Raw genomic sequence first — 72,089 nt, forward strand, 5'->3', positions numbered from 1 at the left:
GGTAATCTAAGAATTAGGGAACAAACACCCTAATTGACGCGAATCCTAAAGATAGATCTGTTGGGCCTAACAAACTCCATCCAAAGTACCGGATGCTTTAGTACTTCGAAATTTATATCATATCCGAAGGGTGTCCCGGAATGATGGGGATATTCTTATATATGCATCTTGTTAATGTCGGTTACCAGGTGTTCACCATATGAATGATTTTTATCTCTATGTATGGGATGTGTATTGAAATATGAAATCTTGTGGTCTATTGTTACGATTTGATATATATAGGTTAAACCTATAACTCACCAACATTTTTGTTGACGTTTAAAGCATGTTTATTCTCAGGTGAATACTAAGAGCTTCCGCTGTTGCATACTAAAATAAGGACAAGATTTGGAGTCCATGTTTGTATGACATTGTGTAAAAACTGCATTCAAGAAACTGATTTCGATGTAACATATTTGTATTGTAAACCATTATGTAATGGTCGTGTGTAAACAGGATATTTTAGATTATCATTATTTGATAATCTACGTAAAGCTTTTTAAACCTTTATTTATGAAATAAATGTTATGTTTTGTTTTAAAAATGAATGCAGTCTTTGAAAAACGTCTCATATAGAGGTCAAAACCTCGCAACGAAATCAATTAATATGGAACGTTTTTAATCAATAAGAACGGGACATTTCATTCTCGTGGAAGATTGAAAAGAAGGATAACAGAAATGATAATTAGGAAAATATCAAGGATTAGAACTGGATTAAGCATTTTCACAATCTTTGGATGTATGACCTAAGAAGGAAAGTATAGGAATGGTGAGAATAATGGAACGGAAGAAGCTTAATTTATAATGAAATTACTTGATAGAGCCATCGAGGTAGATCATCGCATTTAATTAAAGAGATCCTAGTTTTCTCTTTTACCGAAGAATCATATCTTATTTAGATTTTGAAGATTTTCTTTAAATCCCTTGAATTCCGAAATTCAACCAAGACAATGTCAAAAGCTAAGACGCACCTTATTTCTCTAAATTCAACCTGAATACGTCAAGAGCTAAGACAAATCTTTATTTCTTTATTTCACTCTTTTGTAATAACTTCACTCGTGCTCTTCGAATAATCGAATTGTTTTATCCATATTACTCAATGACGATAAAACTCTATTTATCAACTCAAATTAGTCATGAAAACCTTTTTATTGTTAGCCATGACGACCTCACTCAAATTTCGGGACGAAATTTCTTTAACGGGTAGGTACTGTGATGACCCGGGAATTTCCGACAAAATTTAAACTTGAATCTTATTTGATTTCGATACGATAAGCAAAATCTGTAAAGTTGAGTCACAAAATTTTGAACTGTTTACATAGATTCATTTAAGCCTTTGACTATTTCCGACGATTCACGAACCGATGTATGACTACACACACACACACATATATATATAATATATAAATATTCAAATAAGGTTATTATATAAAATAATTAATACATAATTAATGAAATGTAAGGTTAATATATTAAGCCTTATTACAAGTTAAATTATAATCCTTATATTAATACATAATATGTTATTATGATTCTTTATATATTTAATATATAGATATATATGAAATATGAAAATTGATATAAGTTATTATATTATCAAAATTATTAATATTATTATCAACAATATTATTAAAAGAAGAATTATTATTAGTATTAATAAACATATTATTATTATCATTCTATTATGATTGTTATTAGTAAACTTATTAAAATTATAAATTTTATGATATCATTACTATATATAGATATTATTAATACAATTATTATTATTGATATTATTATTGTTATATTATTACTATTATTATTATTAATATTAACAATATTATTAATATTAATGTATTTATCAATTTTTATTATTAATTATGATATATAAAAACAGATCGACCTGCTGTAACTATCTGCTGTATCATTTTATTTCTTTTCTTTGTTTTTTTTTTCCCTGCTCGTGAGTAGTTGTCGACTACCATCACCACAATAAAACGATTTTTGCTAAATTATTGTTATCACTTCAACTACTCACTTGTATATTATATATCCAACATCTACTAATCGTGATAAGGAAGAGAATCTTACAGAAACAGATTTTTTTTTCCTTCTTTTCGCAACCATATAATCCATAACTCAAATTCTAATCAATCACCAAAATTTATTAATGGAGAGTTATCAGGAATCACCTAGTGAAGCTCTTCGTAAATTTTTAAGCTTTAATTTATCATATTGATTATTAAATTGTCGAGTCAAAGTATTTTTGTAGAAAGTCAAACATCGAGTTCAATCATGAAACTTGGGTTCGTGGTTGTGTTTCCGGTTAAATTGGTGATCGGGAAAGTTTTTTAGAAGTAATTTGAAACACAATTTGTGATATAATCTTTGCCTATTACGTTCTTAAAATTCAAAAGCGAATTAATTTTTTTTAAAGCAGCGACGGCAAGAACAAGCTGTGATATGTTTTTTTTAATTTTTTTTTCTTCTTTTAAAAGTATTCACAATAAGTTAATTATGATTCAAATCCAAGTTTTAAATAAATTTTGTAAATTACGATTATGTTATGAGGGGAATGGTTCAACTGTATATAAGAAGAAGGAAGAAGAAGATACAGAACACATATGGGTTATAAAGTTACCAGATGGGTTATTAAACAGAAAAATAGTTATGGCTCAATGGTCACGAGTGTTGTCGGGTGAGCGAGTGGTCGAGGGTTCGAGTCCCGGCTTGGGCAGTCTACCATTCCTTTTTAAACCTTTAAAGGTAGTTTCATATTATTATTATTATTATTATTATTATTATTATTATTATTATTATTATTATTGTTACTAATGATGTTACTAGTATTATTATTGTTAAATGTATTACTAGTACTATTAGTATTATCATTATAATTATTGGAATTATCATTATAATTAGTATTATAAATATTACTATTATTACTATGATTAAAATTATTGTTATTGTTAATGTATTATAATTATTATTATTATTATTATTATTATTATTATTATTATTATTATTATTATTATTATTATTATTATCCTCATCAATATCATTTAAAAGTAATATGATTAAAATTATAGAATTATCATTGTTATTATTAGAAATTATTATTAGGACTAACATGATAATTATTATTATTATTATTACTAATAAAAGTATTAGTTACCATTTATTATTAGTATTACGATTATAGTCACCAATATGAATAATAATATTATTATTAGGATTACTAATTTATCATTTTTGTAATTGTTAGTATTATTGTTATTATAAACCCAAGTAGCATTTTAAATAATATCATTTCTATTATTAGTATTATCATTATCAATAAAATAATTATTATTATGATGAGTAAATCATTGTTATCAGAACTATCATTTTTTTTGCAAATAAATATTTTGTACATAAAATATACTCTTTACATATACTAAAAGTACATTAATATTTCATATACAATATATCAAACATATTAATAGTATTTATATAAATACTTACATATAACCAACTAATGATTTTAAATATAATACTGATCATATAATATATATAGATATATTGATACAAATAAATATATAAATATTTATCATTTTAAATATATATACAAAATAAATAAATATAACATATAAATTAAATATATCAAATATATCTAAATAACATAATATAACAAGTATATTATTAATAACAAATTATATATATATATATATATATATATATATATATATATATATATATACACAAATGATATAGGTTCGTGAATCCGAGGCCAACCCTGCATTGTTCAGTTGTTAAATATAGTCATATGTATTTTTACTACAAAATACATTAGGTGAGTTTCATTTGCTCCCTTTTTAAATGCTTTTGCAATATATTTTTTTGAGAATGAGAATACATGCGCTGCTTTTATAAATGTTTTATGAAATAGACACAAGTGATCAAAAACTACATTATATGGTTGGATTATTAAACCGAATATCACCCTTCAAGTCTGGTAACCTAAGAATTTAGGAAAATGGCCCCTGATTGACGCAAATCCTAAAGATAGATCTATGGACCTTGACAAGTCCCATTCAGGGTACTAATGCTTTAGTACTTTGAGATTATTATACAGACGAGAGGTTCTGTTTTGGGGATATTCTAAGCATTAAGTTAACGTCGGTTACCAGGTATTCAATCCATATGAATGATTTTTTTATCTCTATGCAGTTTTCGAAATGCCTGATATGAGAATGATGTTTATGAAAATATGAAATCTTGTGGTCTATTATGAGTGCTTATGATAAACTAATGAACTCACCAACCTTTTGGTTGACACTTGAAAGCATGTTTATTCTTAGGTATGAAAGAAATCTTCCGTTGTGCATTTGTTCGTATTAGAGATATTACTTGGAGTCATTCATGACATATTTCAAAAGACGTTGCATTCGAGTCGTCGAGTTCATCAAGATTATTATTAAAGTCAATTATAGTTGGATATATTATGAAATGGTATGCATGCCTATCAACTTTAGATGAAATGAAAGTTTGTCTTTCAAAAACGAATGCAATGTTTGTAAAATGTATCATATAGAGGTCAATACCTCACGATGTAACCAAATGTAATGTATTCGTCCTGATGGATTAGGACGGGTCATGAAAAACAACTGAAGCGGCAATAAAGGATGGCATAAACTTCAGAAAACCGTACTCGGTGAGCACCAATTCGGCTAAATAGTTTGATAAAAGTTCCTGTTTTACAACAGGTTCCTGCATATAAAGTCAGTTATTCCCCACATTAGTTTTGTAATTGCAAATAGTGTATAAGCTTAAGCTTTATATTAATTTACCTTGTAAGAACTTTGTGCTGCTAAAATGTATCTCCTGAAAATAGATTATATATTGTTTGTGTTAGAATTTAAAGTGCTGGATGCATATTAGTTGAGAGTGAAAGTTAAGTTTTACTGAAGGAGAATTTGTGCAGTTAAAACAGAAAGATGAAAGTTTAACGCATCAAGAACTTGACCCTCCATGTCCAGAACCTGATAATATTAGCAAGAAGCAGTTTTGCGTTTATTGTATATAAAATGGAAAAATTTAAACAATGTGCATTACAGAAACATAATTATATAAAAAAATCGGTAATGTATAGTAGTAGCAGTTAAAAGAAAATACCTCTTTCCTAGTATAGGTGTCGTCTGTGATGAAACACAAGTCTTCAACTCTTGGAGCACCAATTTCTTCATACTTCCTTGAAGTCAATAATCACACAAACATACTATTAGATTCTAATACTGATATGATAATAAAAGATAGTCAAATCGAATGTATGATAAAAATGGATGCAAGAGACGGGACAACGTTCATTGTAAAACAGGCAAAACATACTTTTGTATGAGATCACATTTTCACAGTGGTTTAGACCATATGTGAACAATAATAAAACACCAGTATAGACACTTCTTGTAGTGGCTTCATATGTTACACATAAAATAAGTAGATAACATACGGATGCATGCTCAAGATAAATCATTGAAAGTATGCTTTCAACAATTTAAAAAGTATGTCCGTACAAAATATAACATGTAAGTTGAAAGTTGAAACCATTCGATCAGGTTTCTAATATTAAGAACATATGGAAAGAGAAACGAAGAACTTACAAGGCAATGAGCATGCAGGTTATCCCAAGCAATTGAAGTTTTTGATTTTCAGTGTACATTTTTGAGAGATACCGATCGATAAGAGTGACTGTTAGGTAAATTGTTCCTGATTCTAGTTTATATTCTTGAGAAACCTTCAGAAAAGAAAACAATTTCGTAATCAGTAATTCATTGCTAAGCAACAAGAAATTGAAAAGGTTATCCCAAAACATAGAAAATCTAGCATTTGAACTAAATTTGCATGAGATAACAAAGCAATGCAAAAAATTATACAGTAGTAGATATGATACATATGGGCTAAATATTATCAGAAATGAAAAATTCTAAATCCATGTTATGATGCTTAAACGCTAACCTCCACTATCCAGTCGGTAAGAATACCACGTATTTCTTGTGTAATGTCCCACTGCACGGTTTTCATATAATCAACTGTGAAAGAACCCGTTCATATACATTATAAACGATTCACAATAGTTGATTACATTGCGAGGTATTTGACCTATATATGATACATTTTACAAACATTGCATTCGTTTTTAAAAGACAAAATTTCTTTACATTGAAAATTGACAGGCATGCATACCATTTCATAATATCCACTATCCAACTATAAATTGATTTAATAATAATCTTTGATGAACTCAATGACTCGAATGCAACGTTCTTCGAAATATGCTATGAAAGATTCCAAGTAATATCTTTAAAATGAGCAAATGCACAGCGGAAGATTTCTTTAACACCTGAGAATAAACATGCTTTAAAGTGTCAACCAAAAGGTTGGTGAGTTCATTAGTTTATCATAATCATTTATTTCTATCATTTTAATAGACCACAAGAATTTCATTTCCAGTTCTCATAAACATACGTCCCATGCATAGAGACAAAAATAATCATTCATATGGTGAACACCTGGTAACCGACATTAACTAGATACATATAAGAATATCCCCTATCATTCCGGGATCCTCCTTCGGACATGATATAAATTTCGAAGTACTAAAGCATCCGGTACTTTGGATGGGGTTTGTTAGGCCCAATAGATCTATCTTTAGGATTCGCGTCAATTAGGGTGTATGTTCCCTAATTCTTAGATTACCAGACTTTAATAAAAAGGGGCATATTCGATTTCGATAATTTAACCATAGAATGTAGTTTCAATTACTTGTGTCTATTTCGTCAAACATTTATAAAAGCGCATGTATTCTCAGTCCCAAAAATATATAGGGTAAAAAGGCAAATGAAACTCACCATACTGTATTTCGTAGTAAAAATACATATAACGTCATTGAACAAGTGCAAGGTTGGCCTCAGATTCACGAACCTAAATTAATTATATATAATTATGTGTTGGTCAATATTTGTCTAACAAATTAGGTCAAGTCATAGTGTACCACAATCCTAATGCTCGAGACTAATATGCAAAAGTCAACAAAAGTAAATTTGACTCAAAATAATTTTCAAAAATCTATACATGATTAATATATAGTTTAAATATCGTCGTTTTATATTTTTAAATATTTTTAAAAGATTTATTAGAGTAATAATATAATTTATTTATTAATAGATAAAATTTTATATTAAATTTATGTAATAAAATATACTTTTATATATATTAAGTAATAAAATTTATAGGGTTCATTTAATATCATAAAGATAATATGATAGGTATTATTAAAGTAAGTTATTACACGTAGTAAAATATGTTTGTATCACATATTTATTTGATAAAATAATATCTATAATGATAGTAAGTAAAAGTTGTATTATTTTGTAATAATAATTATTATTATAAAAATATCAATATTTATAATTACTAAGATGACATTATGATAAAACGATAATTCTAATTATGATAACTTTAATATTTACGATAATTTTTAATATTATCTTTAAAATAATAATTCTATTTAAAATAATAATAATAATGATATTTTATAGTAACAATGACATTTCTATTAAAATGATAATTTTTATTAAAATGATAGTTTTAATACTAATGATACTTTTAATAATAATAGTAATGATAAAAATAATAAGAACGATAATTTTATCTAAATCAATATCTTATAATATTTTGATTTCATCATGATACTCTTACTCATTATTTCCTAATCGTTTCGTTTAATAGCTTTTAATCGTTTTATATATCGTGTTCATAATAATGATAATAATAGTAATCAAAATAATTAGGTGTTACAAATATTTGTTTTAATTACACTAATATTAATAATGATAGTTACTATAACATTATTAACGATAATACTAATAATTATCTTAATGATAATATAGTAATAATAATAATAACAATAACAATAACCATTTTTAAATAATGATATATATATTAATAATGATAATAATAATAATAATAATACTAATAATAATAATAATAATAATAATAATAATAATAATAATAATAATAATAATAATAATTGGATAATAATAATACTAATTATAACTTTAACGATAATAACGATAGTAATAATAAAAAAAATAACAATTTTAATGATAAATCCCTTTTATTGATAAAGATAATAATAATAATAATAATAATAAGATAAAACTAGAACGACGATAAAAACGACGATAATAATAATCATTTTTAATAAAAATATCGAAAATTCAATTGATTATAACTTCTAATCCGTTCATCGAAACCATTCGATATCTAAAGGAAAAGTTCTTAATTTTTCGCTAGCTTTCCAAGGACATGCATATCTTATACCTTATCTCAACCGCAAGTGTAACTAATTCAATATTCAACCTAACCTGTCTAAGGGCAATATCAAAAGTACAAGCATGCATAATCCTAAATACTCGAGCACTAGTCAGAGATACACTATTAGTATGTAAAAGTTAAATTATGAGTACTCACGTATCAATATTGAGATTCAATATTGCAGGAAAGGTACGTAGACACAACGGAAATGATAAACACTATATTGACCTCACGAGCATACCCATGAACCATACTCAATCACCTCCATAGCTATAACCCATAATTTCCTTAATCCTATCCTACTCGAAAAACAATTTCGAAATCACTCGGACAGCACTCCGTCGTAATATTTTATGTATACTAATAATATCTTGAAATAATACGGAGTAAATATATATATGTAAATCGATTGAGAGAGTTTAGAGAAAAATATTTTCAAGTTTCTATGAAATAATGAAACCTATTGAATTCTATTTATAATAGATTTTTGAATTATTAAAGTGAATTATTAAAGTATGAATTATTAAAGTGAATTATTAAAGTATGAATTATTAAAGTGAATTATTAAAGTAAATTATTAAAGTATGAATTATTAAAGTGAATTATTAAAGTATGAATTATTAAAGTGAATTATTAAAGTTAAAGTAAAGTAAAAATAAAGTAAAGGTAAAGTTTAAGTATAGTAAAAGTATAAAACTATGTACGTATAATACGCGTATAAATATATATAATATTAATTTAAATCGTTATATATATTTAATAAAATAAAATATAAATATCGTTATCTTTATCATACTAGTTAAGTAATGAGTTGTCAAAAGTGGTTCTAGATATTTATAAAAGTTATATACGTTTTAATAACAAAGTTCTTTTTAAACTGAAAACGTTTTTGTACGTTTGAAACTAAATAGATCAATCGAGTCTTTATGAGATTCAATCTTCCACTATCCTTTGTCTAGTTCTGAATGATTGACAATTTGTTCTTATTTATAAATCACTTTACCATTTTCCGAATATTGTTAAAATGGAAAGATTTCTCAAATCAACGTGGGCCTTACAACAGAGACTTGTAATCATAATTCAATATATCTGATAATTCAATCATTTGATCTTATCTTCTAATTCCATTGATAAACATTTTGAAACATATACAATCACATAAAGTATTTAATCTAATATTTTGTTTACGTTTCAAGTTATAATATATATACACATATACATATATAATCATATTCATTTAATGGTTCGTGAATCGTTGGAACTTGGTTGAGGTTGAATGAATGTATGAACATAGTTTAAAATTCTTGCAATTTAACTTAACAAATATTGCTTATCGTGTCGAAAACATATAAAGATTAAAGTTTAAATTTGGTTGGATATTTCCGGGTTGTCACAGTACCTACCCGTTAAAGAAATTTTGTCCCGAAATTTGAGTGGAAAGGTCGTGAATGATAATAAGTATTTTTCATGATGCATACGGGCTGAAAATTAGAGTTTTATCATCAGCGAATAATTTGGATAAACAATCCATTTATATGAAGAGTACGAATGAAGCTAACATAGAAGAGTGAAATGAGTAAGTGTAGATTTATCTTATCATTTGACGTAGATATGATTGATTCCCAGATTTCAAGGGATTTGAAGAAAATCTTCTTAATAAGATTTGACTCTCCGGTAATTGAGGGAATTAGGATCCGCTTTAAATGCGATCATCCATTTTAATTGTTCTGTAGGAGATTTTCTTATAAATTCACCTCCTTCATTTCCTTACAACTCACACCTTCTGTTGATGCATTTTATGCAACTCCCTAGACATCTACCCACGTCCATTGCAGGTACAACAGTTTGCAGGCCACCATGATTGCTCGTTATTATCCTATCCGTGTTTGTATATGGTTACAGTAACTGCAGGAATGAGATTTAGATGTTTGACTATGTTAGACTTAGTCAGACGTACGAGTGAAGCCTTACTAGTGCGGCTGACAGGCTCATATGCACGGTTGATGATGACCTAAGTCACAATTACAAACTAAATGAGAAGACACGAGTGAGTGATCACCCGTACGCCTGATGAAGCCAACTCGTACGTGTGATGAATGAATCGTATGGGTGAGTCAACAGCAGGGGTATATAAAGTCTTATATTCTTCATTTTAGGTTAAGCTTCTCATTTGTTACACACACTCAGATCTAGTGAGCTCCTCCGATTCTATCTCAGTCCAAATCACCCAGGTGGTGAATAATAGCTCTAGGTGTTGATCTAATCACACTTGATTTAGTTGTGGTTTGACTAAATTAATCAAAAAAAAAAACTTAACCTATTCACTAGAGGGTTTGATTCACTTATTCCGCCATTGTGTGAGTTAAATCTGTTGATTTCTATGTTCTTAGTCATGTTTCATCACCTTCTATTCTTTCCCCCTCAACTCATATTTTAAAGTATTCATCAATATGCTCCATCCAGTTCTGATTCTCGATATACTTCTAACTTTCATATCGGTCATTCTTCTTTTTCATCTACCGCCGGAAGAATCTATTTACTTCTACTATACTCTTGGGTTTATAGTGTTTCTAGTTCTCCCGTGTCTTTATATTGCTATATGCATCGATATATATGGTTTATAATTTCTGGTTTGTCGTTGGGATTTATATGTTCCCTTATATTTCAAAGTCTCTGCTTCTGTCTTCTATAATCATTATCATTCACAGTTAATGCTCTCTTTTATTTGCTGCAATTTATACCCCAATTTCTATTTCGGAGTTTTGTCCTTTCGTTTCTTCTTCTTGCGATTAAGCACCGCTTGTAATGGTCCAGAATTCACAGATATGAATTTCGGAATGAACATTGTTAATGTTCTAGGAAGGAAATTGTGATGGCACGATCTTGACTTGTCAAATTACTAGAATACCTTGGAAAAGGCCGAATCATCAAGAAATATTTTCTTGATATTTTAGAGGTTAAATAGAATACAAGAGTCGTATAACATGGCACATTATGATGTTATGATATGTGAATCATCACGTTCTATTTAGAAACTCAGCATGACTTACTGTAATATAATCACATTGATCAAGTGTCATTATATTATACTAATTCATGCTTCAGTTCCCAACATTACTTCAAAATATTCTTATTTTAAACTTGAATGTTTCAGAATTTAGAAACTAAAATAGTTTCTTTTATGATTTAATACAGATAGCGCGAAGAGGTAAATGATTTCAAATAAGAAAAATTAAGAAAATATCTTCAGAAATATGGAGGATATTTATAATGAAAGATATGATGATATTTTAGAATTTCTAATATCAGAGGATGATGAAGAATATTGTCCGCAGCAGTTTAGAGTCAGGAGCAAGGTATTCGTTAATGACTTCAGCAGGTACTGAATCATTTGGATCCTTTGAATTCAGGTTCAGTCTTTGTAATTTGTCCACAGCCTCCATCCTACTTTGCTCAATCCGTTTTCCAGTTCCAAAACTTCTCTTTTTCTGCGCTTTGCCAGCACACTTCATCATTATAATCCAGCTTTTACCGTTTAAAGTAGTTTATAGTTTTTGCTGCTTCATCAGCATTTTTTTTCCATTTTCGAAGAACCAATTCGTAGTTCGGAGTGTTTTTCAGAAACTTCACATTCAAATTAAGTCCAGAAGATAGACGTTATATATACACATATAACTGTTGGCGTAGACATCCTGTGAGATTTCAAAATACTGATTGCTAATTTCCAATGATTCGTATGGCAATTCTCATTACAAGATGCGAATGAGTAAATGATGGGGTTTCAATGAATAATTATAATGACTTTTTGGAGAGGCTAAAGTCAAAGGGTAATGAAGTTGTTGGTACATCTGCTAATAATGTGGTGGAATGTAAAAGGTTCCCTGGTAACGATGGTGTATATCTCAAGGTTATAATAAGGTTACTCTGACTGAAAAGTCGAAGTTGACTTGCTGGAGCTGTGACAAAACTGGCTACTTTGAATAGGAGTCGCAAAGTTATTTTTGCTAATAAATGCCAAAGAATCTGACGCGGATACGTTGTTTAAACTTTTACTTTGGTTTCAAGAGTTTTTTCGGGTACATAACTGTGGGTAACATGTGGTTGGATCATCATCTCGATTGCTCATCATTCGAAGTGTCTTCAGAAATTTTTGAAGGGTTTGAACACAGATTGTAATCGTTAACATACATTTGATGTTCTAACACAGTTTTAAAGTCAAAATATAGCTTGTGAAAGATGTAAGGATCTAAGAGTGATGATTTTGGTCATATCTCAAGTTGAATTTTGAGATTTCAAAATCAGAATATGTAATTAAATTTTGAATGAGTATGGATGTTTTGATTTCTATAAAAGAATATATATTGTTGTGAAAGTAGGGAGTATAATGGATGATTTGCTAAATCAGATTCGAAGAATGTAACATATTAATTGTGAATTTATATATCTCTCGGGTATTACCTACCCGTTAAAAAAAAAATTCACAATTAATATTTTGTACAAAAGAATTTTATTACAGTCTTTATGAAAATATATATATGTATATTTTCTTCAGATGTAACATAGATTTAATGAGTTAATGTTAAATTAAACTCATTTGATTTACGGTTGAAACTAGAATTGAATAATCCATAAAGGCTTTAAAAAGTACATAACTTTTACGCAGTATTTCTTTAATGACATTGAAATTATGAATCAATACTTCGTTATTTGTTGATGTATGATGTTCGGTTCATGGAATTCTTGTGAATTTCGCAAAGTACGAATGATGTTATCTGAAAAGTTTCGGGTACATCGATGATGAAAGTGTAAAATCAAATATATACTTGATTTATTATGAATTGAAATTTGTTGAATTGCGACAGAGATTGTAGTTAACGCTGGTTAAGTTGCTGCCGAAGGACGTACAATATTGCATATTTGTAATATGAATTAACCGAGTAGTTAAGATTCACACACAATAGCTTAGCACAGAAAGATTTATTTCAAAATATATATATATATATATATATAATATACATATAATTTCTTCAGAAGGAATGAGTTAATTCTTCATAACTCGTTGATACAATATACACGTTATTGATTCGTAATGATGTCCACAGTGATTCTTGAACTGACGGAGTTTGTGATGTTATCGGTGTTGTTGATTCGGATGTTGACTGTATTGACGATGCTGGTAACGCTAACGGTACTGTTGATGATGTTGGTAAAGCAAGTTTAGCTTGTTAATCACACACCATTTTTGTCAGGATTTCTACTCTTCCTTCTATCATATTGGTTCGTTTAACTGATTTATGATTAGGGCTAGATTAGATAATCTCTAAGACTTTAGAGATTACATAATCACCGCGGAATGTTTCTCCAATGAAGTTATGAATTAATACTTCGTCAGTTATTGTTGTTGGTACTTCTTGGTATCTATGGTGCGTATGACGTTGATGCTCGTGGGACAGATTATGAAGTTGAGGTTTACGATGCGGTTGTGGTTGGAGGTGGTAATGGTACTGTTGGCGTTGATGATGGTGGTACTGGTTATGCTGCTGGTGCTGCTGCTAGTTTTTGTAATCTTTGCACCATATTCTCCAAAGCCACTACCCGAGCGTGAAGCTCGTTGACTTCTTCTATTATACCGGGGTGATTGTCGGTTCGGACGAGCGGATAAATATAATCTAGAATTTGATGTAGTATATAATCGTGACGAGATACTCTGGAAATGAGAGAGAAAATGGTGTTTCAGATTGGTTCCCCGGTAAGTGCTTCAGGTTCTTCGTTAAGAGGGCAATGGGGTGGATGGAAGAGATCACCTTCTTCTTGTCTCCAATGATTGAGGAGGCTACGAACCCATCCCCAATTCATCCAGAATAGATGATGGCTGATTGGTTGATCCATTCCGGTCACACTGCTTTCAGAGCTGGAGTGGGATTCCATTTCGGAATCCGAGGAACTTGAATTAATGATGAATTCCATTTCGTACGATTGAATAAGGATTTTTCGATATGAAATGATTTTCGGTTATCGGATGGTATTCTAATTACATAGAATATCCATAGACATAGAACAAAAGATTTCGTAGATTACGAAGGAATTTGCGGAATATGTCAGGTAAAGTTTAAAGTAACAGATACGATAAGATATGATTTAGCAGATACGCTAAGATATGAATTTTGTCTATACACTACTCATGCAATTAATGTAGCAAGACGTGTCTAGACTAGTAATGATAAGCAGGTAATTTCCTAAGAATGATAAGCAGATGATTTCCGACTAAAAATGATAAGCAAAACTTTTGACATGCAGACACGGTCGAAGTCCAGACTCACTAATGCATCCTAACGACTTATCAGTTAGACACACTAATGCAGACATGGTTCGCTAAGACCACCGCTCTGATACCAACTGAAAGGACCCGTTCATATACATTATAAATGATTCACAATATTTGATTACATTGCGAGGTATTTGACCTCTATATGATACATTTTACAAACATTGCATTCGTTTTTAAAAGACAAAATTTCTTTACATTGAAAATTGACAGGCATGCATACTATTTCATAATATCCACTATCCAACTATAAATTGATTTAATAATAATCTTTGATGAACTCAATGACTCGAATGCAAAGTTCTTCGAAATATGCTATGAAAGACTCCAAGTAATATCTTTAAAATGAGCAAATGCACAGTGGAAGATTTCTTTAACACCTGAGAATAAACATGCTTTAAAGTGTCAACCAAAAGGTTGGTGAGTTCATTAGTTTATCATAATCATTTATTTCCATCATTTTAATAGACCACAAGAATTTCATTTCCAGTTCTCATAAACATACGTCCCATGCATAGAGACAAAAATAATCATTCATATGGTGAACACCTGGTAACCGACATTAACTAGATACATATAAGAATATCCCCTATCATTCCGGGATCCTCCTTCGGGCATGATATAAATTTCGAAGTACTAAAGCATCCGGTACTTTGAATGGGGTTTGTTAGGCCCAATAGATCTATCTTTAGGATTCGCGTCAATTAGGGTGTCTGTTCCCTAATTCTTAGATTACCAGACTTTAATAAAAAGGGGCATATTCGATTTCGATAATTTAACCATAGAATGTAGTTTCAATTACTTGTGTCTATTTCGTCAAACATTTATAAAAGCGCATGTATTCTCAGTCCCAAAAATATATAGGGTAAAAAGGCAAATGAAACTCACCATACTGTATTTCGTAGTAAAAATACATATAACGTCATTGAACAAGTGCAAGGTTGGCCTCAGATTTACGAACCTAAATTAATTATATATAATTATGTGTTGGTCAATATTTGTCTAACAAATTAGGTCAAGTCATAGTGTACCACAATCCTAATGCTCGAGACTAATATGCAAAAGTCAACAAAAGTAAATTTGACTCAAAATAATTTTCAAAAATCTATACATGATTAATATATAGTTTAAATATCGTCGTTTTATATTTTTAAATATTTTTAAAAGATTTATTAGAGTAATAATATAATTTATTTATTAATAGATAAAATTTTATATTAAATTTATGTAATAAAATATACTTTTATATATATTAAGTAATAAAATTTATAGGGTTCATTTAATATCATAAAGATAATATGATAGGTATTATTAAAGTAAGTTATTACACGTAGTAAAATATGTTTGTATCACATATTTATTTGATAAAATAATATCTATAATGATAGTAAGTAAAAGTTGTATTATTTTGTAATAATAATTATTATTATAAAAATATCAATATTTATAATTACTAAGATGACATTATGATAAAACGATAATTCTAATTATGATAACTTTAATATTTACGATAATTTTTAATATTATCTTTAAAATAATAATTCTATTTAAAATAATAATAATAATGATATTTTATAGTAACAATGACATTTCTATTAAAATGATAATTTTTATTAAAATGATAGTTTTAATACTAATGATACTTTTAATAATAATAGTAATGATAAAAATAATAAGAACGATAATTTTATCTAAATCAATATCTTATAGTATTTTAATTTCATCATGATACTCTTACTCATTATTTCCTAATCGTTTCGTTTAATAGCTTTTAATCGTTTTATATATCGTGTTCATAATAATGATAATAATAGTAATCAAAATAATTAGGTGTTACAAATATTTGTTTTAATTACACTAATATTAATAATGATAGTTACTATAACATTATTAACGATAATACTAATAATTATCTTAATGATAATATAGTAATAATAATAATAATAACAATAACCATTTTTAAATAATGATATATATATTAATAATGATAATAATAATAATAATAATACTAATAATAATAATAATAATAATAATAATAATAATAATAATAATAATAATAATAATAATAATTGGATAATAATAATACTAATTATAACTTCAACGATAATAACGATAGTAATAATAAAAAAATAACAATTTTAATGATAAATCCCTTTTATTGATAAAGATAATAATAATGATAATAATAAGATAAAACTAGAACGACGATAAAAACGACGATAATAATAATCATTTTTAATAAAAATATCGAAAATTCAATTGATTATAACTTCTAATCCGTTCATCGAAACCATTCGATATCTAAAGGAAAAGTTCTTAATTTTTCGCTAGCTTTCCAAGGACATGCATATCTTATACCTTATCTCAACCGCAAGTGTAACTAATTCAATATTCAACCTAACCTGTCTAAGGGCAATATCAAAAGTACAAGCATGCATAATCCTAAATACTCGAGCACTAGTCAGAGATACACTATTAGTATGTAAAAGTTAAATTATGAGTACTCACGTATCAATATTGAGATTCAATATTGCAGGAAAGGTACGTAGACACAACAGAAATGATAAACACTATATTGACCTCACGAGCATACCCATGAACCATACTCAATCACCTCCATAGCTATAACCCATAATTTCCTTAATCCTATCCTACTCGAAAAACAATTTCGAAATCACTCGGACAGCACTCCGTCGTAATATTTTATGTATACTAATAATATCTTGAAATAATACGGAGTAAATATATATATGTAAATCGATTGAGAGAGTTTAGAGAAAAATATTTTCAAGTTTCTATGAAATAATGAAACCTATTGAATTCTATTTATAATAGATTTTTGAATTATTAAAGTGAATTATTAAAGTATGAATTATTAAAGTGAATTATTAAAGTATGAATTATTAAAGTGAATTATTAAAGTGAATTATTAAAGTATGAATTATTAAAGTGAATTATTAAAGTATGAATTATTAAAGTGAATTATTAAAGTTAAAGTAAAGTAAAAATAAAGTAAAGGTAAAGTTTAAGTATAGTAAAAGTATAAAACTATGTACGTATAATACGCGTATAAATATATATAATATTAATTTAAATCGTTATATATATTTAATAAAATAAAATATAAATATCATTATCTTTATCATACTAGTTAAGTAATGAGTTGTCAAAAGTGGTTCTAGATATTTATAAAAGTTATATACGTTTTAATAACAAAGTTCTTTTTAAACTGAAAACGTTTTTGTACGTTTGAAACTAAATAGATCAATCGAGTCTTTATGAGATTCAATCTTCCACTATCCTTTGTCTAGTTCTGAATGATTGACAATTTGTTCTTATTTATAAATCACTTTACCATTTTCCGAATATTGTTAAAATGGAAAGATTTCTCAAATCAACGTGGGCCTTTCAACAGAGACTTGTAATCATAATTCAATATATCTGATAATTCAATCATTTGATCTTATCTTCTAATTCCATTGATAAACATTTTGAAACATATACAATCACATAAAGTATTTAATCTAATATTTTGTTTACGTTTCAAGTTATAATATATATACACATATACATATATAATCATATTCATTTAATGGTTCGTGAATCGTTGGAACTTGGTTGAGGTTGAATGAATGTATGAACATAGTTTAAAATTCTTGCAATTTAACTTAACAAATATTGCTTATCGTGTCGAAAACATATAAAGATTAAAGTTTAAATTTGGTTGGATATTTCCGGGTTGTCACAAACTGAAGGCCTAAACTTTAGCTGAAGAGAAAGAGTAAGATAGAATAAGTGGATGTAATGTGAATAAGATAACATATTGTTTGCCATTACGAAATAAAATCTTCGACATCGTCAAGTTAAAATGTGGATGTTAGTCATCGTCTACTTAAATGATCGGGAGAATACTTATATGGTATTTAGCAGGGGATCAAAAGCTAAACGCACCTCTGACAAGCGTAAATTGTAATATACTTCAGCATCATATATGTGATGATCCGTCCAAATCCCTTTGGACAAATACATCATTCATCGATTTCACAGTGAGGTACTGACCTCTACATGATACGTTTTGTAAACATTGCATTCTTTCGAAAAGGCACACCATAATTAAATATCAAATTCCAAGGTTTTCGACATCTGATGATTTCTACATATAGACAATCACCGTAAATAATAGTTTACCATAATACATCTGTTGTCAATGTAGTTAAAATAAGATACATGGTGATGATTTTGTGAATGCAAAGTTTTCTCGAATAAAGCATGTACGACTCCATGCACATAGCTTGTATAACGTATAAGAAAACAGCGGAAGACTTCTAGGAACCTGAGAATAAACATGCTTAAAAGTGTCAACACAAAGGTTGGTGAGTTCTTAGTTTTAATGTTGCGCATAGTCTGTATATAAAGGTGGATCACAAGATTTCAGTTGTTTCATCCAGATACGTTTATCAAATTATTCTACAAGATTGAGCACCCTGGTAACTAAGCTTTAACGTTATAATAAGTACCCCTGTTTTAACATACATGCAACCAACATGTACAATACACGCAATCCAACGTGTACTAAACTCAAATAGCATACGTCTGTTTTATAGTTCAGGCTAGGGTTTCTATACCTGGAACAGACGGGGATGTCAAGCCCTATGGATCCATATACAACTATTCGCGCCCATCAGTTCTTATAACCGGCAGTTACTAGTTACCAAAACTAAGGGATTTTCGGTTCAAACTCAGTGTAGAATTTAGTATGTACTTGTTGTTTAAAATAAAGTGCATGTATTCTCAGCCCAATGATTTAGTAAACTACGAACCCATCCCTAATTCATCCAGAATAGATGATGGCTAATTGGTTGATCCATTCCGGTCACACTGCTTTCGGAGCTCGAGTGAAACTCCATATCGGAATCCGAGGAACTTGAACTAATTGAGGGGTTCATCTCGTACGATAAGGGAAATGAATTTTTTTTTTGAAATGAATTTGATTATAGGACTTAGTTTGGTATTCTTATTACATATTTTACATATGTATATATAATACCAAGATCCCATAAGTTACGGAGAAATTTTCGAGAGGTATCAGACAGAGTTTAGTGTAATAGATATGTAAAGATATGAATTTGTCTATACACTATCTATGCAATGAATGCAGTAAGACGCGTCTAGATTAAGAATGATAAGCAGGTAATTTTCGACATGACATGATAAGCAAAAATTTTGACATGCACCTAAGGTCGAAGTCCAGACTCACTAATGCATCTTAATAACTATCCGTTAGACACACTAATGCAAGACCTAGTTCGCTAAGACCACCGCTCTGATACCACATGAAGCGACCCGTCCTAATCTATAAGGACGAATACAATAACATATGATTACATTGCGAGGTATTTGACCTCTATATGATACAGTTTACAAACATTGCATTCGTTTTAAAAGACAATCTTTCATTACATCGAAAGTTAACAGACATGCATACCATTTCATAATATCCAAACTATAAATGACTTAATCTGTCATTTACTTAATAATAATCTTTATTGAACTCAACGACTTAAATGCAACGTATTTTGAAATATGTCATGAATGACTCCAAGTAATATCTTTAAAATAAACAAATGCACAGCAGAAGATTTCTTTCAATCCTGAGAATAAACATGCTTAAAAGTGTCAACCAAAAGGTTGGTGAGTTCATTAGTTCATTGTAATCAATTATTTCTATAATTTTAATAGACCACAAGATTCTCATTTTTCATAAATATCATTACACTTGCAAGTGTATAAAATCCATTCGTATAATTAGCACATGGTAACCGACATTAACTTTAATGCATATAGAATATCCCCCGCATACTCGCAAGTATGCCATATACTGGCAATCGCAATCACCATTTAAATCGAAGTACCAAAGCAGTTCAAATTTTCTCACTGAGGCTGGTCAGTGCCCGTAGATCTACCTTTAGGATTCGCGTCAATTAGGGGCCATTTCCCTAATTCTTAGGTTACCAAGTTAAAAAGGGGCGATATTCGGTCTGATAATCCAACCATAGAATGTAGTTTTAAGTACTTGCATCTATTTCGTCAAACATTTATAAAAACAGCGCATGTATTCTTAGTCCCAAAAATATATATTGCAAAAGCATTTAAAAAGGGAGCAAATAAAACTCACAATACTGTATTTCGTAGTAAAAATACATATGACGTCATTGAACAAGTGTAGGGTTGGCCTCAGATTCACGAACCTATATTAAATATAAATATATATATATATATATATATATATATATATATATATATATATATATATATATATATATAATGGTCAATATTTGTCTAACAATTAAGGTCGAGTCATAGTGTACCACAATCCTAATGCTCGAGACCGATATGCAAAAGTTAACAAAAATCAGTTTGACCCAAAATTGTGACAACCCGGAAATTTCTGATCAAATTTAAACTTTAATCTTTATATATTCCCGACATGATAAGCAAAGTTTGTAAGCTGAATCTCAAGAATTTTAAACTGTGTTCATACATTCATTTAACCTTGACTAAATTCCAAAGATTCACGAACCATTATAGGAACGGATATGATTATATATGTATATATGTATATATTATTACTTGAAAATGTTAACAAGTATTAGACGTATAATACTTTACATGAACGTTGTTGTTTTAAAATATATTTAAAATAATTATCGATGGAATTAAAAGATAATATCAAATGATTGAATTATCAGATACATTGAATTATGATTACGAGTCCCTATTAGGAGGTCCACATTGATTTAGAAAACTTTTCTTTTTTAACCATATTCGGAAAATGGTAAAGTGATTTTACAAATAAGAACAAAGTGTCAACTAACGAGAACTAGACAAGATATAGTGAAGATTCCTATTTGATTTTCAATTCATACCTTACAACATTTTCCTCGTGATGTTAATAAGATAACTATTATGACTATCATTTTAAAGTTGGAATGTGGAATGTAAATAACTTAGACATTGGGTATCGACATTTTACATTAAGGTAATTTCGTACGTTTGTCTAACCTTTGGACTTTATATCACGTTGCACCAGCAAACGTTAAAAACTTGAAACCTATGAAAAGTATATTTAATCTTACTTCTCTAAAATGTTTTACGATATAACAACTTCTTCTAATATAATCTTTTTAGTAAAATGATTCTTAAATATACTTAGTTTGGAAAACAAAGTTTTCATATTTATTTAATATTGTTTCAAACGAACAAAAACAATTTTTAAAGAACTTTATTAATGAAACGTTTTATAAGATGAATTGTTCATAAGTTTTAAGAAACTTAATTAAAGCTATGTATCATAAATTATATATATATATATATATATATATATATATATATATATATATATATTGTTTCAAAAACATAAAACGTGATACAATATAATATTTTCTATTACTTAAACGTTTTGAACTTTGAAATATAATTAGATAGATATTTCAATTATATATAAGATATACAAAATTATATTCTTAAGTAAGAAAGTGTCGGCAAGGAATTTGATCGTGCAAGTGAGCTGTCAAGACTCCCCATGCGATCCCTGACTAGTGCTCGAGAATATAGGATTATGCATGCTTGTACTTTTGATATTGCCGTTAGATAGGATATGTTGAATCCTGAATTAATTAAGTATGCGGTTGAGATAAGGTATATGATATGCATGTCGTTGGAAAGCTAGCGAAAATTTAAGAACTTTTCATTTAGAACTCGAATGATTTCGATGAACAGATTAGAAATTATAGTCAACTGAATTTTAGTATTATTGTTAAAATGATTATTATTACTATCGTCGTTATTATTATTATTATGATTATTAATATTATCATTTTTAATATAAGTATAATTATTAAAAGAATTGTTATTGTTATTATTATTATTATTGTTATTATTATTATTATTATTATTATTATTATTATTATTATTATTATTATTATTATTATTATCATTAATATTTTTATTATTATTATCATTAAAATAGTTATTAGTATTATCATTAATGTTATTATAATAATTATTATTATTAGTGTGATTATCATCATCTAACTATTATGACTAATATTATCATCATTATTATGAATGCGATATAAAAGACGACTAAAAGATATTTTACAAATTGATTAGGAAATAATGAGTATGAGTATTATGATGAAATTAAAATATTGTAAGATATTGAATTAGATAAAATTATCATTTTATTATTATTAAAAGTATTATTAATATTAAAACTATCATTTTACAAAAATTATCATTTTTTAATAGAAATATCATTGTTATTATAAAATATCATTATTATTATCAGCTTAGTATTATTATTAATAAAAATTATCATTTTAATATCATTTTTAGTGCCAATGAGGCCTTGCTTCATTGGTATCCATGTTTCATGGATTCGAGAGTGACCCAGGTTCGAGTCTAACAACTAACAACTAACCTTGCCTTTCAAAAAAAAAAAAAAAAAAAAAAAAAAAAAAAAAATATCATTTTTAGTAAATATAAATATAGATATTTTATTAGTAGAACAAGAATAACTATTATTACAAAATAATACAACTTATAATTATTTATCAACATATTAACTCACGTAAAAGTCATCCACAGTATAACAGTAACCAACTACTGTATAAGACTACCGTTTTTTTTTTTTTTTTTTTTTTTCAGAGCCTTCAAAGACTTTGTTCACTAAATTGCCCAAATCAAAAACCTAAAGCACCATCACCATCAAAACCCTGAATCACCATCATGCGATTGTTGATTGATTGATTGATTGTTGATCGAATGATGATGAGAAGAACCCCATCCACTTCCACCATCGTCGCTACTCACCAGCTTCACCACTTCCACCATCGTCGTCGCTCAGCACCGCCACCACCTCTTCCACCATCGTCGCACAAAGCCATACAGATAGGCGATGATATTACTTCAATCTCAGTCAAGATACCTTTTACAGATCTTAACAAACCGCGTTCAAAAGTGAGTACAGATTTATTTATCAATACTGTATCCGCGTTTTTTTTTTTTTTTTTTTAATACGCTTCATCGACGGTCCATGCCAGAATCTTCTGGCGGCTCTTCCATTGCCACCATCTCCCTCACCATCTCCTTAGTGTCCCCCTCGCCATCATCAGCGCCATTATTTGTTTGATGGATTCTGTTGTTTTAAGGTTGAACCAAATTGGATGTGAACCCTAATTTCTGGCTTCAATTGCACCAAATAAAATTAGGGTTTTTAAAAAGAAATTAGGGTTCATTCTTTCATGTCGTTCCTTGGTCGCTACATGTTTTATCTGGTATGTGTAGGTTGATTTCACTATCATTTTTTTCCCCTTTAATATGTGGTTACACAATTTTTTTTTTCCAATTGTATGGGTCTGATGTTGTTAATGACGGTATTAGATGTTCGTCTATCTTGATACCCTGCTCATATATATGTCAAAATCTTAAAGCAAACTAATAATCGTTATCGTTGCTGGATTATAAATTAGCATTATTTGATTTACAACCAATAATTTAAATGGTGACAGTTTGTTATTTAAAATGTAAACTTGCTAATACTTTGACTCTTGGATTGATTCAATTCATGTTTTTTGTATTTTGGTATATGCTTATGATTACGTTTCTTTTTATATTTTTCATAGCTTGAAGGTATTTGATTTAGTTATGTTTAATTTGTAACTTTATATTTTGTTCTTATTGGTATGAAAAATTCAGATGAGTCAATGTTGCTATTTTTATGTTATTTTTTTTTATTGGGTTGTTTCGCTACTTGCTTATTTAGTGGTATATGGTTATATTAATTAATAATTAATGTTGTTTGTATGGTCTTTTTGTTGATATTTGCAGCATTCACTGTTCCATTCGTTGACTACTCACGGGCTGCCTCCTTTATGCCGCCAACGACTGAAGGTATTTCATTTCATATTACGTGCTTTGGTGATTTCTCAGTGAATTGATACATTGTGTTGTTTGTTGTGGATTGTTGTTCTTTGTGATTGTTGCTTTTGGTGCTGGACAATGCTGATATATATGGACAAACTGTTGTTTGTTTGATGAGTTAGTTTGTCGCATATGTATTTGAGTTTATTGATATGTTGTACTGTTGCTATTTAAACTTTTTATGTTGCAGGTTATAATCTTTCCACATTGATGCTTAATTTTTTTCTGTTTCAGGTTTTAATCTTACATGTTGTTGTACAAAATTTCATAAGGATAAAAATTTTTATCTATGAAAACCTAATAATGTTGTGCATCATTATCTATAATGGAATATTGCTGGTGTTGTGCTTACGTTATATTTTATTCTTCTTTTCTTTAAGAGATAATCGGGATATTTATGACGGGGTCGGTTTGTCGCTAAATGGCCTTTATACAACAGATCATCCAACTGCTCTTCATAGGGTTCTTGCTTGAAATTCACTTTAAGGACATGCATTTTTTTCCCTTTATGTTTTCATTAGTTGAGATTCTGCTACTGTCAAGAGGAATGATAATGTTATACTGTTCGATGCTTGACAGGTTCATGATGATACAAGTTTATGGTGGTTCAATCAAATGCTTCTGTTTATCGTGTTTTTAAGTTTGATCTTTCACATTGAAAAAATAGGGTAGTTTCATTTCTCCCCCTTTTTTTGGTTATATTATGGACTGTTTAACTGTTTCCATGGGGTGTGGAATTACTATGACAATGCTTTTACTGAATGTATGTAATCAAGACTCAAGTTAGATAATTAGATTCATTACATTTTCTTTGTTTTAGTTTCTTTCTACTTCTGACAAGGGTTATTAACAATATGCAGTGGCAATGATGAAAAGTGAGATGCTACCTGCGAATAGAATTACGCCAACTACTAAAGCTACAAGAATGGTTCTCCTGCTACTTCAGAATAGGTTTGTATAACGTTTTTAACTTCTCTTCTTCATTTTCATTTATTGAACACTACTATGATTCCCGTTAAATTTGTCAAAATGAAGAAGTTGATATTATCTTAACTGATTATCGTGTTGATTCAAATAATCGTTTTTTACAATGTTTGTCGTTTTCAGTCTTCATGTGGTTAGTGTTAGAAGTATTTAAGTATTTACTATACTTAGTATTACCTAATAATTACCTTGGACACATTTAGAAAACAACCCCTAGGATTTATATGATTTTTAGACAAAATGAAATTAATGACCAATAAATATCTCACTGGTACAACACCTTGATTCTAAAGTGTGTAAAAATGTTAAGAAAGTTGTGGACTTGCAAAGAAATTTGAGGTCTGTCTATTTCGTTTGTAACAAGAAGTTAGTTTTTAGAATATGGTGCAACTATAGATTGAGAGTTATTTGCAAAAACGGAATGTTGCAACAAATTTATGTTGAAGATAATCTCCACACTTTCATTTGTGTTGTAGTAGTTGTTATTAAGAAAGAAGATAAAAAATGATGACGTTGATCATAGTGATAATGATGATGATATTATGATCATAATATATATACATATTCACGCGCAGTCACTTTCAAACCATATATCACAAGCTTCATTGTTGATAATGAATCTTTATTATTATTTAGTTTATTTATATAATTAGATTCATTACATTTTCTTTGTTTTAGTTTCTTTCTACTTCTGACAAGGGTTATTAACAATATGCAGTGGCAATGATGAAAAGTGAGATGCTACCTGCGAATAGAATTACGCCAACTACTAAAGCTACAAGAATGGTTCTCCTGCTACTTCAGAATAGGTTTGTATAACGTTTTTAACTTCTCTTCTTCATTTTCATTTATTGAACACTACTATGATTCCCGTTAAATTTGTCAAAATGAAGAAGTTGATATTATCTTAACTGATTATCGTGTTGATTCAAATAATCGTTTTTTACAATGTTTGTCGTTTTCAGTCTTCATGTGGTTAGTGTTAGAAGTATTTAAGTATTTACTATACTTAGTATTACCTAATAATTACCTTGGACACATTTAGAAAACAACCCCTAGGATTTATATGATTTTTAGACAAAATGAAATTAATGACCAATAAATATCTCACTGGTACAACACCTTGATTCTAAAGTGTGTAAAAATGTTAAGAAAGTTGTGGACTTGCAAAGAAATTTGAGGTCTGTCTATTTCGTTTGTAACAAGAAGTTAGTTTTTAGAATATGGTGCAACTATAGATTGAGAGTTATTTGCAAAAACGGAATGTTGCAACAAATTTATGTTGAAGATAATCTCCACACTTTCATTTGTGTTGTAGTAGTTGTTATTAAGAAAGAAGATAAAAAATGATGACGTTGATCATAGTGATAATGATGATGATATTATGATCATAATATATATACATATTCACGCGCAGTCACTTTCAAACCATATATCACAAGCTTCATTGTTGATAATGAATCTTTATTATTATTTAGTTTATTTATATATCCAAAAAATGGAAGGCTGAGCAGTAACAAAATCTGTGGCAGAAAGTGAAGGGATGGTTCAGACATAATGGAGTTAGTCTATAATGAAATTTTTTTCAACAACTTTATTGATCATAAGTTTCAGGATCTCTACATTGAGTGTGATGGTCATCTTTTGGTGAAAGAGTTACCCCCCCCCCCCCCCCCCCCCCCCCCCCCCCCCCCCCCCCCCCCACCAAAACAAAAAAAAATAGCTCTTAGTTTACCTACTCAAAGAACTTCTACTAATTTTTATCAGATGCTCAGGTTTCTTTCTTTCTTTTTAAATCTTAAGTTAAATTAAATTTACTGATTATTGATATTTTATATATAATTGATCAACAACCTCTATTCCCTGCACCTGTAGTTGCGTTGTATGTTTGTATGCAGCTGACATTATCTCAGTTATAGAATTTGATCATTTCGTGAACCTTCTTGCAACTGGAGATCGTGGGGTCGTGTGGTTTTATATGAAAGGATTCACAGAACATATGTAAGTTTTAATTGAGTTTCCCAAATGATTCAAATCTGGAATCGGGTAATGGTCGGTTGAAGTCTGGGAAGGTAGTAGACGAGACGAATGTTAAGAATGTAGTGACTGCAAATATATCAGGTTATGTTGTTTTGGCTTTGTTTATTTTGATCAAGCAGAGGATATATGGGCAGTTTTATCATTATAATTTAATATTTTGCCGAGAGTCTGTAAAAGAGGTTTTTTGGAAGAGGCGGCAATGAAGCATGCCATCGAACTGACTCAGTTGGGTCCCTCTTCCAGTTGGTTCTGATTCTTTGGAGGTTGGAATATTGCAGGTAAATATATTTGAACTAATATCAAGTATCTGCATATACCTAATATTTTGACGATCAGGGAATACATTAATTTGTGTACAAATTTGGGAAAATTAAGGCCTAACTTAGCTACTGGGAGTTGAATTTATAATAATACATCAATCCTTAAAAAGACAGGGAGGTTGAAAATTAAGGCCTAACTTAGTATCTGTATGTTTATTTGCATGTTATCTGTGCAGTATGTATTAGAAGCTACTGAGAAAATAAAAAAGACAGGGAGGTTGATGTTGAAGTCGACCTTTTTCATGCAAGCTCTGGTGTAAATATTCTGGACAGTATAACCTATAGTAGCCACTTTTTGAATGTAAACTAGTGTTCGAACCCTCGCTTCGCGCCGGGGTTCAGTTTTCAATGTATTATATTGCGTTTAGTTTGTAAAATTATTTTGTGGCTAACGATGATATCGTTGAAGCACAACTCGAGTCGAACTAAAAGGTATAATCCGTGAAAGATTTAAATGTTATTTTAAATTAACAATATATCTACATCTCCGCGTTTCACTATGAAATTGTCGACTTTTAAAAATTTGACGCAAAATCGACGTGTATGAAAAGTACCTCAAATATTTAGCGTTTTTTAAAAAGCGTCCGATTTGCGTATAGTTGGTGACAGTGTGCTCCTAAAATTGTTTCGAGTTTAACGATGGTTTCAGAAAAATTTAACTCGGTGCGAGCGAGAAGATATGACCCGTTGAATATTTAGGTGTAGTTTTTTTTAAATTTTTTTATGAAAATGAGTATTTGACACTTTACCCCCTGCTTGGGGGGTCGATTTTAATATTTGAACAAACTATGGGCTTTTTTAAAAAAAAAAGGTGGAAAAGGGGGGAAAAAGGTGAAAGAACGAAAGCACCCCTGATGACTATTAATCGTTTTTGTCTATTAGGTAGTATATAAAGTATGTAGTCGATTTATAATGAATGAGAAGTTTAATGGTTAAAGTATAAAATGTTAAAAGTTTGTGATAAGTTTGTAAAAATCATAATAAAATGTTAAAAGTTTGTGATAACTTTGTAAAAAACAAAAAGTTAACTATTATATATATATTTTTTGGGGCTAAAATGTAAGTAAGTAAAAGAGTGAGGGTGATTTGTGAAACTTTTGAGGTTACTATTCATTTGAGCTATGCCTTGAGCTTTTTTTTAAAAAAAAAAGGTGGAAAAGGGGGGAAAAAGGTGAAAGAACGAAAGCACCCCTGGTGACTATTAATCGTTTTTGTCTATTAGGTAGTGTATAAAGTATGCAGTCGATTTATAATGAATGAGAAGTTTAATGGTTAAAGTATAAAATGTTAAAAGTTTGTGATAAGTTTGTAAAAATCATAGTAAAATGTAAAAAGTTTGTGATAAGTTTGTAAAAAACAAAAAGTTAACTATTATTTATTTTTTGGGGGCTAAAATGTAAGTAAGTAAAAGAGTGGAGTGTTCTGTGAAACTTTTCAGGTTACTATTCATTTGAGGTATGCCGTTTAGATATAAGGTATAATATGAAATTCTGCATTGGACAGTCGGTCAAAGTAGAATGGATATTATAACTATAATAGATAACAGATACTTTTTGCATGTAAATATGAAATACTGCATTTATAAGACATTAGTACCAAACATGATCAGGTGTTGTAACTTTTGCAAAAGTTAACCGAGCCGCCGCAACGCGCGGTGCACCATTAACTAGTTATTATTATTACTTGTTATTGTTATATTGTTATTATCGATATTATTTTATCAAATAAATATGTAATACAAAGATATTTTATTACACGTAATATAATTACATGAATAATACTGATCATAATATTTTTATGATATTAAATGAACTTTATAAATTTTATTACTTAAGATATATAAAAGTATATTTTTATATAAATTTTTATTTATTAATAAATGAATTATATTATTTACTCTAATAAATCTTTTAAAAATATTTAAAAATATAAAACGACGATATTTAAACTATATAATAATCATGTATAAATTTTGGAAATCATTTTGAGTCAAATTGACTTTTGTTGACTTTTGCATATTAGTCTCGAGCATTAGGATTGTGGTACACTATAACTTGACCTAATTTGTTAGACAAATATTGACCAACACACACACACACACACACACACACACATATATATATATATATATATATATATATATATATATATATATATATATATATATATATATATATATATAATTAATTTAGGTTCGTGAATCCGATGCCAACCTTGCACTTGTTTAATGACGTTATATGTATTTTTACTACGAAATACAGTATGATGAGTTTCATTTGCCTTTTTACCCTTTATATTTTTGGGCTGAGAATACATGCGAAATTTTTATAAATGTTTTACGAAATAGACACAAGTAATCAAACCTACATTATATGATTGAATAATCGAAGCCGAATATGCCCCTTTTTGCTTGGTAGCCTAAGAATTAGGGAACATCACTAATTTTGAGAATTAGTGCACGGTAATTGACGCGAATCCTAAAGATAGATCTATTGGGCCTAACGAACCCTATCCAAAGTATCAGATGCTTTAGTACTTCGAATTCGTTTTTATCATGTCCGAAGGATTTTCCGGAATGATAGGGGATATTCTTATATGCATCTTGTTAATGTCGGTTACCAGGTGTTCAATCCATATGAATGATTTTTGTCTCTATGCATAGGACGTATATTTATGAGAACTGGAAATGAAATTCTTGTGGTCTATTAAAATGATGAAAATGAATGATTATGATAAACTAATGAACTCACCAACCTTTTGGTTGACACTTTAAAGCATGTTTATTCTCAGGTATTAAAGAAATCTTCCGCTGTGCATTTGCTCATTTTAAAGATATTACTTGGAGTCTTTCATGGCATATTTCGAAGAACGTTGCATTCGAGTCATTGAGTTCATCAAAGATTATTATTAAGTCAATTTATAGTTGGATAATGGATATTATGAAATGGTATGCATGGCTGTCAATTTTCGATGTAAAGAAAGTTTGTCTTTTAAAAACGAATGCAATGTTTGTAAAATGTATCATATAGAGGTCAAATACCTCGCGATGTAATCAACTATTGTGAATCATTTATAATGTATATGAACGGGTCATTTCAGTTGGTATCAGAGCGGTGGTCTTAGCGAACCAGGTCTGCATTAGTGTGTCTAACTGATAAGTCGTTAGGATGCATTAGTGAGTCTGGACTTCGACCGTGTCTGCATGTCAAAAGTTTTGCTTATCATTTCTAGTCGGAAATCATCTGCTTATCATCCTTAGGAAATTACCTGCTTATCATTATTAGTCTAGACACGTCTTGCTACATTAATTGCATGAGTAGTGTATAGACAAAATTCATATCTTAGCGTATCTGCTAAATCATATCTTATCGTATCTGTTACTTTAAACTTTGCCTGACATATCCAGCAAATTCCTCCGTAATCTACGAAATCTTTTGATCTATATATATAGATATCCTATGTAAATAGAATATCACCCGATAGCCGAAAAATCATTTTATATCGAAAAATCCTTTATCCAATCGTACGAAATGGAATTTGTCACCAGTTCAAGTCACTCGGATTCCGAAATGGAATCTCACTCAAGCTCCGAAAGCAATGTGACCGGAATGGATCAACCAATCAGTCATTACCTATTCTGGATGAATTGGGGGATGGGTTCGTAGCCTCCTCAATCATTGGAGACAAGAAGAAGGCGATCCTTTCCATCCACCACATTGCCCTCTTGACGAAGAACCTGAAGCACTTACCGGCGAACCTGTCCGAAACACCATTTTCTCTCTCATTTCCAGAGTATCTCGTCACGATTATATATTACATCAAATTTTAGATTTTATTTATCCGCTCGTTCGAACCGACAATCACCCCGGTGTAATAGAAGAAGTCAACGAGCTTCGCGCTCAGGTAGTGGCTTTGGAAAATATGGTGCAAAGATTACAAACACCAGCAGCATAACCAGTACCACCATCATCAACGCCAACAGTACCATTATCACCTCCAACCACAACCGCGTCGTAAACCTCAACTTCACAATCTGTCCCACGAGCATCAACGTCATACGCACCACAGATACCAAGGAGTACCAATAACAATAACTGACGAAGTATTAATTCATAACTTCATTGGAGAAACATTACGCGACGATTATGTAATCTCTAAAGTCTTAGAGATTATCTAATCTTGCCCTAACCATAAATCAGTTAAGCGAACCAAAATGATAGAAGGAAGAGTAGAAATCCTGACAAAAATGGTGTGTGATTAACAAGCTAAACTTGTTTTACCAACAGCATCAACAGTATCGTCAGCGTCACCAGCATCGTCAGTACAGTCAACATCAGAATCAACAACACCTATAACATCACAAACCCCGTCAGTTCAAGAATCACTGTGGACATCATTACGAATCAATAACGCGTATTATTGTATCAACGAGTTATGAAGAATTAACTCTTTCCCTATGAAGAAATTATATGTATATTATATATATATATATATATATATATATATATATATATATATATATATATATTTTGAAATAAAAATAAATCTTTCCGTGTTAAGCTATTGTGTGTGAATCTTAACTACTCGGTTAATTCATATTACAAATATGCAATAATGTACGTCCTTCGCCCACAACTTAACCATCGTTAACTACAATCTCTGTCTCAATTCAACAAATTTCAATTCTTAATAAATAAAGTATATATTTGATTTTACACTTTTATCATCGATGTAACCGAAACTTTTCAGATAACATCATTCGTACTTTGCGAAGTTCACAAGAATTTAACGAAAACCAACATCACGCCTCAACAAATAACGAAGTATTGATTCATAATTCCAATATTATTGAAGAAATACTTATGCAATCTCTAAAGCCTTTAAGGGACTTATTCAATTCTAGTTCCAACCGTAAATCGAATGAGTTTAATTTAGTATTAACTCATTAAAATATATGTTACATCTGAAGAGAATATATACATATATATTTTCATAAAGACTGTAATAAAATTCTTTTGTACAAAATAATAATTGTGAATCTTTTTTTTCAACGGGTAGGTAATACCCGAGATATATATATATATATATATATATATATATATATATATATATATATATATATATATATATATATATATATATATATATATATATTCACAATTAATGTGTTACATTCTTCGAATCTGATTAAGCAAATTATCAACTATATTTCCTACTTTCACAATAATATACATTCTTTCATAGAAATCAAAACAACCATACTCATTCAAACCCAATTGCAAATTCTGATTTTTGAGATATAACCGGTATCATCACTTTTAGATTCCTACATCTTTCAAAGCTATACTTTGACTTCAAAACTGTGTTAGAACATCAAATGTATATTAACGATTACAATCTGTGTTCAAACCCTTCGAAAATTTCTGAAGACACTTCAAATAATGAGCAATCGAGATGACGATCCAACCACATATTACCCACAGTTATGTACTTAAAAAGCTCTCAAAACCAAAGTCATAATTCAACACATATCTGTGTCAAATCCTTTAGCATTTATTAGCAAAAATGACTTTTCAATTCCTTTTCAAAGTAGTCAGTTTTGTCACAGCTCCAGCAAGTCAACTTCGACTCTTCATTCGACACAACCTTATTATAACCCTGATATATATGCATGCTCTTTTATTGTTACTGGGGAACCTTTCATATTCCACCACATTAGCAATAAACTTATTCACAACTTCACTGATCTTTGACCTTCCGAAGAATCATTATATATACCGAAACCCCATCATTTACTCATTCGCATCTTGTAACGAGAATTGCCATACGAATCATCGGGAATTAGCAATCAGTATTTTGAAATCTCGCAGCATGTCTACGCCAACAGTTATATGTGTATATATAACGTCTATCTTCTGGACTTAATTTGAATGTGAAGTTCTAAAAAACACTCTGAACTACGAATTGGTTCTCCGAAAATGGAAATATGCTGATGAAGCAGCAAAAACTATAAACGACTTTAACAGTAAAAGTTTGATGATAATGAATAAGTGTGCTGGCAAAGCGCAGAAAAAGAGAAGCCTTGGAACTGGAAACCGGATTGAGCAAAGTATGAAGGAGGCTGTAGACAAATCACAAAGACTGAACCTGACTTCAAAGAATCCAAATGATTCAGTACCTGCTGAAGTCATTAACGAATACCTTGCTCCTGACTCTAAACCCCCGCGGACAATATTCTTCATCATCCTCTGATATTAGAAATTCTAAGATGTCATCGTATCTTTCATTATAAATATCCTCCATATTTCTGAAGATATTTTCATAATTATTCTTATCTGAAATCATTTATCTCCTCGCGTTATCTGTGTTACATCATAAAAGAAACTATTTTAGTTTCTAAATTCTGAAACCTTCGAGTTTAAAATAAGAATATTTTTGAAGTAGTGTTGGGAACTGAAACATGAATTAGTATAATATAATGACACTTGATCAACGTGATTATATTACAGTAAGTTATGCTGAGTTTCTAAATGGAACGTGATGATTCACAGACCATACCGTCATAATGTGCCATGTTACACGACTCTTGTATTCTACTTGATCTCTAAAATATCAAGAAAATATTTCTTAATGATTCGGCTTTTTCCGAGGTTTTCTGGTAATTTGACAAGTCAAGATCGTGCCATTACAATTTCCTTCCTAGAACATTAACAATGTTCATTCCGAAATTCATATCTGCGAATTCTGTACCATTACAAGCGGTGCTTAATCGCAAGAAGAAGAAACAAAAGGACAAAGCTCCGAAACAGAAATTGGGGTATAAATCGCAGCAAATAAAAGAAAGCACTAACTGGAGATGACAATGATTATGGGAAACAGAAGCAGGGACATCGAAATATAAGAGAAGATATAAAACCCAACAACCACCCATAAATTATAAACCGTATATATCAATACATATAGCAATATAAAGACACGGGAGAACTAAAAATACTATAAAACCAGGTGTATAGTAGAAGTAAATAGATTCTTCCGGCGGTAGATGAAAAAGAAGAATGACCGATATGAAGGTTAGGAATATATCAAGAAGCAGAACTGGATGGAGCATATTGATGAATGCTTTAAAGTATGAGTTAGAAATAATGGAAGGTGTGAGTTAAAAGGAAACAAAGGAGGTGGATTTATAGTAAAATATCCGACAAAGAAATCAAAACAGATGATCGCATTTAAAGCAGATCCTAATTCCCTTGATTATCGAAGAATCAAATCCTAATACGAAGATTTTCTCTAAATCTCTTGAACTTGGAAATCAATCCTATCTACGTCAAAAGATATGACGAATCTATACCTACTCATTTCACTCTTTTGGTAATAGCATCACTCGTACTCTTCACAAAATCAAATGATTTTATCCATATTACTCAATGATGATAAAACCCTAATCTTCAGCTTATATGCGTCATGAAAACATACTTATTGTCAGCCATGACCATCCTAATCAAATTTCGGGACGAAATTTCTTTAACGGGTAGGTACTGTGACAACCCGGAAATTTCTGATCAAATTTAAACTTTAATCTTTATATATTCCCGACATGATAAGCAAAGTTTGTAAGTTGAATCTTAAGAATTTTAAACTGTGTTCATACATTCATTTAACCTCGACCAAATTCCAAAGATTCACGAACCATTATAGGAACGGATATGATTATATATGTATATATGTATATATTATAACTTGAAAATGTTAACAAGTATTAGACGTATAATACTTTACATGAACGTTGTTGTTTTAAAATATATTTAAAATAATTATCGACGGAATTAAAAGATAATATCAAATGATTGAATTATCAGATACATTGAATTATGATTACGAGTCCCTATTAGGAGGTCCACATTGATTTAGGAAACTTTTCTTTTTTAACCATATTCGGAAAATGGTAAAGTGATTTTACAAATAAGAACAAAGTGTCAACTAACGAGAACTAGACAAGAGATAGTGAAGATTCCTATTTGATTTTCAATTCATACCTTACAACATTTTCCTCGTGATGTTAATAAGATAACTATTATGACTATCATTTTAAAGTTGGAATGTGGAATGTAAATAACTTAGACATTGGGTATCGACATTTTACATTAAGGTGATTTCGTACGTTTGTCTAACCTTTGGACTTTATATCACGTTGCACCAGCAAACGTTAAAAACTTGAAACCTATGAAAAGTATATTTAATCTTACTTCTCTAAAATGTTTTACGATATAACAACTTCTTCTAATATAATCTTTTTAGTAAAATGATTCTTAAATATACTTAGTTTGGAAAACAAAGTTTTCATATTTATTTAATATTGTTTCAAACGAACAAAAACAATTTTTAAAGAACTTTATTAATGAAACGTTTTATAAGATGAATTGTTCATAAGTTTTAAGAAACTTAATTAAAGCTATGTATCATAAATTACATATATATATATATATATATATATATATATATATATATATATATATATATATATATATTGTTTTAAAAACGTAAAACGTGATACAATATAATATTTTCTATTACTTAAACGTTTTGAACTTTGAAATATAATTAGATAGATATTTCAATTATATATAAGATATACAAAATTATATTCTTAAGTAAGAATATATATATATATATATATATATATATATATATATATATATATATATATATATATATATATATATATATATATATATATATATATATATATTACAAACGCGTTAATGTATAATTTAAAATGTTTCAATATTATTAAACGTATTTTAATAAACAAACGAGACTTTGATTTATAGAAGCAAATAACCACAACACTCAAATGCATACGTTACACTTTGTGTAATATTGTTTGTTAATGATTTAAGACTATATTTTGATAAGGGTGCGAGTCATTAAACGTGAAAGACTAGTTTCTCAGCGTACGAAACGTCATTCGAGAAACCGAAACCGAGGCACTAGTCGAGTGACAACGTACGAGACTTTGGAACCAAAATTTTAAGTTAACTATACATATAAATATAATATAATATATAAGTAAATATATAAATTAAATAAATATATTAAATAATTAATAAAAGTGTCGGCAAGGAATTTGATCGTGCAAGTGAGCTGTCAAGACTCCCCATGCGATCGCATGGGGAATGAACTACAATGTCATGCGATCGCTTGACAGTAGGATTCAGCAAAAGTCTTTAAATACAATCGGGTTCAGTTTGTAACACACACACATATATCAAACGATATATTACTCCCTTTGTATAAATATTATTATTATTATTTATATTATTATTATTATTATTATTATTATTATTATTATTATTATTATTATTATTATTATTATTATTATTACTATTACTATTATTATTATTATTATTATTATTATTATTATTATTATTATTATTATTATTATTATTATTATTATTATTATTATTATTATTATTATTATTATTATTATTAGTATTAGTATTAGTATTAGTAGTAGGAGTATTAAGATTAGTAATATTTATACATAAAATACTACGACGGAGTGCTGTTCGGGTAGTTTCAAGGCGGGTTTTTCGAGTAGGATAGAGCTAAGGAAATTATGGGTTATAGCTTTGGAGGTGATGGGTATGGTTCATGGGTATGCTCGTGAGGTCAATTTAGTGTTTATCATCTCCGTTGCGTCTACGTACCTTTCCTGCAATATTGAATCTCAATATTGATACGTAAGCGCTTATAATTTAATTTTTACATATTAATAGTGCATCCCTGACTAGTGCTCGAGAATATAGGATTATGCATGCTTGTACTTTTGATATTGCCGTTAGATAGGATATGTTGAATCCTGAATTAGTTAAGTATGCGGTTGAGATAAGGTATATGATATGCATGTCGTTGGAAAGCTAGCGAAAATTTAAGAACTTTTCATTTAGAACTCGAATGATTTCGATGAACAGATTAGAAATTATAGTCAACTGAATTTTAGTATTATTGTTAAAATGATTATTATTACTATCGTCGTTATTATTATTATTATGATTAATAATATTATCATTTTTAATATAAGTATGATTATTAAAAGAATTTTTATTGTTATTATTATTATTATTATTATCATTATTAATATTATCATTATGATTAATATTTTTATTATTATTATCATTAAAATAGTTATTAGTATTATCATTAATGTTATTATAATAATTATTATTATTAGTATGGTTATCATCATCTAACTATTATGACTAATATTATCATCATTATTATGAATGCGATATAAAAGACGATTAAAAGATATTTTACAAATTGATTAGGAAATAATGAGTATGAGTATCATGATGAAATTAAAATATTGTAAGATATTGAATTAGATAAAATTATCGTTCTTATTATTTTTATCATTTTATTATTACTAAAAGTATTATTAATATTAAAACTATCATTTTACAAAAATTATCATTTTTTTAATAGAAATATCATTGTTATTATAAAATATCATTATTATTATCAGCTTAGTATTATTATTAATAAAAATTATCATTTTAATATCATTTTTAGTAAATATAAATATAGATATTTTATTAACAGAACAATAATAACTATTATTACAAAATAATACAACTTATAATTATTATTGTTATTATCGATATTATTTTATCAAATAAATATGTAATACAAAGATATTTTATTACACGTAATATAATTACATGAATAATACCGATCATAATATTTTTATGATATTAAATGAACTTTATAAATTTTATTACTTAAGATATATAAAAGTATATTTTTATATAAAGTTTTATTTATTAATAAATGAATTATATTATTTACTCTAATAAATCTTTTAAAAATGTTTAAAAATATAAAACGATGATATTTAAACTATATAATAATCATGTATAAATTTTGGAAATCATTTTGAGTCAAATTGACTTTTGCTGACTTTTGCATATTAGTCTCGAGCATTAGGATTGTGGTACACTATGACTTGACCTAATTTGTTAGACAAATATTGACCAACACAGATATATATAATTAATTTAGGTTCGTGAATCCGAGGCCAACCTTGCACTTGTTCAATGACGTTATATATATTTTTACTACGAAATACAGTATGGTGAGTTTCATTTGCCTTTTTACCCTTTATATTTTTGGGCTGAGAATACATGCGAAATTTTTATAAATGTTTTACGAAATAGACACAAGTAATCGAAACTACATTATATGGTTGAATGATCGAAGCCGAATATGCCCCTTTTTGCTTGGTAGCCTAAGAAGTAGGGAACATCACTAATTTTGAGAATTAGTGCACGCCTAATTGACGCGAATCCTAAAGATAGATCTATTGGGCCTAACGAACCCCATCCAAAGTACCAGATGCTTTAGTACTTCGAATTCGTTTTTATCATGTCCGAAGGATTTCCCGGAATGATAGGGGATATTCTTATATGCATCTTGTTAATGTCGGTTACCAGGTGTTCAATCCATATGAATGATTTTTGTCTCTATGCATGAGATGTATATTTATGAGAACTGGAAATGAAATTCTTGTGGTCTATTAAAATGATAAAAATGAATGATAATGATAAACTAATGAACTCACCAACCTTTTGGTTGACACTTTAAAGTATGTTTATTCTCAGGTATTAAAGAAATCTTTCGCTGTGCATTTTCTCATTTTAAAGATATTACTTGGAGTCTTTCATGACATATTTTGAAGAAAGTTGCATTCGAGTCATTGAGTTCATCAAAGATTATTATTAAGTCAATTTATAGTTGGATAGTGGATATTATGAAATGGTATGCATGCCTATCAATTTTCGATGTAAAGAAAGTTTGTCTTTTAAAAACGAATGCGATGTTTGTAAAATGTATCATATAGAGGTCAAATACCTCGCGATGTAATCAACTATTGTGAATCGTTTATAATGTATATGAACGGGTTCTTTCAAAAATGACTTTCAAAATCTATACATGTTTCTTATATACCTTAAATATAGTCATTTTATATATTTAAATATATTTATCAGATTTTATTAGAGTAAATAATACAAGTCATATATTAATAAATAAAAATTTATATTAAAATTTATATATGATAAAAATATACTTTTATATAACTCGAGTAATAAAATTTATATAATTCACTCAAAATCATAAACATATAGTGGTAAGTATTATTAATGTAATTATATTACGTGTGGTAAAAATATCTTTGTATCACATATTTATTTGATAAAATAATATTGGTAATAATAATAATGAGTAAAAGTTGTATTATTTTGTAATAATAATAATGAAAATATTAATAAAGATAATGTTATTAAAAGTGTTTAATATAAATAACAAGGGTAATAATGATGATATTAATAATACTAATAAAATTGATAATAACGATAATTTTAAATAAAACGGTAGTTTTAAATTCTATACTTTTAATAATACTATATTCTTAATAAAAATGATAATTCTTAATAATAATAATAATTTTTAATAGAATGATAGTTTTAATAAAAATGATAAATTTTTAAATAATAATTGATAGTATCGATACTTTAATATTTGTGAAAAAATAATAATATAATTTATCTTAATAATAATATTTACTACATATAATAATTATCATAATAAGAATAGTAATAATAATATTTTATAAAAATAATTCTATCAAAAATGATAATTTAATAATAATCCTAATATGATAATAATGATAATATTTTATAATAAAAAAAATGATATTTCTATTAGAAATGATAATTTTTAATATTAATGATACTTTTAATAATAATAGTAATGATAACAATAATAAAATGATAGTTTTTATAAAAATGTTACTTTTTAATAATAACGATAATTTCAGTAATTTACTTTTAATAATAATAGTAATGATAACAATAATAAAATGATAGTTTTTATAAAAATGTTACTTTTTAATAATAACGATAATTTAAGTAATAATATCAATAGTAATAATAATAATAATAATAATAATAATAATAATAATAATAATAATAATAATAATAATAATACTAATAATAATCTTAGTGATGATAACGATAATGATAATAATAATAATAATTTATAGATAATAATAATAACGACGATAGTAATAATAATAATAATAATAATAATAATAATAATAATAATAATAATAATAATAATAATAATAATAATAATAATAATAATAGAGTTAACGATAATTCAGTTAACCATATCTTTAAATCCGTTCATCGAAATCACATGACTTCCAAATGAAAAGTTATTAATTTTTTGCCAGCTTTCCAACGACATGCATATCATATACTTTATCTCAGTAGCATACGTATTAATTCATAATTTATCATAAACTATTTAACGACGAACTTAAGCATACAAGCATGCATAATCATATATACTCGAGCACTAGTCAGGGATTCACTACTAATATATAAAAGATAAGATATGAATGCTCACGTATCAATATTGTGATTCAATATTGCAGGAAAGTACGTAGAAGCGACGGAGATGATAAACACTAGATTGACCTCCCAAGCTATACTCCCGAACCATACCCATAACCTCCATAGCTATACCCATAATTTCCTTAGCTCTATCCCGCTCATAAAACCCGTTTTGAAATAACTTGCTCATGACCCCGTCGTAGTATTTTATGTATACTAATACTAATAATAATATTACTACTAATAATAATAATACGATTAATAATAATAATATTATTCTTAATAATAATAATAATATAATAAAAATAAATATATAAATAATAATACTTATGGAGTAAGAATGAATGAATGAAAACTGAATCAAAATCCGAAATCGTTCGAAATTTATAGGAAGTTGTCACCACCTACCCCCTCATGCGATCGCATGAGAGTTGTGAGGAGGACTCATGCGATCGCATGAGCCACCTTTCCATCTCAATTTTGATCAATCAAAAACTTGCCGACACTTATATATATTATTTAATATATAATATATTTAATCTTTAAAATTAATTAAATATTATATTATATTCTTGTGCATAGTTGATTTGTAATTTTAGCACCGATGAATTGTACGTTGACGCTCAACTTACGTACCGGTTCCAGTTTTTTAAACGTCCTTTCGTACGCTTAGAAAACTTGTACATTACGTTTCGCGACACATACCTTTATCAATAATTAGACTTATTTCACCAATAATTATATTAATTGAAATGTAACTTATTCATTTGAGTGTTTTGGTCATTTGCTTCTTTAAATCATCGGCTCGTTATTTACTAAAATATATTAAATAATATTATTTTAAAATTTTTAATACAAGAAAATTAAATATAATCAAATTGTTTTATATCTATTTTAATATGTGCTAATATTATATTTTATTATGTAGTAATATATATATATATATATATATATATATATATATATATATATATATATATATATATATATCATTATTTAGAAATTTGTATAACATATATATAATCGAAATCTTTATTTAACGATATAACGTTCAGTTTTTCAAAACTAATTATATTTCAAAGTTCCTTATATAGTTTAAAATCATTTAATTATTAGAAATTGTTATATCATATAATTTTTATACTTTAAAACTTAAATTGATATAATTTATCTATGCGCTAACGTTTATTTTAACTTCTCAACGTACTAATTAACATATCTAAATATCAATCGGATCAATAAGCGAGTGTTACTATCGTTTACTTAACTAATTTGAAATCATATATATATTTAATATACATAACACATTTTAAATACAAGTTTCAAGTTATTTATATCTAACAACCAATCATTTGACACTTTGTTCTCATATGTAGATCACTTTACCACTTATTCCGAATATTGTTAAAAAGAACAGATTTCTTAAATCATAGTGGACCTCATAACAAAGACCCGTAATCATAATCACAATGTATCTGATAATTCAATCATTTGATATTATCTTTTAATTCTGTTTATAAATATATTAAACATTTATTAAAATAATTACGTTCATGTAAAGTATTATACATCCAATACTTTGTTAGCATTTTCAATTAATATAACTATATATTATATACACATATCTATATACACATAAATGTTCGTGAATCGTCGAGCACGGTCAAAGGGTAATTGATTACATGAATATAGTTTCAAAATTTTGAGACATAACATTACAAACTTTGCTTATCGTGTCGAAATCATATAAAGATTAAGTTTAAATTTGGTCAAAAATTTCTGGGTCGTCACAACTAAGCATTAACGTTATAATAAGTACCCCTGTTTTAACATACATGCAACCAACATGTACAATACACGCAATCCAACATGTACTAAACTCAAATAGTATACGTCTGTTTTATAGTTCAGGCTAGGGTTTCTATACCTGGAACAGACGGGGATGTCAAGCCCTATGGATCCATATACAACTATTCGCGCCCACCAGTTCTTATAACCGGCAGTTACTAGTTACCAAAGCTAAGGGATTTTCGGTTCAAACTCAGTGTAGAATTTGGTATGTACTTGTATCCATTGCGTTTAAAATAAAGTGCATGTATTCTCAGCCCAAAAATATAGATTTCAAAAGCAATTAAAAAGGGAGCAAATGAAACTCACCTTAGTAGCACATAAGGTCATTCACCGAAATGTGACCGAAACTTTGAATGCAAAATAACCGTAGATCACAACCTAGAGAACATATGTTGGTCAATACATGTCTAATAAGCTAGGTCGGGTCATAGTGTATCACAATCCTAATGCTCGAGACCGTCATACAAAAGTTAACAAAAGTCATCTCAAAAGTTAACCTGACCCAATATGATCTTTAAATCTATACATGTCTATTAACATTGTATAAGTCTTGATAATTGAACGAATTTATAGTTTATCAAACTCAAAATATTATTTATTTCAGGAGCTATGTTATATTTGAATTATCATGGCAATCGAACATATTTTACTATTTCACATAGTTTTTCAATACTTGTAAAATTAGATTATAGTGTTTATAAGGCTTTGAAATATGATAAAACAGACAACTTTGACAATTGTTCAACGAGACGTGCCTTATATAAAATTTTGTTTACTCGACTAATTATATTTGGAAATTCAATTTATAAATCTCAAAAACAAGTTTTTTAAATATCAATTGTAGATTCAAAAACAATTTCAATTAATATTAATCATAATTCAGTTGACCATAACTTTTAATCCGTTCCTCGAAAACACACGATTTCTAAATGAAAAGTTATTAATTTTTTGATAGCTTTCCAACGACATGCATATCATATACTTTATATCAGTAGAATATGTATCAAATTCGTGATTCATCATAAACTAGCTAACGACAAAATTAAAGCATACAAGCATGAATAAACATATATACTCAAGCACTAAACATGGATACACTATTAATATATAAAAGATAAGATATGAATGCTCACGTATCAATATTGTGATTCAATATTGCAGGAAAGTACGTAGACGCAACGGAGATGATAAACACTAGGTTTGACTTGCGAACAATACCCACGAACATTACCCATAACCTCCATAGCTATAACCCATAGTTTTCTTAGCTCTATCCCGCCCGAAAACCCGTTTTTGAAAATAACTCGCTCATGACCTTGTCGTAGTATTTTATGTATAATAATACTAAAATAATACTCCTAACTATAAGATTAATAATAATATTAATCTTAATAACAATAATAATAATAATAATAATAATAATAATAATAATAATAATAATAATAATAATAATAATATATAGAGAGAGCAGATAGATGTGTAACTCGTCGAACAAACTGGCCTTTTTATAGTGCATTTTTGATTTTGACTGCTTCGCAATCGTGGAGCTTTTGTGCCTTAAAGCTCCGCGATCGTGGAGCTCCCTGAGCCAGCTCACACCTGATTTGTTTTCTTGTTTGTCGACATATTATTTTATATTTAATATATATAATTTATATTAATTAATTATATATTATATTATATTATATTCTCGTGCATGGTTGATTTGTAACTTTAGCTCCGTTGTCTTGTACGTTGACGCTCGACTTATGTCCCGGTTCCAGTTTCTCGAACGTCCTTTCGTACGCTTAGAAAACGCATACTTTACGTTTTGCAACGTGTACATTTATCAATAATTAGACTTAATCAATGATAAACTATATTACCCGAAGTATAACTTAATCATTTGAGTGTTTTGGTCATTTGCTTCTATAAATCATCTTTTCGTTACCTATTAAAATATATTTAATAATATCAAAACGTTTTATATCAAAATTACGTTCTTTTAACAAAACATTTTAATAATAAAAATTCTATTATACTGAAAACGTTTTCTTACATTAAATATTATGATAGTTAGATAATTAACTTATCAAGAATCACGGGGAAAAATATTGTATAAGCATGCATTGAAAATTAAGCAGGAATCTCTACTACTTTTGTCTAATTCATGTTATTTGACACTTTGTTCTCACTTGTAGATTACACTACTATTTATTCCGAATATCGTTAAAAAGAAAAGTTTTCTTAAATCACAGTGGACCTCACAACAGAGACCCGTAACAATAACACAATCTATAAGAGATTTGATAAATATCTTTTAATTCCGTAGATGAATATATTAAGCGTATATTGAGACAAATACGCTTAATGTAAAGTATTATACATTTAATACTTTGTTAACGTTTTCAAGTTTAATATATATACATATATATACATATTCATATCCATTTATATAATCGTTCGTGAATCGTCGAAATTTGGCCGAGGTTAAATAAATACATGAACATAGTTGAAAATTTTGAGATTCAACTTAACAGACTTTGTTTATCATGTCAGAATCATATAAGATTAAGTTTAAATTTGGTCGGAAATTTCCGGGTCGTCACAGTACCTACCCGTTAACGAAATTTCGTCCCGAAATTTGAGTGAGGTCGTCATGGCTAACCATAAAAATGTTTTTATGACGAATATGAGTCGATATGTAGGGTTTTATCATGATTGAGAAGTATGAATAAAATAATTCGATTACTCAAAGCGTATGAGTGAAGCTTATTGTAAAAGAGTGAAATGAGAAAATAGTGATTCGTCTTATCTTTTGACGTAGTCACGGTTGATTTCTGGATTTCAAGGGATTTAGAGGAAATCTTCGTGATTTGATTCTTCGGTAATCAAGGAAATTAGGATCCTCTTTGATTTAATACGGTAATCTGTCTTGATTGCTATGTCTGATATTTCGCAATAAATTGACCTCTTCCGTTCCATTATTTTCATCACTCCTACATCTTATTCCTCATTTCATACTTCCAAATAGGTTGCAAAAATGTTAAATCTAGTTCTGATTCTTGATATTTTCCTGGCTATCGTATCCTTCATTCTTCTTTTTCATTTGCCACACGAGGAAGTTATTTTCTTCTACTATTACCTTGGGGTTATAATATTTTTAATTCTCCCATATCTTTATGTTGCAATACGTATTGATATACACGGTTTTTAATTTAGGTGTTGTTGTCGAGTTTTATATTTTCCTTTATATTTCGGAGTTCCATGTTTTTGTTTCTTCTTCCCGACTTCCAGTCAAGCGAATAATGGTCCAGAATTCGTAGGTATGGAGTTTCGGATGATCATAATATACAAAGCAGAAAGGAAAGGTAATAGTACGATTTGATTTGTCAAATTACCAGAATATCCGAAAAAAACCGAATCATCAAGAAAATATTTTCTTGATAGTTTAGAGGTTAAATAGAATGAAAGAGTTATGTAACATGGTTCATGATGAGGGTATGATCTGTGAACCTTTATCACGTTCCATTAGAAACTCAGCATGACTTACTGTAATATAATCACGTTGATCAAGTGTCATTATATTATACTAATTCACGATTCAGTTCCCAACACTACTTCAAAAATATTCATATTTTAAATTTGAATTTTTCAGAATTTAGAAACTAAAACAGTTTCTTTTCTGATGTAATACTGATATTGTGAAGAGATAAATGATTTCAGATAAGAATAGTTACAAAAATATCTTCAGAAATATCGAGGATATTTATAATGAAAGATACGATGATATCTTAGAATTTCTAAGATTGAAAGGTGATGAAGAATATTTGTCCGCAAAGGTTTAGAGTCAGGAGCAAGGTATTCGCTAATGACTTCAGCAGATACTGAATTATTTGGATTCTCTGAAGGCAGGTTTAGTCTTTGTGATTTGTCCACAGCCTCCTTCATGGTTTGCTCATTCCATTTTCCAGTTCCAAACCTTCTTTTTTTCTGAGCTTTGCCAACACACTATTTTTTATCACAAACTTTTGACTGTTAAGGTCGTTTACAGTTTTTGCTGCTTCATCAATATTTTTCAAAAATTCGAATAACTAGTTCGCAGTTTAGGGTATTTTTCAGAAACTTCACATTCGAAATGTGTAAGTCTAAGAGATAGACATTATATGTACATATATAACTGTTGGCGTAGAATTGCTGGGAAATTCGAGAATAATAATTGAAGCTTTTTGGTATGACAATTACCGTTACAAGATGCAGATGAGTACATGATAGGGTTTCAATGAATATAATGATTTTTCGGACAGTCAAAGATCAATGGAGTTGTTGATAGTTTTACTGCTAATGTGGTGGGATATAAACGGTTCCCCGGTAACGATGACAAAAGGCAAACTTATATATCAAAGTTATAATAAGGCATATTCGAATGGAAGGTCGATGTTGATTTACTGGAGATGTGATAAAACTGGCTAATTTTGAAAAGGGATTGCAAGGTTATTTTCGGTAATAACAACGCCAATGGATCACAGATTCGTGTTAAACTTCTACTTAGGTTTCGGGAGTTTTCCAGGTGCATGACTATATGCAAAAGTCTTTCCTTTCGTGGGTAACGTATGGTTGGATCATCCTCTCGGTTGTTTCTTAATTGAGATATTTTCAAGAATTATATATGGTTTGAACGCAGATTGTAATCGTCATATGATGTTCATAATTATTTTTTTTTCTGGGTTTTATGAATAGGAGTGATGTTCTAGCACAGTATTGAAATCAAAGTACATCTTTGAAAGATGTAGGGATCTAAGAGTGATGATATCGGTTATATCTCGACTTGGATTCTGATATGTTAAAATCAGAATATGTAATTGAATTTGAATGAATATGGTTGTTTTGATTTCTGATAATGCTAAAAACGAACATATATTTCATAGCATTATTCCTCAAGAAAGACAAGCTTTTAGTTGCAATTGTTCTATTTACAAGTGATATTCGTTTAAATAATAAAAGGTGAAGACAAAAGACAGATTCGACGAATTGAAGACGCAAACGACCAAAAAGCTCAAAAGTACAAAAGACAATCAAAAAGGTTCCAATTATTGATAAGAAACGTCTCGAAATTACAAGAGTACAAGATTCAAAACGCAAAGTACAAGATATTAAATTGTACGCAAGGACGTTCGAAAATCCGGAACCGGGACCAGAGTCAACTCTCAACGCTCGACGCAACGGACTAAAAATTACAAGTTAACTAGGTATATAAATATAATATAATATATAATTAATTATATTAATTATATATATATATTATATTTATAAATAAAAACCGTCGGCAGAGAAAGACTCCAAGGGTGTGAGCTGTAAATTCATTCTCCGCGACTCGCGGAGTTTGAAGAGGATTTCACCGCGAGTCGCGGAGCCCCAAAATTCGACTTTTCCTATAAAAGCAACCGAATTCTGATCGCAAATCACAATCTTTTTCTTCCTCATTCATACATAAAATTTATATTTATATTTATAATTTATATTTTAATTTTAATTATAATTCTAATAATAAGGGTATGTTAGCGAATGTTGTAAGGGTGTAAGTCGAAATTCTGTCCGTGTAACGCTACGCTATTTTTAATCATTGTAAGTTATGTTCAACCTTTTTACATTAATGTCTCGTAGCTAAATTATTATTATGCTTATTTAAAACGAAGTAATCATGATGTTGGGCTAATTACTAAAATTGGGTAATTGGGCTTTGTACCATAATTGGGGTTTGGACAAAAGAACGACACTTGTGGAAATTAGACTATGGGCTATTAATGGGCTTTATATTTGTTTAACTAAATGAAAGTTTGTTAATGTTAATATAAAGATTTACAATTGGGCGTCCCTATAAATTACCATATACACTCAATCGGACACGATGGGCGGGGTATTTATATGTACGAATAATCGTTCATTTAACCGGACACGGGAATGGATTAATAGCCACTAGAATAATTAAAACAGGGGTGAAATTACATTCAAGGGTAATTGGTGTAATTGTTAACAAAGTAGTAAAACCTTGGTTTACACGCAGTCGATAACCTGGTGTATTCATTAAACAAAGTATTAAAACCTTGTTACAATTCGAATCCCCAATTAGTTGGAATATTTAACTTCGGGTATAAGGATAATTTGACGAGGACACTCGCACTTTATATTTATGACTGATGGACTGTTATGGACAAAAACCAGACGGACATATTAAATAATCCAGGACAAAGGACAATTAACCCATGGGCATAAAACTAAAATCAACACGTCAAACATCATGATTACGAAAGTTTAAATAAGCATAATTCTTTTATTTCATATTTAATTTCCTTTATTTTATATTTAATTGCACTTCTAATTATCGCACTTTTATTTATTGTTATTTAATTGCACTTTTAATTATCGTACTTTTTAATTATCGCAAGTTTATTTTATCGCACTTTTATTATTCGCAATTTCATTATCGTTATTTACTTTACGCTTTAAATTAAGTCTTTTATTTATTTAATATTTTACATTAGGTTTTAACTGCGACTAAAGTTTTAAAATCGACAAACCGGTCATTAAACGGTAAAAACCCCCCTTTATAATAATAATATTACTTATATATATATTTGTATTTTTATAAAAGTAAACTAATATAGCGTTAAGCTTTGTTTAAAGATTTTCCCTGTGGAACGAACCGGACTTACTAAAAACTACACTACTGTACGATTAGGTACACTGCCTATAAGTGTTGTAGCAAGGTTTAAGTATATCCATTCTATAAATAAATAAATATCTTGTGTAAAATTGTATCGTATTTAATAGTTTTTCCTAGTAAAATATAAACTATTTCGTATACACCTCGCATAACATCAAGTATTTTTGGCGCCGCTGCCGGGGACACTCTTAAACGCCGGAAGCGCAACGCTAATATAAAAAAAAAATTTATTTACTTTTATTAAAATTCGCTTTTGTAAAAATACGTTTTAATTATTCAAAAATATAAAATGAAAAACAAAAATATAAGTATTTTTTAAGATTTTGTTAAATATTTAAGTTTTATAAGTTTCTTTATTTTTATTTTAGTTTATAAAAATATAAGTTTTATTTAAATATCTTTTATTTATATAAAAACAGAAAACAGAAAATTAAAAAAAAATAAATAAAGAAAAACGCGTCGAATTTATTAAGCTGTCATCTGAATTTTTGAACCCCGCGACTCGCGGGGTTTTCTTTATAATTTACCGCAACTCGCGGAGCTGCTCTGACACGCGAACAGGAAGCCCTAATCCTGCATTAATTACGGATAATTATTAATTATTATTATTATTTAACCCTAATAATTATTATTATTATTATTAGTTTTATTTTAACTTTTACTTTTTAATTAATTTGTATTTAGTATTAATTAGTTTAATTAAATTGTAAAATTAGTAGTTTTATTAAATAAATAATATAAAAATAATATTTTTATAAAAATTGTACTTTTTACAACTTTTTGTATATTTTTATATTTTGTCCCTTTTTAATCGTTTTAGCGTAACTTTTTTATTTTTAGCTCATATTTAATTTTAAACTTAGTTTTTGCTATAGTTATTTTTACTCCTAGATTTTTAGGCTTTGCCGTAGAATTCCTTAAGTGCTTTTTCTTTAGACTAAGATTTAGGTGCTTTAGAATTTTGCGACGCCTTTTTAAGTTTTAGTTTCTTTTTAAGTTATTTCCATTTGGGATATAGTTTTTCCTGTAAGCTTTAATATTTTTAGACGACTTTTACTATGTATCAATTATCATTCCAATTAGTAATTTCAATTTGCGATTATAATTTTAAGTTAGTTGTAGTAATAAGGTTAGGTTAGTCAAGTATTTTTAAGTTTTATAAGTTTCTTTTATTTTTCCGTCACCTTTTATTTTTCAACCATTTTTTCTTTTTCGACCTTTTTCGACGAACTCTTTTTCTTTCTTATTTCTCGCCATTCTAGTTTTTAGGACTTAGAATTTTTTCTACTTCTTATCTAAATTTTCTTAAAATTACGAAAATTTATTTTAAGTGGTTAAATTAATAGACATCAAAATTTTCTGGTTCGTAGTAATAGTTGGATTTGTACGTGGACCGGGTTATTGGAGCCAAACAGTCCTCAATTATATTGAGACCAAACGAATCCTGCCCCTCTGCTGCATCTTTTGGCTATTCGAAACGTGAGCAAAATCAGAAAAGTCTATTAATTGGATAACTTATTATAATTTTTCTTTCCTTTTTAAAACTAATAGGATATTCAGTGAATGCACCGAGCAAGACGTTCACCACCTTTTGTACGTTCACCACCTGTAACTAGATCAAGACATTTAGCAAATATAACCGCCGTTAATTTTTCTTTAGAATCGTCATCCAGTCGACCAAGTACTTCAGTTCAAATTTCCGATAATCCATTTTTTGAACCCGACCTCACAATTGAGAATCCGGAAAATATTCAGGAACGGTTCGTAGATCCTGAACCACTAAACTTTCCTCCGGAGCCACCAATCATTCAAACAGAGATTGTTGAGGAACGAACCATTAAATCAGAATCATCTAGTGATACCGATTCAACAAATTCAATTATGGAGAATCTGGAACCTTTAAGTATGGAAGACCGAATGAGAGCTAAACGCACTGGCCAAGGTCACGCAATTACTCATCCAGACATTAATGCGCCAGATTATGAAATCAAAGGGCAAATTCTACACATGGTGACTAATCAATGCCAATTTAGTGGTACGCCGAAGGAAGATCCAAATGAACATCTACGTACCTTTAATAGGATCTGCACACTATTTAAAATCCGAGAAGTGGAGGATGAACAGATATATCTCATGTTATTTCCCTGGACTTTAAAGGGAGAAGCCAAAGATTGGTTGGAATCGTTACCTGAAGGGGCGATTGATACATGGGATGTTTTAGTTGACAAATTTCTTAAACAATTCTTTCCTGCATCTAAAGCCGTAAGACTTCAAGCAGAAATTGTTACGTTTACACAGAAGCCAAATGAAACTCTATATGAGGCGTGGACAAGATATGGAAAGTTATTAAGAGGATGTCCGCAACATGGTTTAGACACCTGTCAAATAGTACAAATATTCTACCAAGGATGCGACATCACTACAAGAAAAGACATAGATATAGCAGCTGGTGGTTCTATTATGAAGAAAACCAAAACTGATGCTTACAAAATTATTGATAATACTGCTTCCCACTCACATGAGTGGCACCAAGAAAAAGATATCATTAGATCATCTAAAGCAGCTAGAGCCGATTCTAGCCATGACTTAGATTCCATTTCCGCAAAGATAGATGATGTGGAGAGACGAATGGAAAAGATGACTAAAGATATTCACTCAATACGAATTAGTTGTGAGCAATGTGGAGGACCACATTTGACAAAAGATTGTCTCAGTATTGAATTAACAATGGAACAAAGAGAGAATATTTCATACATAAACCAAAGGCCTGGAAATAATTATCAGAATAATTATCAACCGCCAAGACCGATTTACAATCAAAACCAGAATTATAACCGAAATATTCCATACAACAACCAACAAGGTCCTAGCAATCAACAAGTATCCAATAATACTTATAATCAGCAAAGACCTAATTTTCAAAACAAACCACCACAACAAACCGATGATAAAAAGCCGAATTTAGAAGATATGTTGACGAAGCTAGTTGAAATTCAAACGCAGTTTTTCACATCTCAGAAACAAACCAATGAACAAAATGCTCAAGCATTTAGAAATCAACAAGCTTCTATTCAAAATCTAGAACAAGAAGTAAGTAACCTAGCAAGGTTAATAGGTGAAAGAAAACCGGGAAGTTTACCGAGCGATACAAATGCTAACCCCCGGAATGAAACAGCTAAAGCCATTACCACAAGAAGTGGTACAACACTTAAACCACCGGAAATACCTGTAACTTCTGATGAAACTATTCCTACTCCACAAGAACCACAACCTGATCAAGATAAGGAAAAAGAACTGGTAGTTGAAAAGGTTAATGAAGATAACACAGTTAAGGCTAAACCTTATGTTAAACCATACCAACCACCACTTCCTTACCCGAGTAAAATGAAGAAAGAAAAACTTGAAGCCGAGCAATCCAAATTCTTGGATATGTTTAAACAGATAAATGTAAATCTTCCTTTCATTGATGTGATTTCAGGAATGCCTAGATATGCTAAATTCTTGAAAGATCTAATCTCAAATAGAAAGAAAATGGAAGAACTCTCGGCTGTTACTATGAATGCTAATTGTTCAGCAGTGCTGTTGAATAAGATACCAGAAAAACTATCTGATCCAGGAAGTTTCACAATTCCATGTTTTCTGGGTAGTCTTAGTTCAATAGAAGCATTGGCAGACTTAGGTGCTAGTATAAATCTAATGCCGTATTCACTATACACTAAACTAGACCTTGGAGAATTGAAACCAACCAGAATAAGCATACAACTAGCAGATAGATCAATAAAATATCCTAGAGGGATAATGGAGAACATGCTAGTTAAAGTTGGTACTTTAGTATTTCCAGCAGATTTTGTTGTTCTGGACATGGAAGAAGATTCTCAAGTTCCTCTCATATTAGGAAGACCATTCTTAAACACGGCTAAAGCAATGATAGACGTGTTCGGTAAGAAATTGACCCTAAGTATAGAGGATGAGAGTGTTACCTTTTCAGTTGATAGAGCAATGCAACAACCACAATCTGCAGATGATACATGTTATTATATTCAAACTATAGATGCACATGCAGAATTATTAAAAGAATTTCCAGAATTACAAGGAACAGGAGAATGTTCTTTAGGAGAAGGTAATGAACCAATTGATGAAGCTGAAATGTTAGCTACACTAATAGCTAATGGATATGAACCAACAACAGAAGAAATTCAAATGCTAAAAGAAGAAGACAGATATCGATATAAATCATCGATAGAAGAACCTCTGAAATTAGAGTTAAAGCCACTTCCAAACCATTTGGAATACGCTTATTTACATGGTGAATCTGAATTACCTGTAATAATATCGTCTTCTCTTACTGAAAATGAGAAATCACAACTCATTTCTGTGTTGAAAGCTCATAAACCAGCCATTGCATGGAAGATTCATGATATTAAAGGAATAAGTCCTTCGTATTGCACACATAAAATCCTTATGGAAGAAGGTCATAAAACGTATGTGCAACGCCAACAAAGACTAAATCCTAATATGCAAGATGTAGTTAAGAAAGAGATTATTAAACTGCTAGACGCAGGTCTAATTTATCCAATCTCTGATAGTCCATGGGTAAGCCCAGTTCAATGCGTGCCTAAGAAGGGTGGCATGACTGTCATTACAAATGAGAAAAATGAGCTTATTCCTACTAGGACTGTAACAGGATGGCGTGTGTGTATTGATTATAGAAAATTAAATGACGCCACCAGAAAAGATCACTTTCCCTTACCTTTCATTGATCAAATGTTAGAAAGATTAGCCGGAAATAGTTACTATTGTTTTCTAGATGGATTTTCCGGATATTTTCAAATTCCAATAGCACCCGAGGACCAAGAGAAAACCACATTCACGTGCCCTTATGGTACTTTTGCTTACAAACGCATGCCATTTGGACTTTGTAACGCCCCTGCAACCTTTCAAAGGTGTATGATGGCGATTTTTCACGACATGATAGAAGAATGCATGGAAGTTTTCATGGATGACTTTTCAGTCTTCGGTGATACATTTAAATCATGTCTAGTTAATCTGGAACGAATGCTAATTAGATGCGAAAAATCAAATCTAGTACTTAATTGGGAGAAATGCCATTTCATGGTTAAAGAAGGCATCGTTCTTGGACATAAAATTTCAAAAGAAGGAATTGAAGTGGATAGAGCTAAAGTAGATGTAATTGCTAAACTTCCACATCTCACCAATGTTAGAGGAGTTAGGAGTTTTCTAGGGCATGCCGGTTTTTACCGACATTTCATAAAAGATTTTTCTAAAATTGCCACTCCTATGAATAAACTCCTAGAAAAGGATGCTCCATTCATCTTTTCAGATGAGTGTATCAAATCCTTTAATATTCTTAAAGAGAAACTCACTAATGCACCGATCATGATAACACCAAATTGGAATCTACCATTTGAACTAATGTGCGATGCAAGTGATTTTGCAATGGGAGCCGTTTTAGGACAAAGGATTGAAAAACGATTTCAACCTATTTATTACGCTAGTAAGACATTACAAGGAGCACAGACGAACTATACAACTACTGAAAAAGAACTCCTTGCTATTGTCTTTGCTTTTGACAAATTTCGATCATATCTCGTTCTAGCAAAAACGGTGGTCTATACCGACCATTCTGCTCTTAGATACCTATTTTCAAAACAAGATGCTAAACCAAGATTAATCCGTTGGATCTTACTCTTACAAGAGTTTGATATTGAAATCCGAGATAAAAGAGGAGCAGAAAATCTCGCCTCTGATCATCTTTCTCGTCTTGAAAATCCCGAATTAGAAGTTCTAAATGAATCGGCCATACAAGACAACTTTCCTGATGAATATCTATTGAAGATAGATTATAATGAAATCCCATGGTTTGCAGACTATGCAAACTACTTAGTTTGTGGATTCCTTGAAAAAGGATTATCATACCAAAGACGAAAGAAATTATTCAGTGATATAAAACACTATTTCTGGGAAGATCCACATCTGTTTAAAAGTTGTCCCGATGGAAAAATACGCCGATGTGTATTTGGAGATGAAGCTAGTAAAATTTTAAACCATTGTCACACAGGACCAACAGGAGGGCATTATGGGCCTCAACTAACAGCAAGAAAAGTTTATGAAGCTGGATTCTATTGGCCTACAATTTACAAAGACGCACACATTCTTTGCAAATCCTGTGATGCTTGTCAAAGGGCCGGAAAAATAAATCAACGTGATGAAATGCCACAAAATGTCATCCAAGTATGTGAAGTATTTGACATTTGGGGTATTGACTTTATGGGTCCATTTCCAAAATCTCATAATAATCTATATATACTCGTAGCCATTGATTATGTATCTAAATGGGCGGAAGCACAAGCTCTCCCAACTAACGATGCACGAGTTGTAGTCAACTTTTTAAAACGTCTTTTTGCAAGGTTTGGAACACCGAAAGCTTTAATAAGTGATCGGGGTACTCATTTCTGTAATAATCAACTTGAGAAAGTTCTTAAAAGATATGGAGTAACTCATAAAATCTCCACTGCATATCATCCACAAACAAGTGGACAAGTTGAAAATACCAACCGAGCTTTAAAACGTATTCTATAGAAAACTGTAGGATCAAATCCGAAGGAATGGTCCATTAAATTGGAGGATGCACTCTGGGCTTTTAGAACAGCCTACAAAACTCCAATTGGAACCACACCTTTTAGACTTGTTTATGGAAAAGCATGTCATCTTCCAGTAGAAATTGAACACAAAGCATTTTGGGCTTTGAAGACATGTAATCTTGATTTACATGAAGCTGGACGTCTACGATTAAGTCAACTAAACGAATTAGAAGAATTAAGACATGAAGCATACGAAAATTCGTTAATCTATAAAGAAAGAACGAAGAAATGGCATGATAAAAGAATCAGAAGTTCAAAAGAATTTAAAGAAGGAGACAGAGTTCTTCTTTTCAATTCACGATTCAAGCTATTTCCTGGAAAATTGAAATCAAGATGGTCTGGACCATTTATAGTCAAAAGAGTTTTCCCATACGGAACGATAGAGTTAATAAATTCAAATGGGATTGAATTTAAAGTTAATGGTCACAGAGTTAAACATTACATACATGGTCCGATGGAAGTCGACAACGAAGTTAATCACAATTTCGACACCACAGCTAACTAAGTGTGGGGAGAATCAAGTCTTTAAAGGATAATATGTATTTCTGTTAGAGTTAGATTGTCTGTTTTCGTGTAGTTCTCGAAAATGGAACCCGAATGGTCTTTCCCTAGCAGACCCTAAAGAACTAGTCTTCTCCCCCCATTCTGAATTTTTATTTTTTTTAGGTTTTTACGAAATGAAGACTGCCTGTGAACTAAACCATGGTCTAATGCTACACGCTTTGATCACTAAAAGAAATAATGACATACTACCGAGTGAACTAGTATCAGTAATCAGAGAAAGAATGGACGGAGTTAGAAAAGAATCCAGATGCGAAGATAATAAGTTACAATTTGGTAAAGGAAAATCAAAATCCGCAGCGAAAAGAAGAGCACGACACCTAGAACGATGTCACAAATGCGGAAAATGGTCACATGGAGGTAAATGTTCAAATAATCAAACCTATTCAAATACCGAATTTGTTACTTTATGCAGAGACGGACCGTTCATATGTTTAGAAGAAAAGACACTGAATGCTCGAGGTTACGCCTATGTAGCCATGGAAAACCAATTAAACCGACTATCTTATGAATGGGATAGATCATATAACTAAGAAATCTATTTCACAGGTATGACTGTACAGTTTTTATTTTTATTTTTATTTTTAACCTTTTGATAATAAACGCTAATTTGTTCGCTAAAAATTATTAAATTGGTATTAAATAAAATTAGGTTTGGCGACCGAAATTATTGATATCATTCAAAAATTTATTACATCACTGCAAAATTTAACGTTTATTCTTAAGGTATAAATATCTTTAATCAATCAACCCATAATATTTCAAAAATTCGTCATGAGTTAAATTAGGTCTTGGAACCGAAATTACTTTACTGAAAAGAGGGGCGCATATTTTTGATAATATTTGATTGATTAAAGTGGGATAAAAAGACAAAAAGATTTTTAATTTTATTTTTACCATGTTTTTAAAGTTAATATTTAAATCTTAAATTAATATTGTAAACTTTGTAAAAACAATATATTTAAAATTGTAAATATTTAAAAAATTAATATAAGTTTGGTGTGAATTTATAATATGAATTTTTAAATTAAGTTTGGTGTGAATTTTTAATTTTTAAAATATGAATTTTTTTTTATTTTATGCATTTCAAATTTTAAGTTTGGTGTGAATTTTTAATATTAATTTTGAATTTTATATTTAAGTTGTGTGAATTTAAAAACAAAAATTTACTTTGTCTCATTAAGTTAAAAATATGATTTTTAAAATTCGTCGTAAGTTGAAGACTAGGTCTTTGAACCGAAATTGCTTTACCCGAGAGAGGGACGAGAACTTTTATTATCATTATTTTTAATCTTATTGAATTAAAGTATGCCAAAAACATTGAAAAAACCCAAAAATCTTAGCTTTTAAAACAATCGCTACAAAAAGACAAATTTTAAAATTTTGTCGAAGGACGGACTAGGACATCAATCCGAAACGACCTCGTCCTAAATAATAAGGGAAACAAAATTTTAAAATTAATTACTTAATTGTTTTAATAAGTTAAAAATTATAAAAAAAAAAAAAATAAAATACCAAACTCCGCGACTCGCGGAGTTTGGAAGCTTAAACCTCCGCGACTCGCGGAGGGGTCGAAAATCAGAAAAAAATAAAGAGCTGGAACAGATCAGTCCCAACCCCAAAACAATAAAAACCTGCGAAATAAACTGCCGAAAAACCCCGCAAAAACACCCCCAAAATCACAATTTTTAACCGTTAATCACCAAATCTTTTGCTAAAATCATGTTGAGAAGGATGCTATCTAAGAATTACTCAAGAAAAACGGTTAATTTCTACACCTAAACACCATTTAATCCGAAATTTGGTGTTCTTGAGCAATTTTTTTTCCAATTTGATTTTGATGCTTTTTAGTGTAATTAGGCTTAAATTGTTTATGTATTATGCTTGTATAACCTAGATTGATGCTGTTTAACATGATTAGAAGCCTTAAACTTCATATTTTGAATAATCTAGGGTTTGTGTTCTTGAGCAAATTTGGGGCTTTTTGATATAAACAGGTTATGGCCGATTTTTGTCATGAATTGTTGCTAAAATAAGTAATGTAACATGTTTAGGTAGTTAAATGATCCAAACTTTGAGCCTAAATATGAATTTTGAGAATTAAAGTGGACTTTTTCAAGTCTAAAATTCATGAACTTGATTTTTGAAAGATAATGCCATTTGAGACTTGTTTAATTGCTAGTAATGATTATTTTGACATGTTATTTGAGTTGAATGCTTATGAACTTGGCGAACATTTTCGTATATGCTTATTTGAAAAAGTGTAGATTTGATGAAAATATGAAAATGAGCTTAAGTTTGATATAAATTGATAATGTCATTGTAATTATTTTGATTGATGATTTTGCTGACACTAATGCATATTTGGATGCACAAAATTTGTGTTTGATGTGTTTTGCAGAATGAAAGGGGTGAATCTTCATCCCAAGCCCGCAATGCTCCTGCTGAGAATTTGGAACAACAGGAGGTGGATAACTACTACAAGCAGGATATACCTCATCCAGTCATGACCTTTTCCGATATGCACTTGGAAGAGTTGCACCCGAACCTGAGATTTGACAGACTTTGGATAGATTATCCAAAATATCAAAGGGGTTTGCATACTGTTCATTCTAAGGTTGTTGAGGTACCGAGGGTCATAGAATGGGGACCCTTAGAAGCTGTAGAATTGGCCGGGCCAATTAGGGAATTACTTGTACAGAGGTATGGTAATTCTTCTTTTAATGACTGGGTACGTTTATTCACCATGCGTAGACCTGTATATAAAGTATGGTGTGAAGAATTGTTATGTAGTATAGAGTTGAATGATCGGGTAGCTAGTTTAACCGATCGTTCTTTTATTAGATTTTTGTTAGGCGGTTCGATGCGCCACATGTCTTTACTGGACATGGCTCAGGCTTTACGTATATATACGCCTGAGGAGTTAGCGTCTGCCGATTGTAGAGGATTGATACTAAACGGTAGAAAGATAGATGAAAATTTTGATACACACGGTGTGTGGAGTCAAATGACAAGCCATCACCGTTTCAAAGGGGGAAATTACTCTTATTTGGATATAGATAGAGCCGAATTAAGAGTGATACATAGGTTTTTAGCTAATTCGATTACACAAAGGGGTAAGAACAAGGAAAAAGTAAATGAACAGGATTTGTTTTACCATATGTGTATTCGAGACCCACAAAGCGCTGTAAGTATACCATATTGTGTGGGTTATTATTTATCAGCTATGGTTCGGGGGATGCGACCGCATAGCATAATAGGAGGTGGTATTTTTATTACTTTGATTGGTGAATATCTCGGTGTGGATATAAGTCGGGGGGGATTATTAGTAGAAGAACCGGAACCCCGCGATACTATAGGTTTAAATGTATACCATGGTGCGAAAGTTTTGAAGAGGCGAAATAACGCCGCAGTACGATACCATGGTAGACATCCACAGGTGGAGAGAAACCAACAGCAAGGTAATATAGGAGGGGGGAATGAGATGCAAGAAATGCATAGGTTTATAGCTTCTCAGGAATACGAAAATGCTAGACAGAGAGCATTTGAAGATTGGCAAGTTCATCAGAACCAAATCATAGCTCATTGCCAACATATAGGTAGAAACTATATTCCTACACCGAAACCCATCTTCCCTCCTTGGTCTATAGAGATGCAGCCACCGTATCCTACGTATGACCCTGCCGAAGCATTCTATAGCACCTATGGTTATGCCTGGAACCCCTATTGGTACCAGTATCATCCCTAGTATACTTATTTATTTTTTTATTTTGTAATTTGTAATTATTGATACATTTAATATTTTTGTTAATATTGTAATCATTTTTATAATTATCTAACTTTTATTCTTAGATTTTAATAATTTTTGAATGTGGGGTAATATACCAAACTTCAAAAATATGTATATATGTTTGCAGTTTATCTTATGTACACAACAGGGTAAAACAACGCATTTTCAAAGACTGACATTAAGTTCAGCAAAAGCAACTAATTTTGACGACAAGATGCAAAATATATGTGAAATAACAACAAGACGGAATGAACAAATGATGTGCACCATTTATCATTCAGCAAACAAACGCCAATATATTTGGAAACTTTGGTAAAAATTTAATCATTTTCACACAAATCACCCTCAATAATTTAAATTGTTACTGATTTCTTGCAAATGAGGGCATTGCAAGATCTTAAGTGTAGGAAGGGGTTAAATTCTTTCGGATTTTAAAATTTTTATCTTAAACACTTGGTTACCATTAAAAATACTAGTAAAGCAGTAGTTGTATTAGAATCTAGTGCTCTCTGATAAAAAAAGAACAGCCCTAGTCTTATATACTAACTACCCAATTCTAGTAAAATTTTTCAAAATTTTCAATTAAATGAACTCGAAATCATGTTTATACATATTTATGAACGATAAAACTAGGTTTTAACACCGAAATTATTGTTACCTCAGAAAGGACATAAATTGAGAAACAAACCAAAATGTTAAAATTCATTTAAAATGGAATAGAGGACGATAAAAAGAAAAATAAAAGCCAAGTGTGGGAAAATTTACCAAGTTATCTTAAACATATGTCACATATATCTGTAACAAATAACTGAAAATACTTTTGCTTTGGACTAAACTAAACTGTTTTACCCGATGAAAGAAAAGAAGAGATGGATCTACACGATGAATCAATTCCATCATTAAAAGGAAGTAAAGTCTTCCGAAAAAGACACGCGCTTCTTGATTTAGGTCATGAAGTTGTCGTCCAGACCAGCTGTAGGTTGACGAAAAATCTAGAAAAGTCATCACTAAAATCAGCAGGAAATCTACGGACCTCAGCATTAAACAGGGTCGCCAAGTGGTCAGATTTATCCTAACCATGAGAAGGATTTATCTTGTACAATGGGGGGGCACCGTGCAAATTAGCTTGATAAGACTAATGAATCAGATCCCCAGAAAGGATAATCTCCTTACAGATTAAAAATCAGCTTTTAAGACTGATATTACTCAATCCTAGAGATTGACCTTAAAGATTGAGAATTCAAACTCATGGAATTCGATGATATCTAAACTCGAGCTTGAACGAGAAAATATTTTGATCAAAATTATAAACCGATTTGTTTTCTGAAAACCCATTTTCAATGCGTTCATTACCATTGAACGTAAAATCCTAGGAATTCACCTGGAATTCATTAGGTCACCTGAACTAAATCGGGTGTCAACCATAAGAACGGTGGTTGCATAGCATGGTCAAAGACAGGACCTTGTGCCATACCGAAAAATTATAAGGGTGAGCTTTACTATTGCTCCTACAAAGGATAGTAATAGTATCTGACACGTTTATAGACCATAATCAAAAGCATGTCACGGGACATTGCCTTAACAGTTGCTTGTTCAACGCTTTCCTTTCAACCGGACGGTAGTTTACCGAAAGGTAATATACGGGACAAGTAAACTGGACGTGTTGCTTTCCAAATACAAGGTTAGCAAGTGGGTGACACAAAACCGCAAGTTTTGAGCTAAAATTTTCAAATCTGAAACCCACCAAACCCACAAAAATATTTTGCAAACACCGGTAAAGGGTTATCCCGGAAAACTTATCTAGGGTAAAAACTAGATTTAATTTTCAAAAGATCAAATGTTTTCATAAAGATCCAATTTCCTTAATGGATCTAAATTTTTATAGTCATGTGGGACTGTAAACCATATCGTTACTACCATTGTTTATACCGCCGTATAGAAATCACTGATGTACAAAGTGTGAAGAATAAAGAAGTGATTCTATTATTTCAAAGACGATATTGCTTGAGGACAAGCAACGCTCAAGTGTGGGAATATTTGATAATGCTAAAAACGAACATATATTTCATAGCATTATTCCTCAAGAAAGACAAGCTTTTAGTTGCAATTGTTCTATTTACAAGTGATATTCGTTTAAATAATAAAAGGTGAAGACAAAAGACAGATTCGACGAATTGAAGACGCAAACGACCAAAAAGCTCAAAAGTACAAAAGACAATAAAAAAGGTTCCAATTATTGATAAGAAACGTCTCGAAATTACAAGAGTACAAGATTCAAAACGCAAAGTACAAGATATTAAATTGTACGCAAGGACGTTCGAAAATCCGGAACCGGGACCAGAGTCAACTCTCAACGCTCGACGCAACGGACTAAAAATTACAAGTTAACTAGGTATATAAATATAATATAATATATAATTAATTATATTAATTATATATATATTATATTTATAAATAAAAACCGTCGGCAGAGAAAGACTCCAAGGGTGTGAGCTGTAAATTCATTCTCCGCGACTCGCGGAGTTTGAAGAGGATTTCACCGCGAGTCGCGGAGCCCCAAAATTCGACTTTTCCTATAAAAGCAACCGAATTCTGATTGCAAATCACAATCTTTTTCTTCCTCATTCATACGTAAAATTTATATTTATATTTATAATTTATATTTTAATTTTAATTATAATTCTAATAATAAGGGTATGTTAGCGAATGTTGTAAGGGTGTAAGTCGAAATTCTATCCGTGTAACGCTACGCTATTTTTAATCATTGTAAGTTATGTTCAACCTTTTTACATTAATGTCTCGTAGCTAAATTATTATTATGCTTATTTAAAACGAAGTAATCATGATGTTGGGCTAATTACTAAAATTGGGTAATTGGGCTTTGTACCATAATTGGGGTTTGGACAAAAGAACGACACTTGTGGAAATTAGACTATGGGCTATTAATGGGCTTTATATTTGTTTAACTAAATGAAAGTTTGTTAATGTTAATATAAAGATTTACAATTGGGCGTCCCTATAAATTACCATATACACTCAATCGGACACGATGGGCGGGGTATTTATATGTACGAATAATCGTTCATTTAACCGGACACGGGAATGGATTAATAGCCACTAGAATAATTAAAACAGGGGTGAAATTACATTCAAGGGTAATTGGTGTAATTGTTAACAAAGTAGTAAAACCTTGGTTTACACGCAGTCGATAACCTGGTGTATTCATTAAACAAAGTATTAAAACCTTGTTACAATTCGAATCCCCAATTAGTTGGAATATTTAACTTCGGGTATAAGGATAATTTGACGAGGACACTCGCACTTTATATTTATGACTGATGGACTGTTATGGACAAAAACCAGACGGACATATTAAATAATCCAGGACAAAGGACAATTAACCCATGGGCATAAAACTAAAATCAACACGTCAAACATCATGATTACGAAAGTTTAAATAAGCATAATTCTTTTATTTCATATTTAATTTCCTTTATTTTATATTTAATTGCACTTCTAATTATCGCACTTTTAATTATTGTTATTTAATCGCACTTTTAATTATCGTACTTTTTAATTATCGCAAGTTTATTTTATCGCACTTTTATTATTCGCAATTTCATTATCGTTATTTACTTTACGCTTTAAATTAAGTCTTTTATTTATTTAATATTTTACATTAGGTTTTAACTGCGACTAAAGTTTTAAAATCGACAAACCGGTCATTAAACGGTAAAAACCCCCCTTTATAATAATAATATTACTTATATATATATTTGTATTTTTATAAAAGTAAACTAATATAGCGTTAAGCTTTGTTTAAAGATTTTCCTTGTGGAACGAACCGGACTTACTAAAAACTACACTACTGTACGATTAGGTACACTGCCTATAAGTGTTGTAGCAAGGTTTAAGTATATCCATTCTATAAATAAATAAATATCTTGTGTAAAATTGTATCGTATTTAATAGTTTTTCCTAGTAAAATATAAACTATTTCGTATGCACCTCGCATAACATCAATTTCTATGAAAGAATATATCTCGTTATGAAAGTAGTGAGTATAGTTGATAATTTGTTGAATCAGAATCGAAGAATGTAACATATTAATTGTGAATTTATATATCTCTCAGGTATTACCTACCCGTTAAAATATTCTCACCATTAACAGTTTGTACAAAAGAATTTTCTTAATTACAATCTTTATGAAAATATACCTACATATATATTTTCTTTAGATGTAATCATGGATTTAATGAGTTAACATAATATTAATCTCATCAGGTTTTCGACTAGGACTAGAATATATAATCTCTAAAACTTTAGATATTACTTAATCGCCGTAGAATATTTCTTCAATGAAGTTATGAATTAATACTTCATCGTTTGTTGTTGTTGGTATTCCTTGGTACCTACAGTGCGTATGATGTTGATGCTCAAGGTACAAATTGTGATGTTGAGGTGTTGGATGCGGAGGTTGTTGTTGGTGGTGGTAATGGTACTGTTGGTGTTGATGATGGTGGTACTGCTGATGCCGGTGATTCTGCTGGTGCTTGTAACCTTTGCACCATATTTTTCAAAGCCACTACCCGAGCACGAAGCTCGTTGACTTCTTCTATTACACCGGGGTGATTGTCGGTTCGGACGAGCGGATGAATAAGATTTAGAATTTGAGATAGTATATAATCATGACTAGATACTCTGGAAATGATAGAGAAAATGGTATTACGAACAGGTTCGCCGGTAAGTGCTTCAGGTTCTTCGCCAAGAGGGCAATGTGGTGGATGGAAGGGATAGCCTTCTTCTTGTCTCCAATGATTAATTAAGCTACGAACCCATCTTCAATTCATTCAGAATAGATGATGGCTAATTGGTTGATCCATTCTGGTCACACTGCTTTCGGAGCTCGAGTGGAAATCCATATCAGAATAGTTGTCGGAATCTAAGGAATTTGAACTAGATACGTGATCCATCTTGTATAATTAGGGAATTTATTTTTTATATGAAATAGATTATAGGACTTAGATTGGTATTCTTCAACACATAATTTACATATGTATATATAATACCAAAATTCCATAAATTACGGAGAAATTTTCGGAAGATGTCAGGAAAAGTTTACAGTAACAGATACGCTAAGATATGAATTAGCAGATACGCTAAGATATGAATTTTATCTATACACTATTCATGCAATAACTGCAGGAAAATGTGTCTAGACTTAAGAATGATAAGCATGTAATTTCCGACAAGAAATGATAAGCAAAACTCGGTAAAAACAGATACGGTCATAGTCCAGATTCACTAATGCATCCTAACAATTACCAGTTAAACACACTAATGCAAATTCTGGTTCCCTATGACCTCAAGCTCTGATACCAACTGTGATGATCCGTCCAAATTTCTTTGGACGAATACATCATTCATCGATTTCACAGTGAGGTACTGACCTCTACATGATACATTTTGTAAACATTGCATTCTTTTGAAAAGGCACACAATAATTAAATATCAAATTCCAAGGTTTTCGACATCTGATGATTTCTACATATAGACAATCACCGTAAATAATAGTTTACCATAATACATCCGTTGTCAATGTAGTTAAAATAAGATACATGGTGATGATTTTATGAATGCAAAGTTTTCTCGAATAAAGCATGTATGACTCCATGCACATAGGTTGTATAATGTATAATCAAACAGCGGAAGACTTCTAGGAACCTGAGAATAAACATGCTTAAAAGTGTCAACACAAAGGTTGGTGAGTTCATAGTTTTAATATTGCGCATAATCTGTATATAAAGGTGGATCACAAGATTTCAGTTGTTTCATCCAGAAACGTTTATCAAATTATTCTACAAGATTGAGCACCCTGGTAACTAAGCTTTAACGTTATAATAAGTACCCCTATTTTAACATACATGCAACCAACATGTACAATACACGCAATCCAACGTGTACTAAACTCAAATAGCATACGTCTGTTTTATAGTTCATGCTAGGGTTTCTATACCTGGAACAGACGGGGATGTCAAGCCCTTTGGATCCATATACAACTATTCACGCCCACCAGTTCTTATAACCGGCAGTTACTAGTTACCAAATCTAAGGGATTTTTGGTTCAAACTCAGTGTAGAATTTAGTATGTACTTGTATCCATTGCGTTTAAAATAAAGTACATGTATTCTCAGCCCAAAAATATAGATTTCAAAAGCAATTAAAAAGGGAGCAAATGAAACTCACCTTAGTAGCACATAAGGTCATTCACCGAAATGTGACCGAAACTTGGAATGCAAAATAATCGTAGATCTCAACCTAGAGAACATATGTTGGTCAATACATGTCTAATAAGCTAGGTCGGGTCATAGTGTATCACAATCCTAATGCTCGAGACCATCATACAAAAGTTAACAAAAGTCATCTCAAAAGTTAACCTGACCCAATATGATCTTTAAATCTATACATGTTTATTAACATAGTATAAGTCTTGATAATTGAATGAATTTATAGATTATCAAACTCAAAATATTATTTATTTCAGGAGCTATGTTATATTTGAATTATCATGGCAATCGAACATATTTTACTATTTCACATAGTTTTTCAATACTTGTAAAATCAGATAGAGTGTTTATAAGGCTTTGAAATATGATAAAACAGTCAACTTTGACAATTGTTCAACGAGACGTGCCTTATATAAAATTTTGTTTACTCGACTAATAATATTTGGAAATTCAATTTATTAATCTCACAAACAAGTTGTTTAAATATCAATTGTAGATTCAAAAATAATTTCAATTAATATTAATCATAATTCAGTTGACCATAACTTTTAATCCGTTCCTCGAAAACACACGATTTCTAAATGAAAAGTTATTAATTTTTTGATAGCTTTCCAACGACGTGCATATCATATACTTTATATCAGTAGCATATGTATCAAATTCGTGATTCATCATAAACTAGTTAACGACAAATTTAAAGCATACAAGCATGAATAAACATATATACTTGAGCACTAGACATGTATACACTATTAATATATAAAAGATAAGATATGAATGCTCACGTATCAATATTGTGATTCAATATTGCAGGAAAGTACGTAGATGCAACGGAGATGATAAACACTATGTTTGACTTGCGAACAATATCCACGAACATTACCCATAACCTCCATAGCTATAACCCACAGTTTTTTTAGCTCTATCCCGCTCGAAAACCAGTTTTTGAAAATAACTCGCTCATGACCTTGTCGTAGTATTTTTTGTATAATAATACTAATAATAATACTCCTAACTATAAGATTAATAATAATATTAATCTTAATAATATATATATATATATATATATATATATATATATATATATATATATATATATATATATATATATATATATATATATATATATATATATATATATATAGCAGATATATGTGTAACTCATCGAACAAACTGGCCTTTTTATAGTGCATTTTTGATTTTGACTGCTTCGCAATCGTGGAGCTTTTGTGCCTTATAGCTCCGTGATCGTGGAGCTCCCTGAGCCAGCTCACACTTGATTTGTTTTCTTGTTTGTAGACATATTATTTTATATTTAATATATATAATTTATATTAATTAATTATATATTATATTATATTCTCGTGCATGGTTGACTTGTAACTTTAGCTCTGTTGTCTTGTACGTTGATGCTCGAATTATGTCCCGGTTCCGATTTCTTGAACGTCCTTTCGTACGCTTAGAAAACACGTACTTTACGTTTTACAACGTGTACATTTATCAATAATTAGACTTAATCAATGATAAACTATATTACCCGAAGTATAACTTAATCATTTGAGTGTTTTGGTCATTTGCTTCTATAAATCATCTTTTCGTTACCTATTAAAATATATTTAATAATATCGAAACGTTTTATATCAAAATTACGTTCTTTTAACAAAACATTTTAATAATAAAAATTCTATTACATTGAAAACGTTTTCTTACATTAAATATAATGATAGTTAAATAATTAACTTATCAAGAATACGAGGAAAAATATTGTAAAGCATGCATTGAAAATTAAGCAGGAATCTCTACTACTTTTGTTTAATTCATGTTATTTGACACTTTATTCTCACTTGTAGATTACACTACTATTTATTCCAAATATCGTTAAAAAGAAAAGTTTTCTTAAATCACAGTGGACCTCACAACAAAGACCCGTAACAATAACACAATCTATAAGAGATTTGATAAATATCTTTTAATTCCGTAGATGAATATATTAAGCATATATTGAGACAAATATGCTTAATGTAAAGTATTATACATTTAATACTTTGTTAACATTTTCAAGTTTAATATATATATATACATATTCATATCCATTTATATAATAGTTCGTGAATCGTCGAAATTTGGTCGAGGTTAAATAAATACATGAACATAGTTCAAAATTTTGAGATTCAACTTAACAGACTTTGCTTATCGTGTCGGAATCATATAAGATTAAGTTTAAATTTGGTCGGAAATTTCCGGGTCGTCACAATATAAGCTGCGCATTTGAGGATCTTTTTGCTTAGAATCAATGTTAATAATATCTTGATCAGTAGCAGGTTCCACCTTGTTGAAACTCTTGAACTCGCCTGAAAAATACGTTAGTTAAATATTATAGAGAATATGTAAACAGGAGTCTTAAGAATATATAAAGAGAAACAATGCTGCCATACCGCCTGCATTTGGATTTTTATATATACTTGGTATGATTTCTAAATTATTCACTAACTTCAACTGTGAAGTTATTTCTTGTAGTTCTGTTAGGATCTGTTTGGTCATATCTTCTGTTACGTCTATCTTTCCCTTTCGAGTGTGAGTGCGTGTGTACGTAGCTGTTGCCACTGAGTCATTCTTCTTTGCAGCGTTTCGTCCCATTTGCTTGCTAGTCTGACAACCAAATACATCAAAAGGCAGTTAGAAACTTTTGAGATGCAATTTTATCAGTGTGTCATTGCATTGTTATATCAGTTATAAAAAATCAACACGAACCAGATTTTTCACGTCACTGATGACCTATATGTAACATCCCGCATTTTTCCGTTAAATTATTTTAACGCCCGTCTTTTTTATTTTGTTGATATCTTTCGTACCTAGATTCGTATCCTCTGTTGGTTAACGTTCTTAATATTTTCGTTATTGGATTATAACATCTCCCGTTTACTCTCGTGCATTTCAAAATAATTCGTTTGGTTAACTCACGTACCCGCATCCGAACTCGAGGGACTAATTTCGTCAATTGATCAAAGATGTGACTAGTTGGACTAGTCAACATCCACCACCACCATTCATTTCATTCATCACGAATATTTCTCTACTACTTCCATTTTTACTCTCAAACACCCATTTCACTAAATCATCATCCATTTTGAATCTAGGAAGCATCAACTAAAACAAACTACATATTTGGAATCCTTGCATCTTCCTCTTCAATTCCATACCAACTTTATCTATTTTAGGTAACTTTCTAAAAACACTAGATTTTGTGTTCTTGATAATTTTGACTTATAAAAGTGTTAATTAGTGTCTATGGCTCAAGTCTAACATGAATATGTGTTTGGTTTGCTCGATTTGTTGTTTTGAGTAACTAGCTTGAATATGAAAAATGGGTGTGCTTAATCTTGAATTTTGTATGATTAAATGTTGTTTAAATGTTAAAGTTCATGTATTAAATGTGTTACTAGCATCATTAGCTTCAATTTGATGTGTAGGATGATTTAGAAAAGCTTCATTTACAAAATAGTTGAATTCATGATTTTGGTTAGGGTTTGATGAACTTTAAAATGAACTTTTGATGCATTGAATGCTTGTTAATGTTGTTAGTAAGTGTTTAATTGCAATGTATGTTTAATTACCTTCAAAATGGCATATCGTATGTGTAAATTGGATTCCCGAATCATAAAATACGTTTTACGAACTTGAAACCTTGATAACGAACCTTTAATGATCACTTGAAGAGAATTTGGTTATTGTAAATGATATTTTTGTGTGATGAAAAGTGTTTAGTTATATTCCTCGTTAAATTACCTTTACAACGATGTATGGTATGCGTTTTAAGTGTTTACGGTTCATTTGTTGTGTTAAAATGAGTTTTGGCTCGAGGCTTGAACACTTGCACCAGCCCAGGTACCAGCTCACGTTGAGTGTCGCGACGCGGCCATCCTTAGTTGCGGTGCGGCATTAGGCGTGTTTGGATTCTGATCAAACTTACACTTTTACGAAAAATGTTTGCTATGCTACGCACCTTCGATTCACATGTAACTTGTTCTAACATGCTTATATATGATTAAAAACCTCAGAAAAATAGTTCGAGACCCGACCCGAACGTGTTGACTTTTTCGTTGACTTTGACTTAACCAAAGTTGACTTTTTAGTTAAACTTAACCAAATGTTTACACAATCATTCTAATATGCTTTTATACTTATATCTTGCATGAAACTTGACAATTTGATACATATGCTTTATGTAATCGAGTCGTAACGAGCCATAGGACTAATTGAACATCTTTGACCAACCGTGTTTACCGTTATTGATACAACCTACTTGTTTAGGTCAAGACTAGCACTCGTTCTTGCACACGTTACTTTGTGAAGTACTTTATTTACTCGTGCACTCAAGGTGAGATCATAGTCCCACCTTTACTCTTTTAAAATTACATTTGGGATGAGAAAACATAAACGTTTCATTTTACAAAGTGAACACAAGTATGAAAACAAGCATTCTACATACGAGTTAGAACAAAATCCTCAATTCAATTATCATTAGTTACACTTGCCGGGTGTAAGCGAGAACTTATGTTGTATGGCCATATGGGTTTGACAAACCCTCATTCGGACGGTTCGCTACCGTTACTTCGGATGAAATATATTTTCGAGAAACAGTTTATGTTCTAACACTATTGTGATGGGGTTCTATGGAAGGAAAGTTAAGCCTTGATAATTGGGTGCTCGTGATAACAATTTTTGGAATGGTTTACTATTATTGAAATG

The 72,089-nt window shown here is 29.9% G+C and overlaps 2 protein-coding genes across 2 annotated transcripts; one reads left to right on the plus strand and one right to left on the minus strand.

The window, feature by feature from the left end:
- Positions 1-4,644: 4,644 nt before the first annotated feature.
- Positions 4,645-23,490, minus strand: LOC139871514 (cyclin-A2-1-like). The gene is made up of 7 exons (XM_071859245.1): positions 23,454-23,490; positions 6,016-6,089; positions 5,661-5,794; positions 5,176-5,251; positions 4,966-5,042; positions 4,851-4,884; positions 4,645-4,770 (listed from the first exon to the last, which is right to left on the minus strand). The coding sequence occupies exons 1-7, from the start codon at positions 23,488-23,490 to the stop codon at positions 4,645-4,647; spliced, it is 558 nt and encodes a 185-aa protein (XP_071715346.1).
- Positions 23,420-25,790, plus strand: LOC139860096 (uncharacterized). Its single transcript, XM_071848872.1, has 4 exons — positions 23,420-23,722; positions 24,593-24,655; positions 25,265-25,353; positions 25,546-25,790. Exons 1-4 carry the CDS (start codon positions 23,528-23,530, stop codon positions 25,562-25,564), a joined length of 366 nt encoding a protein of 121 aa, XP_071704973.1. The 5' UTR covers positions 23,420-23,527; the 3' UTR covers positions 25,565-25,790.
- Positions 25,791-72,089: the final 46,299 nt, after the last annotated feature.

Source organism: Rutidosis leptorrhynchoides, chromosome 1 (assembly GCF_046630445.1).
Source record: "Rutidosis leptorrhynchoides isolate AG116_Rl617_1_P2 chromosome 1, CSIRO_AGI_Rlap_v1, whole genome shotgun sequence".
NCBI lineage: Eukaryota > Viridiplantae > Streptophyta > Magnoliopsida > Asterales > Asteraceae > Rutidosis > Rutidosis leptorrhynchoides.

What these genes read in the sequence shown, in the direction of transcription:
- LOC139871514 (XM_071859245.1), bottom strand. Translation starts at nt 23,490, where the DNA reads ATGGTGATTCAGGGTTTTGATGGTGATGGTGCTTTAG. An exon ending in ACCTGCATGCTCATTGCCTT is followed by an intron (nt 5,252 to 5,660) that starts GTAAGTTCTTCG and finishes ATTGACTTCAAG; the next exon opens with GAAGTATGAAGAAATTGGTG. An exon ending in ACTGCACAAATTCTCCTTCA is followed by an intron (nt 4,885 to 4,965) that starts GTAAAACTTAAC and finishes ATCTATTTTCAG; the next exon opens with GAGATACATTTTAGCAGCAC.
- LOC139860096 (XM_071848872.1), top strand. Translation starts at nt 23,528, where the DNA reads ATGATGATGAGAAGAACCCCATCCACTTCCACCATCGTCGCTACTCAC. An exon ending in TTAACAAACCGCGTTCAAAA is followed by an intron (nt 23,723 to 24,592) that starts GTGAGTACAGAT and finishes TGATATTTGCAG; the next exon opens with CATTCACTGTTCCATTCGTT. An exon ending in TATGCCGCCAACGACTGAAG is followed by an intron (nt 24,656 to 25,264) that starts GTATTTCATTTC and finishes GATGCTTGACAG; the next exon opens with GTTCATGATGATACAAGTTT.